Source organism: Centroberyx affinis, unplaced genomic scaffold (genome assembly GCF_046629955.1).
Source record: "Centroberyx affinis isolate AG114_WGS23_722 - 3 ecotype Tasmania unplaced genomic scaffold, CSIRO-AGI_Caff_v1 ptg001144l_1, whole genome shotgun sequence".
Lineage (NCBI taxonomy): Eukaryota > Metazoa > Chordata > Actinopteri > Beryciformes > Berycidae > Centroberyx > Centroberyx affinis.
In genome coordinates this window covers 87,091-159,179 of record NW_027279678.1, presented here as the reverse complement: position 1 = coordinate 159,179, position 72,089 = coordinate 87,091, and the positions used below count along the sequence as shown (strand labels likewise).

General features: G+C 39.5%; 1 protein-coding gene across 1 annotated transcript; it reads right to left on the bottom strand.

Annotated features, from left to right (window-relative positions):
• Positions 1-17,297: 17,297 nt before the first annotated feature.
• On the bottom strand, positions 17,298-65,230 carry eng (endoglin). Its single transcript, XM_071524077.1, has 14 exons — positions 65,173-65,230; positions 63,833-64,017; positions 52,313-52,455; positions 42,138-42,251; positions 36,900-37,074; positions 33,159-33,339; positions 32,070-32,175; positions 31,582-31,777; positions 30,739-30,890; positions 30,152-30,382; positions 23,901-23,967; positions 20,852-20,962; positions 20,697-20,744; positions 17,298-20,599 (listed from the first exon to the last, which is right to left on the bottom strand). Exons 2-14 carry the CDS (start codon positions 63,888-63,890, stop codon positions 20,478-20,480), a joined length of 1,704 nt encoding a protein of 567 aa, XP_071380178.1. The 5' UTR covers positions 63,891-64,017; positions 65,173-65,230; the 3' UTR covers positions 17,298-20,477.
• Between the last annotated feature and the right edge of the window lie 6,859 nt (positions 65,231-72,089).

Sequence of the window (72,089 nt, the reverse complement as noted above, 5' to 3'; positions counted from 1 at the left end):
GTTTTTATCATGGATTTACCAGTTGGTTGCTGTCTTCAACTATAGTCTATTTAAAGTGCATCAGTACTTTTTGGAAAAGCACATGGGTTGGGGTTGAGGTTGTAGTTTTGTGTATGAATTGGTCTTGTTGTGTCTTTTTCCTCGTTCCCCTTCCCTTATAACCTGTGCAGAGATTTTATTTGAAAATGCCACATTGTATGGGACATGTTATACAATCATATGGGTCAACATGTCTCTGGGATGCATGCCATGAATTGATTACAAATCCTGAAGTTAACTCTAACCATGTCATTGTAAAATACTGCCTGGGATCCTTAAGCAGTGTTAATAATAAATTAATAAATTAACCCATAATTTTTCAAAACAACCAAAAGGGTTTAACGTTTCTAAAATCGCCTATACTAATGAAAACAAATAGATGACAGATCTAACGATGCCTCATCTGTTTTGTACCTGTGTGAAAAGTCAGGTATTATCTAATAACTCAGGTCCTGATTGAACAGCACAGATTTAGCCCAAGAATGTTTTTTCATTTCCAGTGTTGTGTGTTCAGAGAAGATATCATGGGGTGCCGCTCACCCCACGTCTTCTGTCTTTGCTCCTGTTTAAAGACCCTGACAGGCTATCAGTGTTGGAGAAAGTTACTTTTAAACTAACTAGTTACTTTACTTCGTTATTTGCCCTAAATAGTAACTAGTTACGTTACTAAGTTAGTCTTCATAAAAATTAACGCGTTAGTGTACTTTAACATTACCCACATAAAATCATGCCTTTAAAATACGTCTTCTGCTGATGTCATCTTGTGTTGACTTTATCAACACTGTGAAACATTGGCTCCATGTGCCTCTCTATAAAAAAGCCTAATTTGGGAAAAAATATGCTATCGACACAGAGCTATTGACGTTAAAAGACGCCACAACCGGTGAATATCAAACTTGAAACTAACTTCACCCCGGTGGAGCCTGAACTGATTCAGTCTGCTCTCAAAATAAACGGTAGACTGTGCTTCAATTCAAATCTTCAGGTTAGATAGTGAAAGCTAAACTTAGCAATATTCTTATCCTTCTCTTATTTCCAAGTTCTGCAGTTTATTGTTGTGTTAATTCTGAAAACGAGTCATAACAAGCAAATGTAACTTTGAGAAAGCAACTAATAACTGATTACATAAATTGAAAAACTCATTAAGTTACTCGTTAACTCGTTAAGTTACACGTTAAGTTTCTCGTTACCACAAAAAAGTAATCTGATTTCTGTAGCGCGGTACTTTGTAACACGTTACCCCCCAACACTGCAGGCTATATAGCTTTTAATCTTCTTTCTGGGGAAACCGACAGGGACATTCCTCAGAAAAATACACTTTAAAGGATAAATTTGGCTATTTTGGACATATAATTTGTCTCTTACATACCTGTAGTACTGGGACCTGCAGGATAACTGCTCCCAATTCAGCTGTTGGTTAAAACGTCGAGCTCCATTGCTAGCCTCTTACAATGAGTCCAAATGGGGTATGTCAAAATATCTCAAAAAATCAATTTGTAGGCTCCACAGGGGAGATGAGTGTAAACAGAAAAGTTGCAAAGTACAGAAATTAAGACTAGCTCTGATTTCATGACACAATTCTGCCATTATGCACACTTTAACTACTCATGAAATCACAGAACTATTTTTCTCTGCTGCAGCACAGACTGCTGTGGGGTGAAAGTGCATTACTGGCGGCATGATCTAGTTTTTAGTTTATGTGGTCAGATTGCACATGGAATACATTGGTTGGTCGCCATATCTTTTCACAGACTGGCTTTTTTTTTTTAGATATTTTGACATACCCTGTTTGGACTGATTGTTAGCAGCGAGAGGCTAGCAGTGGGAGCTCAGTGTTTCAACGGACAGCTGACTTGGGAGCCAATATTGTCTGCGGGTCCAAGTACTACTGGTATGTAAGAGGCATATTAAACAGTATATTGGCCCAAAATCGCAGAATTTATCCTTTAAAGGGTGCCACTGATTAGAGCTCAGAGTGAAAGCAGTAGCCCCTATTAGAGTTGCCAACTGAGCAGAGGATAATTAGGTGGCTTTCGCATTTCCAGCTGGAGAAAAAGGAAAATAAGGCTGATGCTTGTGTTACTCATTAGAACAAACATCTATTATTTGTTTTTTTAAGCCATGGCCTCATTTTCGCCCTAAATCCGTTTATGAATTGTGAATTAAGACATGTACTTCATTGACTCTCTCTTCCTGCTTCAGTTATAGAAAACTGATTAAGAATTTGGCTAGCTACTGAAAAGGAGTTATGTCATTATTTTTTATGTTTTGGAAGTCACTCAGCTATATGTCTGTGTTGTATTATGCACAGGATGTTGTGACTGTAGACCTATCTGACTGTATCTGCCTGCTGCCTCTCGTCTGTCCGCCTAAATAATCACTTGGTCCTATTCAAGCAAACATGAAGATGTCAGGGGATTTGCTTAAGAGCCAAACAGGAATGTGCAAATTGCTGTGAAGATGAATGTGAATGATCCCCCATTGTAATGCATCTCAGTGACTGTTCTCTACAAGACCTTCTAAATGATGAACCCTTTTAGTGAAATCAGATTTAGCCCTAATTATGTGAATGACAGGTTCAGATTGGACTCCCTAAGGACAGTGATACATAGAGCTTGTGTAGCTCAAACCAGATATTATAGGGCTGTAGTTTGAAACACTCTGCAACATACCTCCCACTGGATTCAAAATGCAATTTGACACAATCACATTAGGATTGCCCGGAAGAGAATGCAGGAAAATGCATGATAAAGACATGATCGAGCCTAAGATCAGATAGGTGTAAGTTTTAACTTAATTTAAAGGATAACACTGGTGTAATTTTACTTTTTTCCTCTCGCCATCATTGCCCATGAAAAGTCTAAACCCACCGATGTACTGTATTTGCCACAGTCAGAAGCTACTACTGTCTGTTCTACTACAGGTTTGCCGTACATATCTGGTCCAATAATTTGGGACATAAATAGTCCTTGTCACTTGTTACTTGTGGACACATTGGTATTAATTGGCTCATAGGGGGCTATAGTAAGCCCTCAAAGTTTAAGATTCAGCCCTGCCACACTGAGTCGTAGAGATGTGAAACTTGTATTTGGACATATTGAAACATTTTTGCCTCTAGGACCCATAATATTCACCTAAATTGTTCAGCTGTCATTTTTTCATTTAAAAAAAAAAAAAAAACATTAAAAATGGTCTCATGAACTGCAGGTCAGACGAAATTTGGCAGGTATATTCACTGGGACTGCCTTTACTTAGTGTGCAAAAAAGCTAAGGGATCGGTCCAGAATTGGCCAATTTATTAACCTATTAATTTTTTAAAAATTGCACAAAAAGTTCCTCTGACAGAGGACAGAGTATTCAATCCACTTGACATTCTACATCAGAAACAGAAACATCATGTTAAAGATATCTGCCAAGCCACAATTTGATATGTTGAGATTTGAAGAAAATACAACCATTTGGACTTCTGTTATGTTGTGATAATTCACAATTCAAAACTTTATCTGTCAAGAGAAACAGTCCTTCTGGAGAGGTGACAGTGAGAACTTTACTTGTAAGGGCTTAGTATTACTATACTATCAGTATCAGACCAAGATACTATTAGTGGGTACTAACTTTTCCTAATATAATTTGCATATTAGGTAACCTGATTTTGTTGCTAAGCAATGCAGGATACATGCAAGTGTTAGTTTACACTGATCAGCTGTTAGAGATGGCGCCGACTGTAGAAGAAGTTTGTTTTCAGTATCTTTGAAAGTGCACTGCGGCAATGGAAGTTATACCTACAGCAACTAGTAATGTAGATCAGTCATAGGCTGCGTTCACACAGTGTTTTTTCCCCAACTGCCAGCACTGTCCCATTAAAAGTAATGGGAAGCGTCTGCAAGGTGCACAAAAAGCGGCCGCTCCCAAAAAAGCGCTGCGCCTGCACCTTTTTTTTGGAGCGCTTTCAGAAGTTGAAAAATTTTGAACTTTTCAGAAAAGCGGCAGGTGACGTGAACCGCTTTTTTCTTACCAAACCAATCGTGATGAAGGAGAGGCTGGCCGTTTCCCATAACAACAACAAAGATAGAGAAAGTCAAAGTACCGGTGGAGAAATTGCTCGTAATAAGTGAATTTCCGTTACTGCAACACCGATCATAAAGGCATGGGATTATACTGGACATGTGTTGGGAATATCTGGTAAACCTTTGTTTGTTTCACAACACTGTATTGTCTGCTAGAAGTGCTAACCAGCCGTTTAGCGAGCTAGCCAGCTACTCAGCTAACGTCATCTGACGTTATCGTGATCCGCTTTTTATTGCCCCTCACAAAAAGCGCTCCAAGCAGCGCTTTTTCCACACAAAAAAACCTTATGTATGAACAGCCAGGAGAAGATATGATGCAAAAAGGACTCTTCAACTGCACCAGGATCTATAGGCATGGGCTAGTAAGTAAGTAAACATAGGCTACTTGATGGTAGCTTAATGGAAAGGTATTTATTTTTATATTTTAGTTTTTGAACATTTTAACAATGACAAAGAGCCTATGATCTGTGTCTATTTGGTATACATTTTGTGACTACGCCAGGCCTGGAATTAAGTCATTTTTAGGTCAAGGCCACTTTGGCCTTTGATAAATACAAATTTATTGGGGCATCGCGGCCAAAATGTAGGGCACCAAGGCCAAAACCAAAGGTTATTAAAATCCTTTTTTCAGTCCTATTTCCTCAACAAAATAAATATCCTGATAGAAAAATTAAGTGCTGCAGTGTGATACAGCCATATGTAAGATGGCTCAGACTGCAAAGTTAGTTACATGTCCAGTAACACACGATAACGTAAGTGTAACCCAGGTTATTTTCTGTAGCTACAAATTACAGATGTCCCCTAAACGCCTCACATGCAGACTATCGGAAGACGTTACAATTTACCGATGTTCTCTAAACGCCTCATATGCAGGCTACTGATATCGTTTTTGCTGCTCTCAACCCGGTTAATTTTGCTATATTCTTCATTACAGCTGCTAATTACCCGCTGTACATTTAAACTTACACTAGTTCTGCTCAAGCACTCGTAGCTCTCTCCTTCTTTTAGCGACTTTCTCGCTAATCCCACAGTTGTTTACACGCTTTTCAGATCTGCTAGTTACTTAGCTTAGCAGTAAGCGATAGCTTAGCAGTTAGCGATGGCTTCTCTCTCTCCCTCTCAGTTTAATTAATAATTAGCTGTTAATGTTCACGTTAACGTTACACATATTTGCGGGAGTGGGAGAAATCTTGCACTACTGTTGATGTCCAGCATGATGACAGAGACACTGGGAGGTTTTTTTTATTTGGTACATCGTACGTAGTTTTAAATTAGGAAATCCGCAACTTTCTTTTAAGGGCACAACGGCCAGTTCAAAACAGGGCATGCCAAGCTGGCCGTGTGGATAGTTAATTTTAGAAGGGGCATTATGGCCACACTCCGGGGCATCCATGGCACTGTCAGTTTGGCAGTGGTATAATTCCTGCCCTGCTACTCTAAGCAAGGCTAAGATTGAAGATTGATGAAATTGTAATCGACATGATCCTGGTAGAATTGTTACTCCGTTCCGTTGTTAAAACTATTATTTCACTTAGGTGTCTTGGCTCCTTGCACAAGTATCTAGCGCAATCCTGGCAAAAGGTCCCACCAAACTGTTTTAATATTTATTTATGCAAAACAGTTCAGACTCTGTAACCAGTCCTGAAACTAATGTGTGCTACATGGAGATTTCCATGAGACGTAATGATAGCCACACACTCGGACCAGCTGTGTTGCTGTTTTCATCTCTTTCCTAAAGCTTGTTGTCGAAGTCGGCACGAGAAAAGGGGAATCGATAAAGCGAGCGAGTAAACGTTTTCAATTAGTAAACTTGCTACCTACCTCTTCACTTGTCATTGTCAGACATTTAACCTTCAGCGGGAGAAAGATCTGGCAAAGCGAGACAGGTCACCGGCAATATTTCTCTGTAGGTACGTTTATTTTAGCCATTAGCCTTTATGGCTAATGACATCTTATTACCCCACACCAGGGACACAGTTATTTGACACACTAATAATGATCATTATAATATAATGATAATGTAATGTATAAGGATAATGTAAAATATAATATATATTTTGGGATGGTCAATGTGTACTTTGGGATGGTTAAAAATAGGTTTCTGGGACAGTGGTGAAAGAAGTTAGTTTTTGAGCCCTGCAAATCACCTACAAAGATTTGATAAGGGATTCGAAAGGATTCGGATTCGAAAAGCAGATTCGATACTGGATTCAGATTTGATAAAATGCTTTTGAACCCCAACCCTAGCCGTGTTGCAGGGGGCTGGGAATAAGAACTTAAAGCCGATCGATCCGCAGGGCTACTTGGAGCTCCGGGTCTCGCGCTGCCCGCCCTCTCTCTTTTAGCTGTTTTAGCCTCTTCTGTTATAGGATTCTTGTTTTGTTTTGTTGCAGAGGGTCCAGCAGTTACAGTCCTGTCTTCCCTGTTACCACCATCTGCCATATTGATTAGCTTCATGCTGTTCAATCTAAGCAGCTAGCCTGCATTCAAGCAGCCTCTGTTTTCTTCCTGGTTTGGATGGACTTTCTGGGAGCATTTCAGCGAATGCAACAGTCAACTGGTGGAGGCTTTGTGTGCACTGGATCCTGGAAGCCAAAACTTTTTGCATGGGGAAAAGGTAAAACCATTGCTAGATTTATCAAAGATGGAGTTAGTGGAATTGGAGTTTGCTGTGGCTCTCAATTTTTTACAAGCCAAAACCACCGGCTCAGATGGCGAAAAATGTATTTTAATCAAATTAGTGCAAAGATTCTCCCGTCCTCTCGCGGCTGTGTCGACAGTGCTGATCACACTGAAACATGCACTCTCATTTGGGGCATCTACAGCAATGTGTGAGAACTAATTCTCCACATTGACCATGAATTCAATCAATACTGATGTTGCATACACACAAAGCCCAGCTGATTCAACTGGCATTCGAGAAGGAATGCCATGGAACATGAAAATTTTGCAAGGTTGTTTAGGAGATTCAGTTCAACAACAAGGCGACTACAGCTCTACTGAATCAAAGTAAGACCATACTGAATCAAAGTAAGCCCATGTTAAGATGCCTGGACTGATGCTGTTATCTGCACATGTAACATTATTTCTGTTGAAATGCAGCTAGCTGGTTATCAACTATCGCCTATTATTCATTAGCTGGTCTAGTAGAATATAATCGGGTATAACCTATTATTGAGACCATTTCTATTTGTGTCTATATATTTCTATGTGCTCTGTGTTAGTTGCTGTGGTGTAGTAGCACACTAGGCCCTTAATTGTTGTATATATACTGTATATTGCAGCCACATCCTGATTTATGATTTCTGTGAGATCAGATTGACCAGAGCCTTTCCCTAACCTTAACCAAAGTTGTTTTACTTGCCTAAACTTAACTGTTAGCCAACCTTTGGCTGAAAACGCCATGTCCAATTCTTGTTGTTGCCACAATTTGTGTCACAAAATCACAGCACGTAAATTGTGTTTCAGAGTTTGTGCTCATTTCAGGACTTTTTATGACACCTTGTTGATAAATTGCATATATCATACAGAAAAAACACATGAATTTCACATGTGGAAAAATACAATGTGAATCACATCACATCACATGGGCAAAATGTGGAACAAGTGCTTTATTTAAACAAATCTACTGAGGTGTAGGCTACATTTTGTTCCCCTTGTTAATTTTCCTTAGAGTTGTTTCATGTTAATATCTGCCACAGGGATAATTAAATATATATCACTTGCCGAGAGCAAATACTGAATATGGATTTGTCTGCTGTTTCAGATGTTGCTCGGATAGCATGGAAATACTTAGACCAACCAAAGAAAGGGAAGTAGACAAAGACAGACAGAAAGAGGCAGAGAGAGGCAAACAGGCAGGCTTTGCTTAAAGTAATGATTCATTGATTAAAAAGAACATTTTGCCTTCCTTGACAAAAATGTGATAGAAGAAACACAAAAGGCAAATCCTTCTGCATCTATATGATTGATTGGCTAATGCTGTGGGCTCAGTTCCAATAACCTAAAAAGGCCTTTTCAGCAGGAATCATGATGGTCTATCGTGTCCAAATCTAGACAAACCAAATCCAAAGACCAAACTTTTGGGCTATGTGTCTGGTTTGGTGCTTGTGTTTTTTACTGAGCACCCGGTGGATCACCAAGTAGAGCGTGTACCATACAGCTCTGTCCTTCCCGCGGTGACCCGGGTTCGAATCCGGCCCGTGGTCATTTGCAGCATGTCCTCCCCTCTCTCTCTCACATACCTTCCTGTCTCTCTCTCACTAACTCTCTGTCAAATAAAGCATAAAAATGCCTAAAAAAAAACTGTGATTTATGATGAGTGTATGAGTTACACACATAAAGAAAGAAGATACTATGGATGTCTTTAGTCTCTAATTTTGCTCCAATGTTGACCTGCCATGCTACATATGATGTGTGTGTGTGTGTGTGTGTGTGTGTGTGTGCGTGCGTGCGTGCATGTGCACATTTCTGTGAGTGGATTCTTGCTGCAGAGTAAAACAGTTAGAGGGAAATGTTATGCAGTGCATCCTCCCACTGGTTGACCTGTCAATTGCTGGAGCACAAAATGAGGCATCTTTTTAAGGAGGAAGAGCTTCAAGCCTATGTTTAAAGCTAAAAGCTCTTTTCTCCTTTCTCTTTTCTCATTTTTCCATGGCGCCTCTGTGCTTTCATTCAGGCTGTTGTCCTTCCAGTTATCTGTTTGATATAATATAGGGTCCAAATGTGCCACCCCAAGCTCTCATTGTAGAATAGCTCTTGCCACAAACGTCAATAATTGCTGTACATTGAATGATGGGCATTGTAAAGTAAAAAAAAAGTAAAAAGTTTGAATAAGAAATTGAATAAAAAATAGTTTTCATTTCTGTATCTGAGTGCATCTATCATGATGCTACATCTTTATCATCTTTATAATGTACTGTATAAGGCAATTTAGTGCAGCAATTTAATAATCAGTATCTTCAATTTTCTAACAAACCCACGTAGCATGTTACATTGTTCTTGTCATGCCCACTGAGAAAACTGAAAAATTATGTGTGAATGCTAAGTAGACGTATTTTGCCACCATTAATTCATTATACAGTACAGGTAGTGTATGTTACCACATTACCATAAATATTCACATATCCAGCCTGTGTAGTGTGATGTGTGTCTTATAATAACTAGAGACATTATAAATATTATTGTACCATGAGCCAGAACATCAAATTTTAATGACCCATGTCCAATAGCTATAGGAAGTGTGAGAAATCAAAGTGACTCCCATTTCGTCCAGGGAGGAGTGAAATGACTGGAGGAAAAGGAGGAGAAAACAGAAAAGAAGAAAAAGCTATGCTGTATCAATCCTGAAGTGTTTGGGTCGCACATCAACTCCAGAGGTCTCTGTATTTTGAAGGAATAGGATTTGCTTCAAGCTCACAGCACAGCCTATAAGTTAGAGGATTACCTTGGTCCGGATGTGGGTGCTCGGTGAGGTGTGGGTGAGTGTATGGATGTATGAGAGTGAGTGAATGTGAGTGTGAGTGTGTGACTCTGTACACAATCTCAAATGTGTAAACAACCTTGTGTGTAGCACACTGCCTCAGGGTGTGAAAGTCTCAGGGAGAGGCAGCTTAGTCCAAGTAGCTACAGTTATGCGCACATGTAGCTTCCTGAATTCAAAGTGCCTCAAGGCTTTATAGGCTCCACAGGCCAGGAACAGTCACAGATTTGTTAACCTGTTATTAGAGCAGTATGTAAATATGTAATCAAATCATTATTTTATATTGTTAACCAACAATATGGCTCTAGTTACCCAACACTTTCAGGATTTATATATATAATTTTTTGGCATTTTCAGTAGAAAATAGAAAGAGACAGGAAGGATAGGGGAAAGAGAGGGAGATGACATGCAGTCCTGGACCGGACTCAAACCCAGGATGTTGCATTTACATGCTATGTGCCTTAGACCACTATAAGCCGTCATAATGCCCCAGTATGTATGTATGTGTTACAGTTTATGTGGAAAAACAGTCAATACACAAATGTATATTGTGAGGTCTGACTATATGAAGATGTCTTGGTGGCTGGACAAAGCAGTCTCTGTGTTGAAATCTTGTAATCGTGGTTTCTGGAAAGGGAAGAGGCTGACGTCAAAATGATTCAGCGCATTCTCACCTTCAAAATAAAAGCACCAAAATTGAGTCTTGACAATAGGAATTTCAATATCTATTATTCAGGGAACATATGATTTCAAATGTGTGAAACCATAACGCATCATTATTTTACAACCTTGTGACATCCAGTCCAATTGCTTAACATCTTGAATTTGTGGCAATTATTTGGTACAAATTGGGGCTCTGCTAAAAGACTGTAATGCACTTAATTGAGACTAATTCACACCATATGAGCCTATAATGAAATATTATTATTAGAGCATTCCAATTTGATGTGGAGTAGGCCTGGAAAATATCTGAATATAAAGCCCATTTTAGCTTTATTTCACTACTTTGCCATCGAAGTCACGATTTCCCACTGTCACTTCCCATGCATAGAGGTTTCTGGAGCGGTACGCACATTCTCAAGACAAGGTAGTTTTATTAAATCCGTCAATCTGCATGAAGAGTACGCACTTTTCAGGCCAGTGTTGGGCACACGCAATGTTTCCTGGACAAATACCAGGGAGACAGCATTATAAATCAACATCTTTAACATTTATTAGTTCAAAAAAAATGACACCTGTAGTCATATTCACACATCAATTGGTGCTAAAGCTGAAATTATAGCAGACAAAAAAAAGTTCACCGCTAGTCTGCAGTCTAACTCTCTGCAAGCCACGTGACCCATAAAGTGGTGAACAGAGCGAGTGAGCGACCGATAGTGCCATCCATAAAGGCCCTGCTGTCGCAGGGCTAAAAAAAGGTATTATGGATTATTACAAGTTGCGCTCCTATTTTCATACTGGCAATCTCTGCCCAGCAACTTGCTCAGCTGTTGAGAGTGCTCATTCCCTGTTGCGCTTACGCAATTGGCGTAACGGCATTTTAGGGTGATTTTACTACCACAAAATACAGTGTTCGCGGAGAACTCAAGATGGAAGGCAAGTGTCAGATTGTAAAAAAATATTTTGAGTCAGCAGGGCTAGACAGCACCACTTCCCACAGGTCGTCTTCAAAATCCTCCCAACGAAAGTGCTCGCTACACACTTGCACATTTTTCAGCTTCTCCCTAACGGGATCTGGGATATTTGCTGTTTCCAATTGCTGTCAGCCATTGTTGTCGAAGTTTGCTCTTTATAGACAGACGGTGAAAATGAAAAAAATTTCCCTATCTCACCTATGTTTTGAGCCTTGCAGTCTGGCACACAATGAGTTGGCATTTTGTTGCTTGGTGGAATACAATAACCAACTCAACACAGTTCCTCTTATTTGGATACATATCCTAGGTTTTTCTCTCCATCTCTCCTGCCAGGTGTAAACAAACACACCCTCTTCCGCCCTTGCTGGGGGGGGGGGCATGTGCCATCCAGCTACAGACTCACTGAACGGAACGCGCCCCTGGCTGGACAGGCCTCCGGCAGGATGCTAGAGCCTCCGGCTGGGCCGAAACTCTGTCTGGCTAACTCTCTGTCCCCTTTTGGCTCTGACACCCCCGCCCCCGCATGACCTAAACCTTTATCAAGGTAGAAGAGAACTTGTGAACTCGTGAAGGTAGAGGAGAACTTGTGAAGGTAGAGGAGAGCTTCTGAACTCTCGGAGACACATAGATCTTGCTCTTTAACCTCTTATTTACCTTACCACAAATACCCACAAATACTGCTACTATTCTGTGATACAGAGGGAAGGTCCGCGGTGGAATAATTCAGTTTTTAAAATTCGATTATTGAGTTACCTGCCTCGATGCATTCATGATGTTCATGAATGGACTGTTTTTCCACATAAACTGTAACATATGTATGTGTATGTAAGTATGTATGCATTTATTTCTTCTGATAATAAGCCATGTATACAGATTTGTGTTATCCATTATTCTTCCTGTGTGTTTCCTCTCCCTTCCCAAGGTTATGTAGAGAAAATTGGACACCGGGCATCAATATTTCCATATGGGTATAACATTTAAAGATGCAGAGGTGGCGGAAAAAAATATCTGGTAAATGCAGCAACATCATGTTTTTAAGGACTAAATTCAGTGTATTTCAGAGCAACCTTGTGGGTACTTTGACAAAAAGGCTCATTGTCTTTCTGGTCATAAATAGAAACCATACATACAGAGAAAATTTAAAAAAAATGTGGCAGCATCTGGTGGTGGTCAAGGGAACTACATTTATCAAATTCATTGAATATAATAATTAGACGTTTCCCTACAAACTCTTCTCACACCATATCACCAGCAAATCTAACACCATAATGAAAGCTAGGTTGGGATACCTTATCTTTTTAATTTGATCATTGTCACCAGTCAGGTGCAATCAGTTGACAGCAGGGACGTGCAGAGAGTTCTTCAGGGGCAGGTGCTCAAATGAAAAAAGGAGCATCTACAGTGTCAAACAGAATAATCTCTGTTTTAGGAGTGCAGCAATGCGGTGTTGTTATATCCCTTTACTTTACTCATCTTTTATATTTGCTTCCATCTCTTGTCTTTTGTGGAACATTCAAAGTGCCACAATAATAAATGAATGAATAAAATAATAAATAAATAAATGTGGAAATATAAAGAAGAATTTAAAAAAAAAAAGATAAATCTGCTTTAATTGCTTTATTTTTTCCACATTTATTTCTTTATTCATTTTTATATTCATTTTCACATTTATTTGTTCATTTATTTCCACATTTATTTTTTATTCATTTTTATATTTATTTTCACATTTATTTGTTCATTTATATCTATATATATTTCTTTATTTATTTTCATTTTTTTTTTTTTTTATTTATTTATTTCCATATAAATTTATTTATTTATTTCCTTATATATTTTTGCATTTATTTCTTCATTTATTTCCATATATATTTCCCTATTGCCTTTGCCTTTTCCTTATGAGTGACAGTCTCAAAGGGTCTCAGAAACTCCGCCTGAAAGGCTGCAGCTGGACAGAGGTGAAAATGTAACTTTTGTCGTAGGACAACATAAAAGACATTTTTGGAAAGGCCTTGACATGGAGAGTAACATATGTCAATATGAAGAACATGGGTGGTTCCTGTACTGCAATATTGCCCTTTGAACTCTGACCCCGGGCTACTTTTGAAGGCTTATTATGCAGCAACACTAGGGGCTACAGACATGGGGTCAACTTCTCTAGAAAGCTATTGAGCTGTACTTTCATGGGAATGAGATTACTGATGACAGGCGGCACTGAGTTGGGTTGAAATGTAATATTTTCTGAAATTCTCCTGCTTCCCATTAAGATGGCTGAAATCTGACAAAAGATTTGTTCTTTTCCACCCTCAAATACCCCATTAACAACGTCAATTCCATGTTTACAATGTCAACTATGGGAGAAACAACAACAAAACCCACAGAGCAGGGCTTTTGTTGTGAAGTGCTCATAGGAAGTGCAAACTGTTTGCTGTTTACTGGCAAACTGCTCAATATTAGAAAGATGCAATACAATCTGAACCAAGAGGATATAATCAAGAAAATTACAAAAATATGCTTTTGTTGGTGCTATTTTGCCGCGATTTCATCAGCTCAGTTTCATGGGCAGAAAGAGGTATGTTCAATGACAAAACGGATTATGCAACGTTTAGAAACGTTAACTCCTGACTTTTTTTTTTCATTTGGCCTCAAAATTGATCTACAACCATACTAACCATTTTGTTTTTTTAATTAATATTAGCACCAAAGAGCTCAAGCAAAGAAATGCACCAAAGCGGAATGCCTTATTTGGGCAGAAAATGTAAGCCAGACTGTGTGTTCCGTGGTCCAGGAGAGAAAGTTGCAGGCGTCCAGTACTGCCGCGAGAGGCTTTACCATGGAGTCTATGGAACACCCGGTGTGTCCTATACAGATGCAGAAGGGTACCCTTAGCGTCATTATAGCGACACCATGGGATTTGACAAAGAGTCAACATAGGACGAGCTGGGAATGAGAACGGGTTGCAACAGATACATTAGAAAAGAAATGCCTATTGCAATATTTTTTTCCATGATACTGTATCGATTTTCCAGCCCCTCGTATCGATACATTAAAAACAATTCATGTTCATGTTTCAAACGGATTTAAAATTGATTCCACTGAGAATTTGTCCACTGAGTTATCAATATAATGTGATGTACATATTAGACTACCCAGGTGGTATACAGCAAGTTGTATTTTCAGCTCTATTTTAACATTTTCAGTAAATTATGTAGAGTATTGCACTGTATCGCAATTTGTATCATATCGCAATGTATTGTGATACAATCATATCGTGACCCATGTATCGTGATACGTATCGTATCGTGAGGTCCTTGCCAATACCCATACCATACTAGCCTTAGGGATGAACTTGACTCCCTGTAAGAAACACAAGATAACGCTCAACACATGAGTGGAGCACAAACCACACATGCAGAGTTTAGTCTATGATCTAGCGAACATTTCTATCTTTAAGTTAAATTACCTAACGTTAACTCATGGATGTGTTAGCTGACTCTAGCTAACTATTACCAATGTTAGCTTAGCTTGGCTTTATCCAGACTGAATCACTTCACATCGGATGTAAAATTTATACAAATAAAGTCAATGTTATATAATTGAATAAATGATAGAGTCATACCTGGACAATAAAATAAATAAATAAATATATATGGAATCATCTCTCTGCATTTCTGTCTGCCTGATAAATATTAAATACAAAAAAATATATATATTTATATATATATACTGTGTATATATATATATATATAGATATATATGTGTGTGTATATATGTATATATAGTGATTAATCCTCTATTATCTTATTATATTTCTATCATAATAGTACAAGCTGAAGACTCTAACATCCACATGTGAGAAGGACAGAGAAAGGGGTGTTTTGCAGTTGCTCAAATAGTTTTGCTTGCATCGCTATAATTTATTAACTGGAAAATGCCTAAAATGAAATAATACATTTATATTGGAAGGGGCATTTTGTTCAATTAAGGGAAAAGGGGCAGGTGCCCAAGCATCCAGAGCCCCCCCCCCTCCTCTGCAAGTGCCTGATTGACAGATCAGTCAGTACTCAAAAGGACTGAGTCTCATGCAGTGTTCAGGGACAAAAGATTAAACATGACCTTTATATACATAATAGGGTCAACATTAAACTGTGGGAATTTTAGGATTGAGTACCTCCTATTTCACGTCAGATAGAGAATTTTATATTCATGTAACAGAGAACAATATGAATATGGCATACATACTATTGAACATCATGAATAACAAAAGAATGATTCTAAGAACATTCAATTGAAAAAGACCTTGAACACTCCACTTAATTTAGAAAATTATACTTTTTGTATAATGCTAATAATGATACCTTTCCCTGCCCTAAATTCACAGACCCATAGTCATAAGGGGGTGGTCTTAAGCCTTGTGATTTTCTTTAAATGAACATTAATATTCTCCTGAGGTTGAAAATATATTAAGCTCAATTTAGTTCACTAAAAAAAGCTGTTGGATTCTCAGTGGTCTATTGCTAAATATTAATCTTAAGTGAATTAGCTGCCCTTGAAAACCTAGCAACACACTATGAGGTATACAGTTGACCACCAACTCCTTGGCAACAATCAGGCAGGTGTTCCACAGGAAATATGGCTTTTACATTCAGTTTGCAGACGCTCAGAACAGAGAATGCACAGCATGTTTTCAGATGAAATATTCAAAGTGGAGTGCACATAGCTCTGAACAGTACTAACTGCTGATTTGATGATGATGAAAAAAAAGGTTGTGTGTCTTTCTTTCTCTCACATATACAAACACACAAAAAACACCTTCATTTTATGCATACCTTACATGTAGGTGTGAACGCTGGTTCATGCCCTTAAGTTCATTCCTGCATGCTTTTTATGTAGATACACAGATAATACACACACTTGTAGGCAGGCACAATTTTACTGTAACAAGGCGCAGATTTATCGAGAACTAAAAAACCTGGAGAAACACACACAAATAGACACACTCTCACATGCACACACACACAAACACACACGTGCGTACAATGGGTCCTGTGCAAGGCCAAACATCTCTATGGTCATATTCGGAGCTCAAGGCAGCTGTGTCTGCAAACAGAGAAAACAATCAAAAGGCAGTCCATAAACATGCATCGTGTGTCTCACCCCCATCTCTGAAAACAAGACTGAATTTGTATGTAAGGAGGAAGACTTGAAAACCCACTAAAAAATTTAGACTCATACATGGCTCACATCCATAATAATATAATGTTTTCTTGCACAAAGATTCAGTGGTTTCATTGTTTTATGCCAGTCATGAATCAAGCTGTCCTAATGTGTATTGTGCTGTGGTATTTTAGAGAAAGTATAACTGTGCACAGTCAGCTATGCCAAGCACTGAATCAGATAAAAGACCTACATCATTTTCTGCATGATTAGATGATGTTAATTTAACAAATGATTTCACAAAAGAGAACATGTCACTTTCAATTCAAACCAAATCATCCGTTAGAAAGTGTAATTAAGATGTTGAAATACTAAAAAACACAACTATGAGAGATACTAAGATATTTTATCAGCTCTGAATGGAACTATGTTATGCCACTGGCTGCATTTTAAATCTCCTATCCTACAATTTCAGCTAAAAAGCTCAAGCGTTGCCTATGTACATGACTTCTGCATGAGGTGAGGTAATGATTCCTATGTAATGTAGATGTATCACCACACAGGGGCAGAAAAGTCAACATAGTAGCACTGGCCAAGACAAGGCCTGTCATCAGCTGAAAACACCTGTTTAACATAGTTGTACCAGGCCAGACCCGTCATCAGCGAAATATTTGACAGGCTGTGTTTAAAAATACACTCCTCTCAGCCCCTGTGGCTCATACAGCTTAAATACATTAACCATCAATTCTAATTTTTCCTGCTCTGATCATAAGTGTTATAGTTAGTATAGACTAAAAGAATGTTTTTTTGTTTTGAGTGGAAGAGGACTGATATTGTTTGCAGTTTGTTTCTTCCAACATAAGGCTGCAAAAAATATTCAATAACAATCTCATTAACACCAGAAAGAGCATGTTCGTCTTATTCACTTTATTAAGGTAATTTCAGACAAAACATATATTTCTTCAAAGAAACAACATAGAAATATGACATCATTTGAATATTGTCTCAACCCAAACGCACATTTTAAATTGTAAAAGGTGCCCCCCTATTTAGTACTACAAGAACACTGCATCTACCATACAGTGTAAAATCAAAACAGCCATTTTCAACAAAATCTGCACATTGTTATCGATCTTGAGCATTCACATCCTTTGTAGATCCATTATACCCAAACAAACAAGGTAAGTAAAAATCATGGAGAAACCACTGGAATAATTATAGAGGTGCTTTATGTTTCACATCTACACATAGATGCACACAGGTGTGTACACACACACACACATCCATACACACACATACACACACACACACACACACACACATTCCATGAGCTGGGTGTGGAATTACTGGCTTGAGTTGATCTCCGAGGAGGAAGCTGTCAGTGGTTGGGCAGGGATTCGCAGGGTTAACAAATGAATTAAATGACAGGCCGTCTGATTTTCCCAGTTTTCTGTCAGTGCTCAGACAGAGCCTGGCAGTCACTGAGGCTGGATTTACACAGATAGAGAATATAGGATATTTAAAAAACTGAATATGTCAGATATTGCAGGCCTTTCCTCCAAACTCACTAATGTAAATTAATAACCTTTCAGCACTCACAAACCACCACATATTCACCATTCTGAGTTTGCATGGTTCCAGCAAACTAGGTGAGTGTTGCGTATAAAAGAACGACGCTATTACGCCAGTCAATCCCCAATCCAATTAAAACTGTTGGAAAAAAAAATGTTGAAAGATTCAGCCATTTATAATGTACTTCCCCCATCACACCAACTGAGGATAATACAATGAGTACAACACAATGTCAGGATGTCTGGTGTCAGCAGACATAGATTGTGTTATTGGACAGCAGGGGAATCTTGAGGGTGAGGGCAAAAGTCAAGGGGTAAAACCAACCAATGAATGTATTGTCTGTGACATGATCAGTTTACAAAGCATACAGTTTAAACTCAAATCTAAAAGATAGAAATAACCATCTGATTAGAAAAAAATACCAAAACAAATGCTCATGTGCATTTGATAAGTGCCTTAATGAGGAATTGTCCCACTTCTTTGAAAACAGAAAAGAACAAAACAGATAAGAAAATGGTTAAAAGTAAGAATTTAAACACTTTTACAAAATAAACTACATATAGACATTACATACAAGTTTACCTCATAATATTGCACAAATACTCAAGTGGCAACTGCTCTTGTCCCTCTCTATTTTTTCTCTCTCTACACAGACACATTAAAAACATCAGGCATACATGAGTGAGAGACCGAGAGAGAGAAAATAAACTACATAATTCAAATACAGACAATGGGGAAACGACAATGGGGGTCATTTTACAAATGTAGTGTTGGTTTGGAAATGCTGTCATATTCAATATTTTTCGTATTAAATTTGAAAATTAATAAATTATAAAAAAAAATCCAGATTGGAAGGTGTTTAACTAATTGGAATGTGAATATACAATGAATCAGTAAAAGTAATTCAGTGTATCAAATGTATATAAGAAAACCTTAATCACAATTTCAGTGCTTGTCTTCAGAGCTAAGGCTGTGCTTACAAATGGATTTTTTTGCCCGCCTACGTATACCACATAGCTTGCTTTGTAATGGGAATATTTTAAGAGGTAAAAGAGAGGCAATAAAAATATAAAATACATTTACATTTGTACAGTGAAACAAATAATGGGTTCACACTTACGGATCAACCGTCAATCTACAGTTGTAGCAATCATAGAAGTCCCCATCATGCATCTACCCTGCTTCTATCCAGCATTAGCGCTGCAGTGGCTGATGCAGCCTATCAAATGTAGGAAGCAGTAGTTCATAATTTTAACACAAAAATCATGTCTCTCAAATGACTAGTTCCAGATCATTACTCATGCCTTCTGACAGCTAGTAATAAAAATAGATTTGAATTTCTTTAACGATATTCCTCATTTGGTTGACTAATGCATTTGCAGCGCATGCAATAAAAAGTGGTACTTACACCATTGTTTCTTCTGTAGTCCTAATTCCTCTGTATGTGGTACTAATTCTTCCTCTATTTTAGGTTACAATAATAATTTCTGAGCTCACATGAATAAAATTAGTGCTTTTCCTCATGAATCCTAATTCATTGCTACATTTGGGTCATCATTTTGATTGGTCTTGTTTAGTAATGAGGAATGAAAAATACATTTCTCTGTAACTTCCAATAAACATTGAGAAAAAAAAGGCCTTGATATAGCTATTGGATAGCATGAAAATGGAGTCTTAACTTCTTCTTGTGAGTTAAAAAATGACCTGGAGCAAAACTATATGACGCAACTCAAGTGAAACAGAATAAAAAATGAAAAAAGCAGAAAATAAGATAAGTTCACCAGAGGAATCTAGTGTTAAGTTCAAACTCAACTCCAGACTTCTAAATAATAGGAGGTAGCCTTTACCCATTCTCCTGTAACTCCAATTAAGACAAATACCCCTTGGAGTGAGCATTTTGTTGATTTGTTGGGAAATCCTAAAATGGTAAGCCTTTTAGTCCCCACAATGCTGCTGATGATACCAAACTTATTGGACTGACCTAACCAAGAGCCCTTTGCATTCTTAAGCATGGAGTTGAATGCAAAACTGTCTCTCTTTTAATGTTTTTCAAAGTCAATCTTTCGACTGGTTTGTCTCCTGACTAACTCTTATTGTGCTGCCATCACATAAGCACAATTCATTGAAAGGAATGCAGTGAATTTCCTGTTAGTTCTTGGGGGATATGCTTTGTTTTTCCTGTTGCTGGGAGCCAATGTATTTTTTCTCTTGCCCTCTTTAACTTCCTGTCTGGGAGCTTGGCTGTTCAGGGAGGCTGGAGAGGTGAGTGTCAGGAGCCATTGATAAGACTACTGCTGTTCCTCACCAAATCCTTTCTCCCCCACCATTCCAAGCCCCCAGATCACACTCTTTTCAGGCTTGGTGTGTCACAGATGAGGGTTGTGCTTTTTTAAATGAGAATTTAGTAGCCAGGAAGGGGAGAAATGCTTCTTAAGCATTACTAAAGAAAACCCAAAGCACAAAACTCATATAAGTGACTTTGAATGGAGATGGTGGTGCTGCTGGTGGTGGAGGTGACAAAAATCTCTCTCATGCCATGCTGCTGGTTGGTGTGCTTTGGGTGCTGCCAATGCTAGCATTGGCACTACTGTTCTCGGAGGGGGAAGGGTTGGTGGAGACAGGTTGTCGCTTTGTCACCGAGCAGGGACATCCTGGAAAACGAGGAGAGAAAAAAACATAATAAGAACAAGATGAAAAGAAAAGAAAAGAAGAAAAAAAACAGAAAAGAAAAAAAGAAGCATTTCTCACCAGAAAGATTTGCTGCAGTTGAGCTCATGTCCAGTCCGGTTGGGTATCCTGAATCCCATAAAACAGATTGAGAAAATTTCAAATCTAGACAAATATTATCCCAATCCATATTCTATTTTAGAATAGAAAGATTACATCTTTAGGCAGAAGCTTACCTGTTTTAATTTTGATAAACCACAGAGCTCCAATAAGTAGTACTCCAATCAGGAACCCTCCAGATGCAATGCACAACACAGCAGGTAGGCCAAAATATAAGCATGGCGGTGCTGAAATATACACATGTGAAAAATTAATGTATGCAAGCCTCACCTAAACATAATGCCACAGAGCTGATTAACTAAAGAGTGATGCTCTTTCATTTTCATTTTGTAACTCATTTGTAATTTTTATTTCCCTACCACAAAGGTACAAGCAAACCTCTGTAGGCTACAGTAAACATAACAATTTCATAAATTTTGCTGTGGTAGTTCACAGCCTAATTGAGGGCAAAAGTGAATTTGTGAAAATGAAATGACTATCTGTCTCTCTTTTAAAATTAAACAATCCAAATTTGACTTTACAGTAAAGCCCAGAATTGGCAGCGCCCCTTGGGCAAGCTGTGTGCTGATTTACCCCACACAAGCTGTTTCAGTGATTACAGTGATTAGAAAATAAAACAACTTTGGGGCCAGCAGCAAAGGAAAAATCACTCTCCCTCAAAGGAGGTTAGATATCAGTATTGCTGACGAGTAAGAAAACAGACAAACTCTGAAACACATTCAGGCCTCAGACGTACACATACACACATGCACAAACACAACATTGTCTGAAACCAAGCAGATAAGCAGTGCAATGTTAAGACAGACACACAGTTTCACAGCTTCCTTTCCTCTGCTTCCTGTGGAGATCCTCCAACAGGAATCCTGAACATCTGGGAAGAAGCCAATCATGAGCCTTCTCTCAGCTGCCTCTGCTGCCTCCTGTATTCTGTGCAACTGGGCAACATGCTAGCCTAGGTACTATGCTGGGCTCCATACAATACAGCTCTATTTTCCTGAAGTACAGGAAAGACAGGATACAAGACAGACAGAGGACTACGTTCTGTTTATTTGGCAGAACCTTTTGTCACCTCCCTGTGAGCCATGTGCATTTACATGATCGTTGTTGTTAGGTTGGATTGAAGGTGTTTAAAGCGTCTCTGCAGGGAGGGCAGATGGAATAAGTATTAATGCTGGTGTCAATACATTTTACTGAATGGTATCGACATATGAAGCGGCTGATATAGTACGAATGACTCCACATGTCATTTAAATTATGAAGTTATTGAGAGACTATATTTAAATATCGGCATGCTATTTAAGAGTATCAAGACCAAGGATCCTGGTCCAGCTGGAGCCTTGGCCTAGTGGACCAGCTGAATTAAACTGGAACCAGAGCACTGAAAAATAGTGACATCCCAGCGAGCCAAAACCTGGAACTCAGTTAATTAGTCATTTTCTCAGTGAACAACATTCCTTTCACTAGGCTTGAACCTAAATGGACCAGAAAAATCACAGTGTATCAAGCAGGCTTTCTATTGAGATTTAAAAAAAACAACCAAAACATCTATAATCAGTTGACGTGGTAGTTTGCGTATGTGCAGCTTTGTCAGCAAAGCTGAATAAACAGGGTCAGGAAGCAGAAGCTCCAGTGCAGGTGGAGAGGAGGAGACAGACAGCAGGCCTGTGCTGTGACTCCCAGGAGCCCCCTGTAGGGAAACTACCAAACAGGAAGGATTGCTGAATGAGGAACACAGTCCAATCACGGGGCAAAAGGCTCCCAGCAGCAAGCATTCAGCCAGTCTTGCTGATATAACAACCTGTAAGCTCCGACACTGGATGGCAACTGAATGGGACTTCCTAACTTAAGCAATAGAACTGAGGGAGCTGGCATCGATTGATGATGTTTGCAGTTACTTGGTGGGCAAGGAACTTTTATGTCAATGAGCAGTTGCCTGAGTTTAATGGGAAGAAGCGTGTTCCCTTACTACTAGTTCCCTTCCTCTATTTGAACAGGTCCCAGAGTCTCTCCACAAACTTGAATTTCTTGTATTTGACTTGATGCAAATCAGCCAAAATGAGCACAAACAGGACAGGAAAGCATGAATTGATGCACCTACTGTATATATTTCTCCTCTCATGTGAAATGGAGGAAAAGAGAAGCTTATGGAACAAACAAATCTTTTGTAAATCTGGCAGACAAGTGTGCCAAACCATAGCATGAGTCTCAGGTTCATCAACATTTTCTTTCATTGTCCTTTTGCCAAGAAGTGGCTCCCCCCTGGATGACATGCACTGAGGAATGTGAGATTGGTTCCTGTCTCATCTGCGTGGAGAATGTCCTTTCTTTGAAGAGACACCTTTCCTTGTTTGAGTTCAATGTGTTGAATTCTCGGACAATAGCTCTCGGCCCAGTGCCTGTGTTTGGACAGCGATGCAGTCAGACTCCCTTGGAAACAAAAAAGGACCTCACCCCCCTCCCTTGGGGGTCATTACTCCTGATTGTGGCCACAAGGTCAGACTGCAGACCTTCCTAAAGGAGGAGGCCCTGCCCCGCACCCCCTTACTGGCTTCACTCCATATCCTGACCTCATTGCCATGACAACAGTCTGTGCAGCATTCGTTGTGGATGGAAAGCAACAATAGCAATGAAAACAAGAAAGAGCCAGCATCCTGGTATGTGATTTGTAACCGAAAATAAGTGGATTCCATTCCATTCCATTCCAAAAGCTGAACTGTTGAGATTGTATGAAGACCATGTAATGAGTCCACCATTCTTATGCTTAACAGAAGTGAGTTGAAATTATTTCATTATTTTGTCTTGTTTGAAAGAGGAGAAAGTGCACTGTACAGTGAAGGCAGAAGTTCATAAAAATACTGATGGTTGAAGGTTGGATGTGAAAATGACCTCATCATAAAATTTCCCCAGACAATATGAATATAAATCTAGTCCTCTGATGGGCAAAAATAACATCTGCCCAAGTCTGATGTCAAAGCTAATTGGACATTGGTAACAGGACACTGGGTTGGTGAGGCTGGACTAAGTGAACAACTCAATGGGGATGCACGCTTTGTAATAATCGCAAGTGAAGTTGGTCTGCACAGGATTGAAATCACTGAATCACTCCAGTAAACATGAGCACAAATGGAGCACAAATCATGGATTGTAGCTTTAAACTGAACTCACTTGATGGTGGCATACACAGCTGGGTAACCTCCAGATTCCTCTTCACTCTTCCTCCATCTCCACATTTCTAGTGAGAAGGTCAAAGAAAAAATAAACATTACATTTTCTTGGCAGCACATCAACAAAGCTTGAAGGTTACAAAGTAAAAAGTTTATAAAGGAAAAGGATATATACGGTATATATAATATTAGGAACACTAAACTCTAAATGTGGTTAATTTTACTTAACATTCAAATTGTTTTGTGAAAACAATAAGTGGGATTGTTGACATGGTTGTTCAACATCTTAAATTATAAAAACATAAACAATACAGTTGGATGTAATAACATAGCATGTAATTTAGTGATTGAGTAAAATGTGGTGAATTTAGAATAATTTGGTCAGAGCAGACTTTGAGCTTGCATTTATAAGATGCTGTGAGGATGAAATCAAATACCAGAAAAAAATATTTAGTTCATTTCCAACATCTTATGCAGCCATGATTAAAAAAAATACAACTTCTTCATTATTCAACATCTCTAAAATACAGACGACCTAGTTGGTAAGTGCTTTATTTTGTCATTTGCCATCATTTTGCCAACCAAATACTTAAGTTACCTACTATACTGAAACTATTACAATTTGTGTATTTTGTGCTACCATCATGTTATAGGTGTCACTTCAGTGTGAGACCATGATCCGCCTACCTCTGGCATTTTCTTTATAACCTGAATAGAGAAGGCTGATCGATTCCCTACACCACCGCCTAGAGAGATCGCTATGCTAAACTGTATTAAAAGATTTGGCGATTTAATTTGCTCAATTTCCGGCAAAGGTACATACACGGTAAAATGTGACTCAAGACCTTTTCTGAATCGGCAGGAGCCTTTCTTCAATCCAGGATAATTTGAATTTGTTCACACTGTTCGGTACCGCCCCCCACGGTGCATTTTTTGTGGGAGAAGAGTGAGATTAACAGGCAAACCCATTTTAAACACTGTTGAACATTGTTGAAATAAATTGCTGCATAGTGAATTATACATATGCCAAGATTCAGAAAATACAGATCTATGAGTATGTTGGTACTGGTGTCTGGCACAGGTGGCAGACACCAGTACCAACATACTCACAAAAGGACTATACCACACTGCTATCTAATTTTTACCTTGTCTGTCATTCAACCACACTAGTTCTCATATATGCACCTGAATAAAACATTTTTCTAAATATGCATGTAAGAATCAAATATTGATCTGGTTGAGTGAGAGAGGGTGAAAGTGTGCAGGAGTCCTTAGATTCATTAGAAGCTGTTTTCATAGACACTCCAGGGAGATGCAGTAACACATGGTGTAACAGACTGCTGTAACACACTGAGTCTCATCTACAGTATCATTGTTTATTTCCATAACAACATCATGAACATTTCTCTGGAATGGACTCGCACAGTTTAGTCGTGTTTAGTCAGTTTATGTCATCTAACCGGAAGCTGTGCTATACTTTGTGGAACAATGAATGAGTTTTATATTCTAATAACACAACAGCTGTGAACCCACACATAAATCCCTTAATAAAGCCCAAATGACAAATGCATGGGTCCACCAAGACAGTATCCTATTCATTGTCTATAAAGCAGCTTTGGCTTTTCCATCCAGGATACAAAACTGTCCTAGGCCACTGGAATAACATGAGTATTCTGCAACTCAGTGGAACAATTGTGTATTAGTAAAATGACTCACTGAATGAATCACTCCAAAATTGGGTGGTCAAAAAATGGTTAGACAGTTGATAAGAGTATAGACAGAGTATATAAATTTATTTTAATTCCAGTGCTTTTAGGACCATGGCTGTGGCCTAATACTGAAAGTAGCATGTTCACCATTTGCTCGTTTTATATAACATATAAATAAACTTAAAGGAATGAAACAGACACAAATGATAAGGTTTAACATTTAAACTGTGAGCTAAAAGGGGCATATAACCAATCTGAAGGGTATTTTAACCACAGTATTTCCACTATGTGGAAGCTATTATGTCACTTGTACTTACCAAGTGGCATAATACAGACATATAAATACTGATTGAGTGTGACCTTATCTTGTATGGAAACATATTTTTAAGTATGCCACCATACGGATCAGAGTTGTCCCGTATCGCTGTCATCGACCAATCTCGACTGGGATTGCCCAGCATGCATCACAACTGGCTGTCAATCACAAGACAATTTGATTGACACATGGTGAAACTGCTATTGAATCAAATGAAGAGGCGTTGAAAGCAGCATCAAAATAAACGTGGTAGTGAAAGCATGAATGAATTTATTGAAGCAGTGGCGATTGGAAATGAAGTAAATTGAATTGTTTCAATTGCTTGTAAAATAAATAATGTCATGGTGATCAAATACAATGATGATTTGTAAATGATTAAATTTCACTGTGCAATAATTTAATTTGGTAGTGTTTTAACACTTTAATATTAATTTTAATTGCATTTTATTTGATGTAACATTTAATTATATTTATTTTATTTGATGCAACATTTAATATGATAGCATTTTATTCAATCCACTATTTAATTTGATAGCTATTTAATTGATCCAGTGTTTAATTTATTATTTTTGCTACTTCAGAGCATCAGCAGCATTTTCTTGACCAACGAAATGGTGAAATTCTTGAAGATTACAGTCTCTTGAATTGACAAAATGATAAGCCACACTTATAGCTGAGTTTGTAATGAAAAGAACGATATGTGGTATCGTGGTAAACAAGGGCCAAATTCAATGCATAGCAAAATTGCAAAAATTACCTTAGACTCCAGAGGGTGTTAATGACATTTTTACGTTCCATACTGAGTAAATTCGGAGCACAGTTGTTCCATATTTTCCGATGAAAGTGAGAATAACACAATTGTGAATAATAAGGAAAACATTCTCATTACAAACGTGACTACATGGTAAATTTGATTGGAATAATTGCAGCCAGCAGGCAGCTCTCTGGGTGCATTCCATTTGGCCAAAATGCGTTTTATCCTCCATCCTCCTGTCCTCGACTCCTCGCTGACTTGGCATCCAAAAATTAGCTGCTGTCATTAAGGATGTTCCAAATGGTTAAATGACGCATGAAGGAGCCTTCATATCTCCTCGCCTCTGTCCTCTAATGAGCCGTGGCCGGAGGATACACAGGTGTATCCTGAATGCGGAAATGATGAGACATGTGGCACATGCCTATATAAGCCCACCTCCATACCATCAGAAATGTGAAAAAGAAATAAAAGAGAAACTCCACAGTTCTAAGTAACCCAAAGTATAATGTCATATATTCTCCAAAGAGTAATAGGCTTTAAATCTTAGCCTAACTTTTGTTAAGTGTTATGTTAACTGTTCATATGCTGACAGCTCTGTTTGATTTTTAGGATATAAAACTTTGCCGGTATAGGCAGAAGTAACAGATTGGTCACTTAAGGCTTAAGGCTTGTGAATGTGATTATAGGAACAGAGGAGGAGACGCAGCAGCTGATTAATCTCCAGACTGAAAATCTCCTCTTGCTGCATTTGACTGGTTTGCTGCATCTGTATTAATCTCTTGTGAGTTGTGTTTGTGTTGGTTGCCATGGAATTTCCCTTCGGGATAATACATTTTTACGAAGCCTCATTAACAGCCTTTCATTTTGCACATTATGTTCTTACAGCTAGATCTATGGTCATTTAGGGGAATAAAAAGAATAAAACTTCGTTAGTGAGATGTCAAATAGCCTATATGATGATCATTGCCTAACCCAAGTTGCAAGAAGGATAAAAGATTGACAGTAACAGTAGCTTGATTAATTTCTGTTAGGTGTTGCAAATTTCTTTTAAGACAAGGCTCATGTGGGGTTAACATAGTTTAGATGAATCCCACATTAATCTTAACTTTGTGAAACGTTTCTATGTGGATAAAATATGAGCCTTAGAATAATTTGACAGCTGTCATCCGTGGAGGGTACAGGAATCCTGTGGGAGGAGCCTCAAACGCCACGCTTCAAATGTCACTTCAATATGTACATTCCAATTCACAGGACACAGTTCACTCGCTTCCTCTCCTCCTCGCATCTTCTCCTCATTTCCCCTGTGACCTTTCACCAAGAAGTCGAGGAGGAGACGAGGATGAGGCGAGGAGAAATCGTTGGGTGCATCCTGTTTGTCTTCACTAGTGCTTGTTTCCTCTCCTCCCTCACTACCACTTCTCTCCTGCCAGGAGGTAACTTGGAGAAGTGAACAGAATAGGGACAGCTGTTTCCTTCTGTCATCATAAAAGTCTGAGTCCATTGTAGATGAAGTAGCCCTATCACAAACAAAAATCCTATAGCCAATCACTATTGTTTTATTGTACTGTGATAAAGATTATATTAAACAAAATTCTGTCACTAAGCTAGTCTGCAGTAGGATTACATAGCGTAAACTACTGTATGTAGGCCATAGTCTACAAACATTTTATGGAGTTTAGCATTACGCCTACAGGCACCTACATGAATATTTTCAAGTAAAGAAATGTAATACTCAAAAATATCTAGCCTATAATCTGCAAGCCTATCATTATTAGCCTGTGATATTCTTGCAAGATAATCCTGTCCATATTGTCTTTGTTGGTAATACTTAAAATTTAGTTGGGAGGGTCTGGGGTGTGGCATGTGAAAATACTTCCTGAAAGAATACTCTGGTGATGGCAAGATGGTGGGGCAAACATCAGCCCCTGGGTCACAAAGGACAGTAGGATGTAGTTGAGGAAAGGAGGAAGGAATTTCTACGGTAGCGGGACGCACCCTTTATGTAATGGAATGCAGCCTCTCTCTCCTCCTCAGTGTGATTGCTCATTCTGTGTGTGATGGTGTGTGTGTGTGTGTGTGTGTGTGTGTGTGTGTGTCCTCATTGGCTGTCACCAGGTTACGGAGTCATGAGCAGGGGAGTGATGGGAGTCAGACTGATATTTAAAAATGGCCTCTTCCCCTTCTTCAAGCCCTCCTGTCAAATGCAACACATTGTAAAAATATTGCTGTGAATGTGAAGCCTATTTTATACCTGTAATTTTTATTTCATTTAGAAGGAAGTGCAGTTATAAAAAATATTTTGGTGCATTAAAAACGTCATAGTGAAGAGAGGCTGATAAAATGGTAGAGAAAGATCATATGATGTCCCTCTGGAGTTGAACCCAGGATGCCACAGTTACAAGGTGAGCACCGTACCCAACTAAGCCAACAGCTTGTTTCTCTGTGAGTTCCTCCCTACTCTTGTCAGAATCTGTGCACACTTCTTATCTGCTATATCTGCCAAAGTTTCTCTCTGGCTTTGTTTGTGGTGATGGTGTTGCCTTTTTTTTTGCTATAATATTTTATTCATCGTACTATTTGATTAATATTTGCTGCACCATGACCGTGAACCTCACAACTCTCTAAGACTTCTTCTTCTTCTTCTCCTTCTTCTGCTTCTAAAAGTCATCTTCAATCATATTGGCTTAATGTAATTGGACCCCGCTGATTGCTTGCGGCTGTATTTATTATTTCAAATTATGTACTATGCTGCAATGCATGGTGATCCATGCTTGACATCTCGGGTCTGTGTTTTAAAGTTGTGAACACACCAGGCTTGAATTCGCCTGATTATATTAGCTGGAAGTTGGTTGTTGGTTATTAGTTGGAAATTGGATTAAATCCCAGATTGATTTGTTAGGTTAACTCAAGCTTCCCATCCTCTCAAAACAATACATTACATAAAACATTGAAACTTAACTGACTCCTCTCTAATCAGTAGTTACTGCAGTGGGATATTGTTTTGAGAAGATGTGCTGTAGCTCTGATTACCTCAATTTAACATGTAGTTTGAGCATACTGCAGTCATGGCGCTGAAATTTACACAGGTGAAAAACAATCAACCGTTAAAATTCAAGAAAACAGAATTAACTCGCAAGCATTATGCACCAGTCCTGTCTCCACTGGCCAGACAGAAGTAAAACAAAAAAGTGAGGTTAGGCATGGACTGACACGTAGCCTATTTGCATATTATTATCATAATCCTATCTTAATTGGAACCCTATTTCTATGAAAGGATACACAGTAGCTTACACTAGTCTCTATATCTATAATGTAAGATCATATATGATTGATTAAACATCCAGCAAATATGCCTCTTTTCATTTCACTCAATGGCTGACACTTGATGGCAATGCCTAAACTATGTGTACATACGCAAGGTAAAATTTGAATTAGGCTATGTCTTATACGGCAACTCATACATGAATTCCTACCTCACTGTAGCAAAGTTTGACAGTGCATTCCAGGTCCCAGGTGGTGGAGGCCAGCTCTTGAAGCTGATCCAAAGAGAAGCTGACTCGGGTACTGTTGGGACAGACTTTTGTGGAGCAGGCCTCAGGGATGAAGGGCATCTCTTTCACCACGGGGCATGAGCCCTTGGAGCGCACAAAGCAGCTGATCACCTTGATGGTCAGGACAATCTCCCCTAAAGTGTGCCCTGAGATCTATAGGAGACAGAGGACAGAACATAATTTGAGAAATGGAAATTACTTACATCTGTGGGCATCATGCTGGTGCACTGACAAGAACGTAGCAGGTGTGTTCCATCATTTGTGCCCACAGTTATTTCAACAAAGTCATATTACTTTGCTGGATTGATGCACCTGATCTGTCAGTTGATGGCCCTGTAGCTCTACCAACGCATTCTCTTTTTACTGTGAATCCATCATAATGCCTTTAACTATTGTAGAAGATTGCAAATGTGTTTTGAACCTTTATTGAGCAGGAGGTGAGGTGGGAGACTGGTGAGATACAGACAAGAAACAGAAAAGGATGGCTCTAGGGTGAATGGGGTTCTCACCTCTGCATAAATCCTCTTGTCACTCTGCACCTTAGTGTTGGGGTCCAGGGGAGAACGGTAGTCTGGGGAGGAGTACAGCTCCATCTGCAGGGGCATCTGATGAGGGGCGCTTGTTGTAGTGGAGATGACTGGTTCTTGTGCTGTTTCTGTAACTGAGACAAAAAAAAAAGCTAATATAATATACAGTATATATACAGTATATATATATATATATATGTGCATACATTATATTATATATATGTAACTTGTTTTTAAAATGAAAAAATAAACATATGCCTGCAAATTAAAAATATATATATATATACATATATATGCACGAATGAATAAAAAACATAACAAAAAAAACGAATATCCTCAGAGGTAATTTCCATTGCAGCATAGAACATAACTTGAAATAATAAATACAGCTGCAAGCAATCAGCGGGGTCCAATTACATTAAGCCAATATGATTGAAGATGACTTTTAGAAGCAGAAGAAAGAGAAGGAGAAGGAGAAAAAAATGAAACACTATCCTAACATATTGTTCTTGCTAGTTTATGATTCAAAAAAGACAGGCCAGGGTTTGAACCCACAATCCTGAGCTTGAGAGGCAGGTGCTTTACCTACATACTGAACCAAACACTTCTGACTGAACTCTTGAGGAGAAAATAACTAGAAAGAGAAGTACTGTCATACTGCAGCCTATGATTGAAAGGGTTTAGAACTCTAATAGAACTCCCCATTAATCAAATTCATCATGGCCTTGCAAGCATCGTTTTTAGAGTACTGCATCTACAACAGCTATAGAGCATCTGCCAAAGATTTACATGTGAACACAACTTCTCCACCTTTCTTCATCTTACCTGAAGGGTTATCTTTTTTTCCCAGCACCAGTGAAACCATGGAGACGTCTAGACTAATTTCAGTGTAGCTGGTGAAAGTATTGGCTGTAAAATGACCCAAAGCCTTCTTCTGCACATCCTCTGCACTGTCACTGTTCAATGTAAGTGAAGGCATGAGTCTATGTGTTAAGCCGGTCAGTAGGATTTCATTGTTGGACTGTAGGAAGGGAAGAAAAGTAAAAATAAATCAGTTATGAGTGACATTGATCTAGGGCTGGAATTAATATGAAGTACAGTTTCACTGCCATGGAAAAGCTTATTGTGTGTCAGAGATTGTTTCATCAAGTTATGAAGTGAGTTAGCGCTGTATATACTGTAAAGTGACAGAATGGAAAGTCTTTGACCCCTTAATAAATCTTAAGATATTAAAAATATGTACAGTGGGGTCCTGTTGTGGTTGTGGGACAATAAATATGATGACTATAACTACTGTGTGTAGTGTTGCTTACACCAAACTTTGTGTGTCGTGGATTATGGAAGCTCCATGTGGTTCCCTGAGGGCCTCGCAGGAATACACTGATTATCTTCTCTGTATCCACATGAACTGATACATAGCTGTAACACAAAGAATACAAAATTACAAGGCTGCCCATAAATTACTCTCTATACAGTAGTTACATGTTGACCTGATACTAAGGTCAAGGATAATATATTACTTCAACTTATTCTTGACCTTAGTGCCGCATTTGACAATCATAACATCTTAACTGACCATCTCAGAAATTGTGTGGGAATTATAGGTTCTATTTTGAAATGGCTTAAATCTTATGTCTCAAACATCTCATTTCTCTGTTGTCTTTGGTAGTGGCATGCCTAAATGTTCCACATTGGGTCCCATTTTTGTCTCTATAGATGTTTCATTTAGGTCACGTTATTTGTGAAAATAATTATATTGATAGTTATGCTGATGATACCCAACTTTATATACCTGTAAAACCCAGTAATTCAAGTTGTCTAGCAACTTTAAATGATTCGGTCAAACATTAAAGCTGTACTAGGCAAGATTTTTATGGAAAAATACACCTGTCTTATTAGCCTATGTTATGAACACACATAGCCTTACATCCGCAGGCAAGTCCAATTTGAAAATGAAAGGTGATCAGGTTTTGCATTGTTCCCCGGGCTGTTATAGCTCGCCTGATGACATTACATTGGTAGACTAAGTTTGTCTTATATAAACTTACCTTTTATTGTTATATATATTTGTAGATCCATTGTTTTATGATATGTAATATAATATAATTTTAATTGTTTACTGATTCATTACCTGTCTCACTGTAGATGTATGTGTATTTTTATATTTCCTCAAAATTGTATGAATTAAACATTGTTTCATATTATTGCAATAATTTGATTTACTAAATCCTAAACAACAAAACAAAAAAAAATGATGAGATGATACTTGACAAATTGTGTTGTGCTAATAAGTCATAAATTGCTAATGTACAGATGCACTGCATTGCAGGTATTATTTTGTCAACAACCATAGCAAAGCCATACTATAATACCATATGAAGTTTTGCAATGTCAAGGCTTACCGAATGGTGGCATTCTCTGGGATGTTTATGATGTGAAGCTCTGTTTCATCACTGGGGCTCTGATCTTGCATGGAGCAAGATTTGAATGAAGAAGCTAAGGGTATTGTTTCAAACTCTATAAAGTGCTTAATTGATGGATCTTCATTTTCAAGTGTGCAGTCACTAGAGCCGAGTTTGGTTCCTGTAAAACCACAAATCAAAAAAATCAGCATGCAAAACAGAAATTATTTTTTAGGGTAATTTATAAGTCAATTTAATTATAGTACGTATATGAAAAACCCCACATAGTGAGAAAGACAGTAACTCCCAAGAATGGACTGCCACCACAATCTTCCTTCCTTTATTGTTTAAAACTGACACATTTTGTTATTGAGTCCTTGTCAAAGCTTGCACAGTTTGAATTTGCACCTACTTTTCTTCTCTCTTAGAAAATCAAAGTCAGGTGTGCCAATTACGCTTCAGCAATGGAAATCAATAATATAGAATCGCCATTTATTCAAAAGCACATACAACACTAGTTGTATGTGTAATATGGGTTACACAATCTTACGTCAGATACATATACAAACAGTGACAGTGCTCCCGTCATGAAGGCACAGTGCATGGGTATACTTTCCATTGATACAATATTGTGTCATTATATTGAGACTATGAAAATGTTTTTTATTCACAAAGTCCTCATGTTCCCCAGGGCTGTGGTGATGGAATATGGGTGCAATATATTGCTGTAATCCCTCTTGGGACACCTACGAAAGAATTTCAGTGCACTTAATATGCAACAGTAGATAATTGATTACTATAGTCAACTAATTTAAGCTAGCGGCTATTTGATAGAATTCATCTTTTATATCCGGAGTGGGCGGATAGCCTGGAAACACTACAAACATTTATACTATCTCTGATATAATACCCCACTCTCTGTAGCCCTCTGTTACACATCACACTATAAAGCAAGGAATCTCTGTCTGTATGTGTGTCCTTAGCATATCTCGAGAACCGTTCTTCCGATCTACTTCACACTTGGCCGGTGTACTGCTGGGGACCCAAGGACGTGCAGTGTCGAGTGTGAAGTTGTTTGGATGAGCAGTTCTCGAGAAAGCTGCAAGCAGCAATACCGGAGGCAAAGCAATCAGTCCGTTCCGAACAGGCATGTTTTGAACGGGCACTGTACTAGTTCAGATAATTAGCTGAGCACACTTGCTAGTTGTTAGCTTAGTATATTTGATCCACAGTTCTTCTAGATTGGCAGTCGTGCCACACAAAGACTAGCCATGACAGACATAAAGCATTGAGACGGCCTATCTTCACTCCACTGGCTCCCATTGGCTTCAACCTTGACGCATTTTTACTTCACTTTTCTTGTTTAATATGGCACTCTGAATTATCTGGCAACTTACCCTGTTGATGCTTGGGGAATGTTCATTTATGCACTAATTGTAAGTTGCTCTGGATAAAAGTGTCTGCTAAATGCCTATATTGTAATTGTAAATTACTTGGAAGTAGTCAATTTTGGCCATTTGTGTCCCAAGGAAAGAGTCCAAAAAAAAGGGAGGATGAGTTTGTTCCAAATAGGGAGGGAGTGAATGTTTATCAGCAGGTCAAAAATAGTAGTATATGCTCTCCTGCTTTTGCAAACAAATGGATAAGTAAAACTCCCTAAAAATACAAGGATGTACAATATCCACTATTCCCTCCCACCATATCTGGCATAGGAGGCATTGGCCATTGCACTCTTTTTTTTGGTAACCATTTTCTGCAAACTTCCAACATATTTGGCAAATGCATGTGATGTGCTTAGTTGCCTGAAATCATTAAGTCATTACATTTTGGCAACTTTTCTTTTAGTGGGAATCATACTTGGAATCAAAACCAGAAGGATATTGCACCCACTGTTCAAATACCTGACACAGCTAGTTCATCTCATACCGCCATACAGGCCAAAAGATAAAACTTAACAGCTTTGTAAACTGTTCCACTGCCAAAGTAATTTACAGTATATCCTCATCTGCTCATATGGACTAATATAGGGGGATCAGACCAAATGTTCCCTAAAATTAAGAGTGGCTGAACACAAAACTTCAATTAGAACTGGCAATGTGTAACATGCCATCACCAGGCATTATAAGAAAGCAAACCATGGCCCCTGTATTTTCAAACTAGTGTCGTATGTACTTTTGCATACATTAAATGGTGACAGTAATCAATCTGTATTGCTGAACCATTTTGCATAATTTATATGTTGTGGTGATTGGCACACCTGACTGTATATCGACAGGAGAGAAAAATAGTGCATCCAAATTCAAACTATGCAATCTTTGACAAAGACACAATGTCGAAATACATCAGTTATAGTGACCATTATGTATTAAAAAGGAAGATTGTGGTGGCAGTCCATTCTTGGGAGTTGCTGTCTTTCTCACTATGAGGGATTTTTCATACAGATTTGACAGATTTTTGATTGATTGATTTTTGACAAGCACCCTATCCCACAAAAAGCTGTTTTGTTGCACCAAACTCAATATAATTATAGTTATGAGTTATAAACTACTGGTTGTAAAGTGCTATACAGTATTGAATATGAAATGATACTATCAGAAACAAACAACACAGATTTGTTTGCTTTGACAACAAATGAGAAAATAAAACTTATAGCAAGATATGCAAACACACATTCATTAATTATTCTGTTCTATATACACAAAATATCTAGCATTTATCTGTATGTGTGTATTCATTGGTTGAGAAATTAGACCATATGTTACATTATTCTATCATTAACATCCAATGTATAACAAATGTACTTTGGTGCTCCTTTTCCTGCCAAATTGCGATGGGACACAATAAAGTGGCGATGACATAATGGAATTACTTGCTATGAAAATTAAATGCAATAAAAAGAGGAGAAGTGATGTAGATGTAGGGCTAAGATTAAATTATGTTCAAAGGCTTTTTAATGCAATGTGACCCTATTCAAGTTATTTTGCCAGTATTTTCATCAGAGAGGGATTTTATTATGCACATTGGATAAGAGCAGGTAACTGATCAATTTTATAGAGAGAGAGTCTGGAAATAACCATGTGCCCTTTTGACTCTGCTCACTGCTGAGATGCAAGCCTGAGCTACAGACAGTGTTCAGCACATTCAATATAAAAATCATACTACATGTATTTGCTGATTAACACATTTTACTGGGGACTACTGACAAGGCTAATGAATCAGAAATGCAATGACAGACCTTGACAATAACGTGACTGTGGTGATCTGATGTAATCTCAGTTTGCTAAACAATTACAAATCATTTTGATGCATTTTGATCATATGCTTCTGCACTGAGAAACCGGTGCATTACAACTAACTGTTGCCAGCTGTGGCCTTCACTAAATCGCTCCACAACCTGCCCAAAATTTTTAATTTGTTACATTATGTATCTAGTGCTCATAACCATTACAATTTTGTTTTTTTTGTTGGATTGGTTTGTCAATAAGTGGCAAAAAGAAACTTGCCACAGGAAGTTGTAATGGACCGGTTTAGCTGTTACCATGACAATGTGAAAAGGGCCTATTAGTCTAGAATTACTGTAATTCCATTTCCATTCTTTCTGAGAACTCATACCTCTACCATCAAGCCAGAAAATTGCCTCCTGAAATGAACTGTTATCACATCTCAAGCACAGCGTCTCTGTTAACACTTCATAACCATATGTAAGTACACTGTGTGCTGGGTTGCACAAATAATTCTCACCCTCTCTTCCAGTAGAGGAGATTGTTTTTGGTGTTCGGAGCGTGGTGAATGAGGTCACACCCCCAAACCTCTGCGTTGCCCACTTGACCAGCTCCTCGTTTTCAGTAGGGAAGTCTTGCTTGTGGACATTGTCTCCATGTTCACCATATAAGGTAAGTGTAGAGTCATTGTTTACCTGGAAAGTATAACAAAAATCCTGTTGATTAGCCTCATTAACCCTACAATTAACAGAAAAAGCCCAGAATCAGTCAGAATCACTGTTATTGGAAAGCTATCTAGGAAATGTCCTTGAGGATATAAAAGAATGCAATTAAAACTATTAATCCAGCCACAAGCCTGTCTGTCAACTTATTGCTACCAAAGTATTGAGTGAGTCAGCTTTTTTTTTTTTTATAGAACTTTACCTCATGTTTGCTCTTTTTTTGTCACAACAAACACGTTTGCCCATCCCTCTCACTCTCTCATTTCTCTGTCACTATGTCTTACCCCCACCCTCCTCTTTCCCTATTCTCTTAGCAGGCTTCTGTTGAAAAGAAATGTTTATTATGGTAAAGTGTCCACGAGCCCAGTTGCACAACCCTGTTGGAGCCAAGGTCTTTCCTTTGCTTCCTGAGTGGGGCCAGGAAATGGGACCTTTTTTAACTTTGTGCGTCAGCAGAGTCGGCTGGAATCTGGCTCTATACAGGGTATAAATATATACATCCATCCCATCGACCAGACGCTCTGCTGTTTCCTTGTGTGGGCCAATGGGAAATAATGGACTTTACATGAATGAGAAGATAGCGGTGGGGGTTGGAAATGAAGGAGGGGGGCCTGTCTACTGGCAGAGTAGACTACTACTTGTTTGTACATAGCTAAACACTCCTATTTACACTCATGAAAAAGTAATTTTCCTGAGGGAAACTCAGGCAGTGTCCTTTAATATACGCAGCAGATGAATAAAGTGACTCTTATTGGATTCTGACTCAACAATGACTTTATTTTCTATGTCCCATCAATGTTTTCAACATTATTACCCACTGCATTCCAACTAGTATGCACATCAACATCTTATTTTTAGACCAGGGGTGACCACAAACCACAGGGGTTTTATGTTATATCACTGGTATTTCACAAAAATGGAGGGTATGCAAAAAACAAGTAATACAATGCTACATTGCACAAATTCATGGGTGTGCTCTGCCCTTTGTCAATAAGGGGCAAATCAATCATTTTGCATGTGGAGATTCTCAGTTTGAGGAACAGAGTTTAGCTATTCCCTGTTCGTTTAGGGTGAAAATAGTGGGATGGTAGTGTGCTGGGAAGATAAACTATTGTATTTTCTTTCTATTTTCTGTATTTTCTTTTCTTTATTGTATTAGTGTTTATCAAGGGTGTGTGTGTTTGAGTGACTGAAAGCTCTCTCCTGAGTGGCTTAATGTGGGTGACTATTTGTGTTTATCTGTGTGTGTGTGTGTGTGTGTGTGTGCGTGCGCGGGTGTGTGCATGCTCATGTCACGTAGCTGCACGTAGTAGCACGATAGAAAAATGTTGAAAGGGGAGTGGTAGGTCTTTCTATGTTAATATTTTATTTAAGTTGGATCAAAATAGAGTGAGGGGAAACTACAGAATTGAATCACTTTAGAACCAGAGGAAAAGAGGAGGGAAATAATTACTGTGGAAAATTACAAACTATCTGACATTAGACTCCAGAATCAGTTTGACGTTGTGCAGCCTCACACTAAAGTTCAAGGATCCCAAGGATATAGTCAGAGCAAGGAGCATCAGTGTCTACCGGAGATTCCAGAATTTTCTGATTAGACTTCCTTCCCCTCAGTATGAGCTGGAATGGGTGGATAAGCTTCAGACAGTAGGCTCCATGCCTTTCCTCTTTTCTCCTCTCATCTATCATTTACCTTACATGGACCCTTCCATGACAGTTAGGTGCCATAACCCTGATGACCAGACACCATTATCATGACCCTCACATTTTAGTATTATCTATTCTGAGCTCACAGAAACAAAAGTCACTTTAATGGCTATGTGTGAGCCTTTTGCAAAAACTTCAAAAATCCAAAAGAAAAAAAAGATTAGTATAGGCGTTAAAGCCATTTCTGTGTCTGGTGGTCTATTGCTTTAGTGTGGAATATATCCTGATATATTTCTACTGAGGTATTTGAGAGACTAAGCCAGGCCATAGCATATTATAAAATGTGGGAATTAAGTCAGTTACATGAAGGTGAAAAATGTGCCATTCATTTTGAGATTCAAAATAAACTGACAAAGTATATTGAAAAAGAGCTGTGAGGCCCAACAAGATTGTAAGAAATTGCAAAACAGAAACAGTAACAGTAAGAAATTGCTTATGACCTTTTTGAATCCGACCCTATGCACTCAGGTTGCCTTTGGGACTCTAAGGAGAATTGTGACTATCACAGCTTTTTTTGCCTTTATTAGAGAGTTTCAAAGTAGAGACAGACAGGAAAAGACTGGGAGGGGGGGCGTACAACAAAGGTCCTGGGCCGGACTCAAATCCAGGACGTTGCATTTACATGGTACGTGCCTTAGACCACTGAGCCACCACCAGGACACTCGTGACTATCACAGCTTGATAGCGCACTGGGTATGTCCTCAGCCAAGCTGTCAAGCTGGTGACGTACTTCCTCAGACACAGAACAGATGCTGTTGTTCTCAGTCTGCCTGCAGTAAAACACTATTATTCCCCCAGTGATACTGCTCATCCCACGAAAACATCCCATAGTCAGAGGCAATGTTATCCAGGCCCTCAACAGGACATGATACAGGATATGGTATCAAACTGCTGTCAGCACATCAGTAACTGTTGACATTCCTGTAAACATTTCGTCATCCTCACTGGTTTGTGGTGTGTGAAAACAATTCTTCTAAATTAAGTTTAGGCAATCTCACTTATTTAGACCCCTCAATCCTATCAGACCCAACATAACCCATTTCATTTGATGAAAAAAGGTCATTTCTTTTAAAGATTTATTTTTGGCATTTTCATGCTTTATTTGACAGGGAGATAGTTAGAGAGAGACAGGAAGGTATGGGAGAGAGAGAGGGGAGGACATGCAGCAAAGGACCGCGGGCCGGATTCGAACCCGGGTCGCTGCGGGAAGGACTGAGCGCTCTACTCTGAACTCTAGCCTGAATCATTCAAGCCTGAAGCTTGAATCACCTTCATAACCTTATTAGGATGATCACAGATGCCTATTTAAAATATTAAAAAAACAAAAAAAAAATTGTTCAATACACCACAACTATCAGAATGGAACAGTTGTAGAAGTATTTGTCCTCAATTTAATTAGAAACTCTACTCAAGTAAATGAGAAAAAATATTGTTTGTGGTTTCCCTGCATTCAAGTCACCAGATATAATTTGACAACAGTGTGTAAAAGTCAAAATCTCCAACCTCATTGGAACATAAATGTTACAATAGATGCCATTAGCCCTTCTTATTGCTGACCACTCAAGCACTCCTCTTTTGCACTCCTCTTTTGGCCCAATTTATTGTGTGCAGCAATAAAACGCAAACTCTCTCAAAGAGAAGCCATTGGGGAGTGTCAAGAGTAAACAAGATTAATTCTTTCCCCAAACTGGCCCAGTGGGCTACACATCTGTGATTGGGGTTGGGGTTTGAAAGCATTTTGTTGAATCTGAATTCAGTATTGAATCTGCTTATGGAATGTAAATCTTATCAAATCTTTTTACATAATTTATTGGGGGGAAAACAACAAAAACAGCTGCTTTTATTGAATTCTGTAGTAGCAACATATTCCTCACTATTCTGCATATTGTTATTCACTGAGCACCTCTGTTCTTTTTCAGTAATGCCCTGCTTTACACTCACACAACTAATTAAAATAAATATATATGAACTTATATATAACTTAAAACTAAATACTGAAATGATGGTGGGAGAGTGAGCAGGAGGTGCACCTGGTGGTGAAATGGTTGCACTCGCATCAGGTTGAGTACCACTCAACCTCATTTTGTTAAAAACATGGCACTCATTAACTTTTATGTGATGCTTTGTTGATAAATGCTTACTGTGTGTGTACCCCCACTTAATCTGCGGGGCTGTGCCACAAATATTGCATTTCACTGTATTCTCACTGAATTTTGGCTAGATGGTGGCACTATAACAAGCAACTTTACATTTTGGCCAATAACTTGGAAACTGATTGAAATTATTTTTTTCCACATATTCCTTGGATCAAGGGTAATGTGCACTTTTCTGAATAACCTATTTTTGCAAACTCCTCCTAGACCGTTGGTCCAATATTCCCCAAATTTGGCATGCAGCATCTCTGAACTCACAAATCTAAAAGTTACCAAAAGATTGATGGTACCCCAAAGTTTTTGGCTGCCATAAGCCAAGCAATTTTGGGAAGTGGCACTTATTTGGCAAAATTAACAATAACTTGTGAACACAAACTTACTCATGAAACTAGGGTTGGGGTTAGGGTAACACCAAGGGGGTCGGTGACCTCATTCTAGCCAGCAATCTCCAGAAACATCTGTAGCACAGCTTTAAAGGTACGATCTGCGTTTGATGAAATTGTGCCTCTATTGATATTGCATCACCCCACTTCTGTGATTGTTTTGAAAACATTGTGTTGGAGAGAGTGGTGGGGCGAAGTACAACAGCCACACCTTGAGGTGGCAAAGGTTGGAGCTGGACTGAGGATGGATAGGTTCAAACTGGTAACTGACAATCTAAGATTATAGTTAGCAATAATGATGGACTGTCAGTAAATCAACTGATCCTCCACCTACAACTAAGAAACAGCATGACCGTTCCCAGCACTGGATCAATACTCACTAAAATAAAAGGACATGAAGGATGTACTGGAAATAAGCTGCCAGTGCTCAAATGCAGGAAAAGTACATATATTATTGTAATTCCCTGCACAGCCATAAGTGCACTTGAGCACAAATCTGTGTGGCTCAAGTGGAACTCGACTTCCAACAATCCAATTAACAATACTACAACAGAATAATGGCAGCAAAAACAACTTGTCTTGAAACGTAGGTAGGTGGGTTGTTCCCCAGTTTAGGGGCCTGATTGCAAATGCTTAATGCATCTGCTTATTTTTTAGGTTGAAAGTCAGACAGATCAGATTGTATTATTTAGTTAGAGTTTGACTATTTGCATTTCTCATGATTTCTATTAAATGAAGTCAGTTAAGAAATAAAAAGACAGAAAGATAACAAAACAAAAAAGACTGTACTCACATAGATGTTAACATCTGTGTTAATGTAGTATGCTGCATAAGACATTTCTGGTGTTGTGAGGATAAGGTTCATTGGCTTGGCAGTGGTCATGTTGAGAGAGAACATCTTGGCATCCTGGGAACAGGGAGGGGGGTAGGGGGTCAAGAGAATAATATTTGTTACACGAAACAGACAAAAATACAATTTTATTGAGATATTGCAAATTCAATTTTTAAAATACCTTTAAAAAATAAAATTAATTTAATTAATAGTGATGGGACGATATGCTTATCTCACAATACAATTCGATATGCGGTTCACGATTCGACACAACCACGATATAATGTAATAAATAAAAGTTCAATGACAAAGTATACAGAATTGTGATCTTTTCTGAGCCACAAATCTTTCTGGCAATCCTACTATAAAATGAGGAAAACTCTGTCTGTCTGCATCCATTTTGCTCCTCAATGGGTTGGCCAATCAATCTGAAACTGCACATGGGCATTGCTCAATTGCCTATGCCAATGCTCATTGGCATAGGCAGGGACTGACGAAGCTGATTTTTCCATTTTCCCAAATTTACGCTGTTTATTCGCATTTTTGGCAAGTCTGCACGTAGTTGTGGCGCACGCATCCCCGGGTATGGACTAGTGGTATTGACTTGCTAGAATGTAAACAACAATTTAAAAATGTCATTACAAAGTGTAAATAATATAATTTGGATGAAGAGCTTGATTCATTTTTCTGCTCCATGATCCATTTTGTCACATTTCTGTATTGCGACATATTGAGTTTCGATATATCGTCCCAACCCTATTAATTAACTTTAAAATAACAGCCTTGTATTTACAAGACACATTAACGTGTTCAGGTTTACATATTTACAAAGTCTCTTAGCTGCTAATTCAATACTGCTTAAGAATGATGATGAGATGATAATAACTTAATAACTGACTTGTGTGTTCATGTCAATTCTGATAGAAAGTTTGAAGAAAAAAAAAACAGCATAAACAAAACATCTGAGGATATAATAAACATTATAATACACATCAGCATATCAACAAGGACCAAGAACTCAAAAACTGTGCCACACATGCAACATACAGTAGCTAGAGCAAGTAAGACAGCAAGTAATGTGCATATTACAGTAAAACAGGTAAAGAACAGTTACAAAAAAGCTTGCTTATAAAAGTGAGTTTTAAGAAGGGATTTGAAGGACGATACCAAGCCTGCTAGCCTGATCTCCAAGGGCAGGCTGTTCCACAGTCTGGGGGGATTGATAGCAAAGGCCAGGTCCCTCTTTGTCCTTAGTCTATGAACTTTTTAGGAACTTAGTTTTTTGAATAGCCAGGAGGTTGTTACCCGAGGATCTCAGACTGCGCTCCTGCTCGTAGTGGGATAAAAGATCTGAAATGTAAGTAGGAGAAATTCCTCACACTTTCCAGGAGATGCTTGAACAGCAGAACCAGGAGGGGAGTGAACAACAGAGTTCTGGTTGGAAAAGAACTTTGCTCTGGCATCTTTAAACAGCCTTCTGGTATCTAATCATGAGATATCGTGGAAGACATGTAGCTTGTTTGACTTCCACCTCCGCTCAGCTTTCCTGCACTCTCTATTAAGGGCACGAATGTTCTCATCAACCCAGGCAGAAACATTAGGTTTAGCTTTTAAGTCCCTCCAGTATTATTGCGATTTCACGATCGCAATAATTAACGCAAATTCAACCAATCCCTGCTAAATTTGCGTCAGCTTGCAATTTTGTCCAAACACCACAATATTCCCGCATAAAATGGTCAAAGTACACGTCACCAAACTTAGGCTACTTCCTTGTTTCTGGGTCTATGTATGCAGACAACACCACACATTTACCATTACCATTACCATTTCACATTTGGCAGACGCTTTTATCCAAAGCGACTTACACATGAGATTTGCATACAACACAAGCAAGTTTCTAGATAGGAGAGAACATTTCCCATTTACTAATGACAATTTCTACTATGTAAATTGTTTTGCACCCCGTGCAACGTTGTGGTGGAATGCAATCGAAAGTTGTCAATTGACAGCCGCTTCTCTACCGCAAAGCACACAGGAGAATGGCTGAAACACCTAGACAACAGAGAAGGCAAATCACTGTGACAGAGGCTGCTACAACAAAGACCATAGCAAGCGCTAAAAGAACAAATGTGAGTGTTAAGATTCAATTTATCAGGTTCTTGGTAGTGTCAGTGTGTGTGTCTGTGTGTGTGACAGACTGCATGAGTGAGAAAGAGATAAAGCATTGCAGATTGCGTTGAAGTTTTTAAGAAAAGCCCCTGCAAAATCAAGGCTGCAATAATCAGAAAAAAAGTCTGCGAAATCCTGGTGGGACTGGCTTTTTTGAATTTATATATTGTATTTTATATTTAATAGCATCAAGGATGCTTGTGCCCAGTGCTATTGAAGGAATTTACTAGTTTACTCCTCTGTGCTCTGTGGGTGGATATCTGAGATGGTGACGGCCGATGACTGGAATGCCTCTGAAAATTTCTTTATTGTGAAAGAGGAAGAAGGGGCACATTATGTCAGGAGTGGGAGGGGAGAGTACCACATTGAACATGATGGCCTTATGGTTAGACACACTAATGTCTTTGAGTCGGAATGTGTAGGCCCATAAAATTAAAAGACTCAATAAGATTAAATTAAAAAAAAGAAAACAGTGGTAAGTGCATTGACACGGCAGCATGTGGGCATAATAATGGACAAGAGCTCATAAAAATCCTGAATAAAATCACCCTTCACCTTTGGTGGTCTGTAGATTAAAGCACAGAGCAGAAGGACTTTACTAGAAATTAGAAAACTCAGACCTTCAAAAGAGTTCAAAGTACCAAATGATACAGGTAAACATTTGAAACAAGCCCTGTGAAAAACTGCCAGTCCTCTACTGCAGCCAGATGGCCGAGGTAGGTGAAAATGATAAAAACCAGATGGTGTTGTCTCAATCAGGGGGGTGGAGTCTCCAGGACTCAGACAGGTCTCAGGAGCTATAAAGAAGTCTTGAGAGTTCTCCACAATAGTCTTTATAGATAAATGACTTATTTGAGAGAGTGATGCTTGAGAGACAGGTGGGTTTCAGAGGAACATGGATCAAGTTGTTGGTAATGGGGAAGTGGGCAGTCATGTGCATAGAATGTTTGATTGGTCTATGGTTCACGATCACCAGGATGTGACTGAAGTAATGAGAGGATTTAGGTAAAAGTCAATTTTGTAGGTGTTTATCAATGTTAGCTGATAGCATTTGGGCTAGCATTCTGCCTCTTTAGAATCTCTTAGCCCTGGCATGAGGAAACGTCATTAGTGCCGGCATGGATAACAACAGTGCTCAAACAGGCGTAACTTTTAAGAAGGCTAGGCAACAGCCTGCTAATGTAATCTAGGCGAGCCCCTGGGAAACACTCGACAGCGGCCTTGGTGGTTATTACTCGCTGCACGATGGAGTTGCCAATGATGAAGGCAGCAGGACAGGGAGTCCCACCACAGTGCCGCAGGCCAAAAACACCAACATGTCCTTCTGTAAATAAGACTAACAAGTCTAACAGCCCTGCGACATTGAATTTTGTGGAAGTGTCTTTGCCGGGAATTGAACTCAGGTGTCCGGATTGAGAGTCTGCAATCTAACTCCCTGCACTTTCACCCATGTGACCAAAAGTGGTGAACACAGCGACCGATCCACCGACATTGCGATCCACAGAGCCCCTGCTGTCTCGGGGCTACAAACATGACAAGTTTAGCTCTTCATTAAGACCAAAGGGCTTAAGTGTGTTAAGTGTATCGATCCAATATGCCTCTCTGCATAGCAATTTCTTGAAAATTAACTAACCCTAACCCAGAAAACTACAGATTTTCTTTTAATATAATGTTGTGCTATAGCATAATTGATATTTTTAGTGCTAATTCTAATTTTATTAGAGAATTGTGATTCTTTCTTTTCACAATCACGTAGCAGCAAGAATGATGGGAAATTAGGCAGAGGTGATAGGTCATAGTATTCTCTTATGTTTGCAGACTTGGCACACTTGTGCAACCCCTAGCTCTATGGCTGCTAGCATCACCTCACCACCTGCCTTGCTGACTGCATCAGGTAGAAAGTTCATAGCCTGCCAGATAGTAATTATAGTGCTACTAGTTAATGTTAGTGCTACTTCCAGTTAAATGTTAGCTAGTTGATGTTACTTTTCTCCCATATGATCTCTTACAATAAATTCATACTATCAATTAACTCCATATCAGTCCTGACTCCTTATCTGAAAAACACTGCTGAATAAATTAACGGATGATGGCCATTCTGAAGGCAAAGATTTGTGTAGCAAATAGATCTCTGTGTTTGTGCACAGAAGGGGCGATGCACTATTTTGTGCTCAGAAATTCAGACTCCCAATAAGTTACGTCGCTGTTGCATTATGTGTTAGCTGGGTAATAGGTAAAGCAATAATATACAAACACTAATCCACACCAAACTGTGTCCCTGCCAGCACCAGTGGCTACCTGCTTAAGTCTTTTAAGTGTAAACAAGTAAACAGTCCATTCCCTTCATAGGCCAGGTCTCCACTAATCCAACTTCATTGTAAAACCAGTCCAACATCAGCAGAGCCAGGCACGGTCTAAATCTCTCCTGCTGTGTGACTTAGCTCCCAGTAGGTAAAGAGAGGCTTACATCCAGATCCACTCCTATGGTTTCAGGTGACTGCTGGGTAAACATATCCACCGACTAGCCCCACCCACAGAGAATCACTGGGATGATGAATGGCAACATTTTCTTGGGGGCTAGTAAGCCAGCATGTACTTCAGCCACCACAGTCAAGATTACAGGTTCTCCCATCTGTCTGTCTGTGTCCTGGACACATGCTTAGGTTACAGAGTGGAGTGATGCTATAGATGAGTTTCTCTGCAGTGCCACAGCCAAAGTGCACACACAGACCTGGGGGCAGTAGATTCAATTGCCAAAGCAGGAATTCAATCTAACATTTTGTGTTACTCCTGTGTTTTTTTCATTGTGCTCTATGGCAAAAACATGTACGTAAGTATGTTTGTTTATGTTCCTAATGCTCACTGTCTTAGTGTTAGTCATGTAATTTTAAGCCTATATATCCCTGCTTCCCAATATGACACCTTGCATGCCATTTTAGCATGATCAGAAATGACACATTATCTGTAAATTTAATAAACAAATTGGCTTGTAAGTAAATGATCAGCTACAGGTGAGTCATTAAGCTGGTTAAATTGGCAGGTTGGCCACAATTTCCGTGGGTGTATGGAAATATATGAGAATAAGTCAAATCAGCCAGCACCATAATGAATTTTGATGGATCGAAGATTACAGTGGAGAGCACAAAACAGTATGGGGAAGTACAAACTTCTCTGTCTTCATTTTACCAACAAATTTGTCAAAAACTGTAATATCCAAGTTATGAATTTTTTAATCGCAATATCTAGACACATAGTAAGTTGCTTATTTGAAGGTGGATTGTTTTCACAGCTGGTTTTGTTGGAGAGACACTGAGCATGGTGGGGAAAAAGTGTGAATCGCTATTATTATATTAATCTTGTTTCTATCTGCTGTTGCCAGTGTGTGATCCAAGAGAACTGTGATGAACTCAAGCCAGAGCTGTGGAAATTGTCAGGCCCATGTGGAGCAAATCAGGCGTAAGGAGACCACTGACAAACTTCAAGACACCAAATTGCCTACGTACAAACTGTAGATGCATTTTGATGTAGAAGTCCCCACACAGAGCCTACAATGGACAGATGAATCTGTCATCACACACACACACACACACACACACACACACACACACACACACACACACGCATATATACAGTTACATAGTTGGCTTTGCATGATGGCTGTCACAGCATTTTCACAATTACACTGATTGGCCCAAAGGGGGCACTACAATTACAGGTCAAAAAAAGGTGACACATTTGTTACTGCCTGTCCCAGAAGAAGTCTGCATCATTCGTGAGGGACAACAGGTTTACTATTGCCTGATTTTGTCTGATCATAATGATGGCCAATTACTTGCTTTGATTAAAAGGCAAGAGGGAATATAACCTCTAAATCTATTGTATATTTCAGCGTTATGCAGTGTCCATCAAAATCACATCACACTTTTCTTCTCGTCTATCTGTTGTCTTGTCTGATCCAGAGATGAACCCACTCCTAATTAATCTGGCAGAAAGGAAATTGTCAGAGCCAATCGACAAGGGGGCCAAAATAAAATTAATTCCATTGTGACCTGTGACCAGACTAGAAAACAAGCTTAATTTGTTATAAGCTGCACCCTATTTGCCTCTATGAAACCAAATACCAAAGTCTGATACAGTTTATTGGTTGCTTAAAATAATGTATCCTGTTCCCATCACATAATTGTTAGCTCATACATTTTTTTCATACAGGGCAAGGATACATTTATTGATGAAGTCCTGCATACCGGGTTCATCATAGTCATCCTTAATTTAACTTTGAGATCAGCCAATCAGGAAAGAGGTAAGGTCATTAATGGCATCACCAACCAACAGGAAACTCTCTCTCGAGTCCAATGAGCTGCCACACATCTCAATGTGGTTTCAGAATCAATAGATATAAACAATCAAAAAACAGCCAGCCATCAGGAGAGGGGGAGGGGCTTACATGAAACAACCAGGGAACTCTCTACTGAGTTGCCGTCACACATCTTAATGTGAAAAACAGCATCAGAAAATGGAGAGGTGCTCAAATGACATCACCAATCAATAGGACAACCTGTCCAACGAGCCGTCGCTCATGTCAGCGTGACTTTGGAATCAGTAGAAATAGAAAATCAATAGGAATCTCTCTCCTAAGTCCGACGAGCCGTCACTCTTGTCAGTGCAAGTTTGGGATTTATAGATATAAACTATTAAACATCTCAGTGCAACTTGGGAATCAACAGATATAGATGATCAAAATAAAGCCAATCAGGAGAGGGGGATTTAAATGACAATTGATAGGAAACTCTTTCCTGGATCTTACGAACCATGACTCATGTCAATGTGACTTTGGGATCAACAGATATGGATGATGAAATCCACCATTTTTTTTTTTCAAATTTCCAATAAGCTATCACTCATGTCAATACAACTTGGGGATCAACAGATATAGTGGTGTGTGTGTGTGTGTGTGTGTGTGTGTGTGTGTGTGTGTGTGTGTGCGTGCGCCTGTCAGAGAGTGATCATTCTTACTCCTTGGCCTATCACATCAGATTTTGATAAAAGACATTTGCTTTTTATCTTCAGTGCCATCAAAATACATTTATTATGAAAAGAACATAGACCAATTATAAAATATGTCATGTTCATCATGGGCAGACTCACTCTGAATTGTAATTGGTAATGACACAGTGTCCTAGCAGAAATGACAGTTATTTTCCAGCTGAAAATAGCTATTTAGTGTCTGGATTGGTTGGTGCGACACATTGTACGGCACCCCAAGTGTTCTTACAACATGTTACGCATACGTTTACAGTAAATGAATGAATGTCATTTCCTACGAGTTCAATGTGATTCATACAAAGATAATTTTCCACAAACTCATTGACGTTTCCCTTAAATACTCTCCTCTAACTAGGTTAATTGTCTCTGTCCCTTTCTCTACTTTCCCTCCCCTCATCCATCTGTGACTTCATTCTTTCATTCTGAACTCTGAAACATGAATGTTGCTGACCCTGATCACTCACCTTTGCTATTTTTGTTCCTGTGCTTTCAAGATACAATTGTTTTCCTTTTCAGACTTTTTTTCTCGAGAGCATTTTTTTGGAGGACCTTTGCTGATGCAGTTTCCAGTTATTCTTTTGGCTCTGTCCCTTAACTTGAGTTGGCTCCGTTGGTCCAGTCTCGGCCTTGTGCCAAGACCCTGACTACCCAAGCCAATGTGTGACATCAATGGGCCCTGTACAAGCAGCTCCTCCCTATGAATTCTCCTGCCCTGCGTCGCCCCTTGACTCTCCCTCTCTTTTTCTCTCTACTGTCAAACTGTGAGAGTCAACTGTCACCGGCAGGCCTTAAATCAGTATGAAAAACAAAGGGATGGGGAAGAAGGTGATGAGAAAGGGACAAAGGGAGAGGGAAGCAAGAGCAAGCCTCCCATCTAACTGGACAGTTTGGCAAGAAATTAAGACATTCCCCTTCCTCTGTGTTTACAAGAAAAAATCTGTTCTAAACAGACAGTCTAAGGCAGATAAGGGAGCTGTGTTAAGAAATCTTATGTCCACTTGCTTCTTTCATTTTGTAAAACATCCACTCACAGTCCCACAGGAGAACAGGATATGCAAGCTCTATGGAATGTCCATCGGCTCACACAGATCCTAAGCCAAACTCCTTTTGCAAACACCCACCAGCCCTTCCACTCTTCAAATCTACTACCATCTTTCCCATTTTATAAAACAACTGAAGAATATTCTCTTGCACAACACATTTGAATATGCCTCTTCTGTGATGAAGGACTATATAAATAAATTCACTTGAAGCCTAATAAAAGGAGCATTTCCCTCATATGTTTTAAATGTATCTTGTTATTACAGAGATGTTTCTTCTGATGTCTGTCAATTACATGAGACTAAAGACTTATCAAAAGAGTCCAGCAAAATCTGTGCCAATTACCCACTCTTTGAGGAGTGGAATGCTACCAAAATCTTCTGCTTTGCAAATGTTAGCACACTGACTCAAAATTAACATAATCTAGCATAGCATCTTTAAAAGTAAGGATACACTTATCAACTTGAGAGCTGAGAGATTTGTCGTATGTAGTGATAGAAATATTTGTCTCATTCACCAAGTGTGCAATTTTCACTCACTGTCTTAGTCTTAGGTGCTAATTCTGCTGGTTAGCTACATTGCTAAGCGTCTTTGTGGTGTATTCCTGTAACTTGACAACTACATTTCTAAAAATGTTTGGGGATATGCACATTTCATTCATTTTTATTTTCAAACCAAATTAATGATGGATTGTATGCACGGGGGATATGTACAATGTATGTGCGATGAGGTACACACATTAAGTCAGCTTTTCTTACTGGTGGAGGTCCACTTTAAGAGAAAATATATGACAGCATTCAGAAGTAGGAGAGGACCTTGGGGCCTCAGTGTGCCTTCATTAATTTCACAGAGGTGAGGGATTCAGTTAGGTGTCTTTGGGTACTGTATCATCCTGTGATGGTGTCTCGGCTGGTGCACATAGCACACTCGTTTACTCCCCTGCCCACAACCGCCACCCCCCACTAAATGAAAAAGAAAGACCAACAGACTGAAAAATAAAAAGAGAGCATGAATAAAAGGAGTTGTTTAGAATAAGATATATGTGAAAATAGTGCTGTAAGAAGCCTAAGTAATAAGAAAGAGAGGAAGTAAAGAAGCAGTGTGCACTGACAAAGAAATTACTAATATAATCTGACACAACAATAACAATTTAAAGATTAAGAGTTTACTAGATAGTTTTCTGTCATCATGCCCTAATGCTAAACATTTTACAATTAAAGTGACCCAATCTGCAATCGACAATTAGGTTATATGTGTTTGTTTAGCTAAAAAATGAATTCTTTATATACACAGCAGTGCTATACTAGCAGTAGCTTAGTATACAAGCAAGGTTAGTATAAAAAAAAGTGGCCAGACGGAAGACCCAGTCTTTCTGTGATGTCTGGCATCTGTTAAGGGTTAGCTAGCTATTAGGCTGATAGATGTTGGAGATGGAGATGTTCCTTGTGTTTACATTTCACCATATGGGGAAGCTAACTTATGCACTAGTTCTGCAGTCATATAGTTTCAATTCAGTTTAGTTCTTGGGGAGCCAATAACAAAATATTGACTTGAGAGCTGGACCATTATGGAAGCATACAGTATATTTTATTCAATTAATGCAAATTGGAAGATGAAAATGCAATCCCACAATAGGGGCATTTCCTCTTTGTTGTACCCGTCTCCTCGTAATCATCATCATCATCATCATCATCATCATCATCATCATCATCTTCTGCCAGCTTTTCTTTTTTGTCATTTCTGCTTTATTTGGACAGTTTTTACAGGTCACAGTGGAGAGAGACAGGAAACACAGGGCAGACAGAGGGGATGACATGCGGCACGGGCCGGATTCAAACCCGTGCCACTGTGATTAGCACTTTGCCTTAATGGTACTTGCTTACCATTGGGGTGAAGTGCAGGTTAAGGATGTGGACCTCTGTCTTGTCCCCTCTGAGGAAGCTGGTCCAACATCCAATGGGCATCGCCCTCACCTGGACCCAAGGGTTGTCAGGAACCTCCACTGGGTCACATGTCTGACTGGAGGCTGAAAGAAATAACGTGCAAATGCAGAGTCAGCAACATAGTATAAACATACGGTAATTCTACATCACTGAATGGGGAACCCAAGAACAAATGGACAATTTGGATGTAGTCTACTTTCTAATACTTTTATATAAACACAGGATCTTATACCTTTAGCAAACTCCCACTGTTTCTTTTGCTCTACATGTTGTCTACATTTGAGCAGCAAAACTGCTCACAACATTTGGGTCCCAGAGTAAACGACTGGAGTAGAGAATTAATTATTCATATCAATTGTCAATTGTTTATTTTTACATCTAAAGGTTATGTACAACCTATGAACACATAAGAGATTTTATAACAATATCAGAGCACAATACTCACAAGCAATCACAACACACATATAGGCTACCACTACTAGAGCCTACAATTATGCAAAGTCTGAAATCAATGTTAATCAATGTCTCAGTCCACACTATGGACCTACAATAGGGTGTTGGTTTCCTGTTCTACCTCCTCCATACTCTTTTATCCTTCGCTTTGAGGCTGTCTGGGAGGGGTAAAAGTTATTGTTAGTCATTCTGAAAGCTTTGCCCTGTTCTCTTAATCAGGCTAGGGATGCTAAATGTGTGGGAAGGACTACATTGTTTAACAAACAGATCTACTGGGTCACATTTATCAGACATCTCAGAGTGTTGGGCTGCAGTCATCAATCAAGTTTGCTCATTCTACTCCCTGCTGGGAGCCTCCTGTTTAACCTGGCTATCTGTCACAGAGACTGAATTAATGGGGCTGAGGCTGTGCGGTCATGAATGTCGTTGGGTACAAATGCTTCGTGTTTGACCTGGGCTACGCGTGTGTGTGCGTGTGTGTGTGCGTGTATGTGTGTGGGTATGGGGGTTGGGGGTTGCCTGCAGCTAAGACTGAATATGCATGTGTACATGTGCTCTCATATGGCTGAGGTTTATGAGTATTCTGCCTTGTCGGTTGTCACTAAATATTTTCCACCAATAAACTTCCTCCTCCCTTAAGAGGTACAGTGGAGACTAGGCCTTCGGGACCAGGCCTCTCCTAAACTCAGACTGTCTCTCTCTAGACACTGGTAGATTGGGCTCTGATGGGATCAGAGTCAGGATCTACTCTATCCTGCACCTAATCACCAGTCAGGCAGTTCTAAGCTGAATACAATATGGACATGCCCCCCTTGATATTATCATGTAGCCCCAAGCTAAAGAAAAACTATTGCCGTTGTTCAGCTACGGCAATTACTCTATAGATAGCTCTTGTAAACAAAACATATGAAAAATGTATAAATATGATAATACAGTATCAGCTAGAGCAGGTATCTGTTAATAGCATTAATCACATTTGGAAAGATGGTAATTATGATATCAAAATGGAAACACTTCCCCACTAGGTTTGCAAACAAAGGTCTATTTACTCAACAAGGGATAATCCCTTGTAGAGAGCAGACGTTGAATAAAATAGTGAGATGAAGAAGAAAGGAAGAGAGAGGAGAGGGTTAACAGGAAATTGCAAAGTTTGTAAGGTCAACAGGATGCGCCATATTTAGATGGGCACTAATCGTGACGAAGACCTTGGTTGATGCAATGTTTAGTGATGACATTGCCTCAACCAAGGTCTTTAACACAATAAAGGAGAAGGGACAGAGAGAAAGAGATGAAACAGGATAGAAAGAGATAAATAGATTAAACAAGAGGGAAAAAAGAGAGGGAGCTACAAATGGTTACATAATCAGCTCTTTCTCCTGTTTTTCCTCTTTTTTATTGTCCCCACAATTAAATCAGAGAGAACTATGGATTGGTCTCTTTCTGTTTGTTTAATCATTCATTCCCTCCATATGGGATGCACAATATATCTGATAGGTCAATATTCGCTAATGGGATTTGGATAAAACTTGATCTGTACTGCGTTCTGGCATTTTCAGAATTACATCCATTGACCCAAGAGGGTCACTACACCGCTTGTTTATTCTCCATGTGCCATACACAATAACTGGGACATCACTGATCAGATTTTGCCAAAACTTGGGGACATGATGCATCTCACCAGTGCATTTTGGCATTTTTTAGCCCAGCGCCAGCAGGGGCTAAGGATCCAAATGTTGGTTGGTCGGTCTGTTCACCACTTTCGGTGGGTGAAAATGTGCAGCGAGAGTTAGATTGCAGACTCTCAATCTTCCACAAAATTCAATGTCATGGGGCTGTTAGATTATTAGTCTTGTTAAAATGACACCGATTAGCCCTAGGGGTTGCTATATTGTTTGTTTGTCTGTCAATGTGTCATGCACAATATCTTAGATGATGCTAACTGCATTTTGACTAAACTTGTGGGAATGATGCATCTCAACACTGCGTTCTGGTATAACCAAAATTACATTGATTGGCCCAAGGCAGGTGCTATAATTGCAGGTCAAATCAAGGACATATATTTGGTATTGATTGGCCATGAGGGTGTTTGCATAATTAGTGGCACAACATCTTTACTGTTGCCTTGACTGTGCAATCGACTGTAGCTTTCTTTGCAAAGATGAGAGCCATCCTCCTTCTTTGTCATCGCTCTCTTCCTCCCCTAACCTGAAGGTCAAGGCCGGTTTCCTGTTATTCTGGCCCTGTGTGTTGCTCCATATCCACATCCATAAAGTTATTGGCCTCTTGTTCTGTTGTGACAGAGCCAACAGCCCATGACTGCAGTTGCTCGAGAGGTCTTGGTATAAATCACACTCAGTGTGTAAGTGCATGTGTGTGTGTACATGCATGCCAGTGTGCATGTGTGTGATCATGCGTATGTTTTCCAGTCACCATAGAATACAAACCATATTCATTCTGTCATTTTAACCCAGGAAATGCCAGTGGCCTCACTAAGCGGTTTAGTGGTAAATGAGGTATAGAAGCACAGTTCCATTCCCTATCCTCTTTATCTACTTTTATCAGTCCCCTCCATTTCCCATTCCATGAGAAGAATCCATTAGGATTTGAGGGGACAAATAATGGGCCTCATTCATGAAACGTGTGTATGATCAGATTTGATCTTAAACTTATGATCATTTCCACAAATATTTCAGCATTCAGCCTTTCTTCATAATCCTTTCCTACCTAAATTTGTTCTTTGCTATGATCTACATCTATTTGTGTTTGAAGCATGCATCAATTTAAGTAGTTATAGACCTTACAACAAAATGTGTATGAAGGCATTTGTAAGCCTAAATAGGCCACTGATAATAACCAACAAATAACAAAGCTATATGAACAAATTCACAGCCATAACAGGCAATTCTATTAAATTGGAAACACATGTTTAGCTGAACGATGAAACACATTTGCTGTTACTGGAGCACCTTAAAGTCAGACCTAGCATGAATTTGGAGCCAATGAAGGGGGGTCAGGATGAATGTAATATGATCATATTTTCTAGTTCTGGTTAATATTTTAGTTGAAGGTTTTTAATGTAGTTAGGTAGGCCAGAAAATAAGACTACAGTATCTTTTCCACCCCCCGGAATAAAACAGTGACTTAGGTGTTATGTGGATGTTGTTTAGGACAGGCAGGATAGAGTTGAGATGAGACCCCCATTTGTCATTCAGCAATCGCCTACCTCCCCCCCGCCAGCGACTGGCACACTCAATTGAATTTAAATTTATTCTTTGGTCAGAGGTAGATCTTAAGAATTTTGCGCACAAACCCACTGGACTAGTTCAAGGCAAATGTTCCCTTGGGGACACTTAAGTTTTTCCTGATCTTGATTTTGACTACTAGAGTGAAATTTGTACTAGCCTGGACAAATCAGATCATGCTAAAATGATACATCATATTGCAATATATGCATTATATTATAGTTATACTGGCAGGCTGAGAACTACACAGTGAATATAAGTGAGTTTATCTGTACATAGCCAGTGCCTACTGGTCTTCCAGCTCTCCACAAACACCCATACTCTTTTTTCCTTCATCATTTTTGGAGCACTGTTTCTTCTCTGGAGGCGGTGGTGGTACATTTGCAAAACATTGATACATTTAATTTTTGGATGAGGTTTCTTCCTAGTGCTGCTGCTGGTGTTGTTCATGGACCAGAAGAAATATAATACAGGCAACTGACTGAGAAGCAGTGAAAGCACCGATTTCACTCACCGATTGAGCTAGTGTTCCCTTTTCACTCGCCTATGGTTACTCTCACTGTTAATCAACTTCAATAAGAGCATCAGCTAAATGCCTAAAATGTAAGTGGAAATGCAAAATGACGCGACTTATGGCTCTCAAAGCTACACTGTATGCCTGTATTGTGGAAGAGAGAGGGGAAAAAAACAGCGGGGAAAACCCTGGCAGAGGGCAGCATCAAGACCAACTGTCTCCCTTGGTCCCTCAGGGTAGGGTAAACTGTTTGTGTCCAGGGTCGGGCGACGGAGTCATGAGGGGAAAGGGGAGGGAGGGGTCCGTGCTCCTATCAGAGTTAGTTGGAGAGGAGAGAGACGTGAGGGAGCAAGGGAAAGGGGGGCTTCAAGGCTGGTTCAAGTCTCTGTCGGCTAAACACACACACACACACACACACACACACACCTATTGTCCCGGCGTTTCCGCAACTGCAGACTGAGGCCTGACCATCCACAGGAAGGTAAACAAGCTCTTATCAGTGCTCTGCAGGGGCCTGCACTGTCCCCTGGCCTCTCACCCCTGCATACTACACATTACGCACTGCATAGTACAAACTAGCTTCCTCACCATCTCACCTCCCTCTCATAAGTCCTGAAGTCCCCAAATTCTATCAATTGCTGATTAGTCTTGTCAGTTTTATGGCCTGGGAGCGTGTGTGTGTGTGTGTGTGTGTGTGTGTGTGTGTGTGTGTGTGTGTGTGCATGTGTGTGTGTGTGTTTTTGCGTGTTGAGTCTTGCCTCTAGTGTTTGCTGCAGAGGCACTGAGGATGTGATAGCTGGTCTGGAGACAGCTTGTCTTCACACTAGCTCTGTTTACACCTCTGGGAGCCATTTGTCAGTCGTCTCATCATGTCGGAAGTCGGCGGAACAACAAGTCCAACGGTGCATGGAAGGCCTATGGCTCACTCACTCAGTCATTCACGCACTCACTTCATGCCCTGTCTGCTGCTAGTCATTAGGCATCCCACATTCTTTGATGCGGACAAATTTGCTTGTATGAGTTGTTCTTGTTCTGTGTAGACAGGCAGGAACTGAGTTAAGTTTTGAAGACGGGGATGAAAAATATATCATCTTTTCATCTTGATGCTCACAAATACTCTCAAGTGATCTGATATATACCAGACATTCCGAGATCACCATCCATCTTTGCATGATCAAGTCAAGGTAATAAAAGAAAGTTGAAACATGTTTAGCTTGGTGGTGAGTTGCTTAATGACACGTAAAGCTGGTAGGGGATAAAATTGTCACTTACAATCAACAAAGTAGTGTTGAGTTAAGAGCTGGGCTTTCAGTATAACGTAAGCCAACTTTGCGCTTTAAAAAGCTCACCAAGACTAAAACTAGTCCATAGTAGTCCTAGTATTCCAGCTTTTCTTCTCATCAGTGTGTCTTCTAGTTCTCGTTGCGGGTTATGAATCGGGAGAAGACATTTGATTTGATTATTTACTTCCTGTTTGCTCATTCCCATCTGAGTAAATGGTTTCCACGTATAGGCTAGGTGTAAAAGACTAACCTATTACACTAAGTCCAATTTTTCAAAAGGCAGCTACTGTGAATTCTAGGCAAAACTTTTTTCCACACAGTACAGACTTTGTTTTGCTGGACCAAAATAAACCATTAATTATAGAATACTCATTTGATTTTCCTCATCCTTAGTGCTGTAATAATAAATTATGTCTAAAATTGTTGTATCAAAAGCTCAAACCGTTGCATCCCTAGTTGTCATCAGCTTAGCCTAGATGCTGGGAATTATTGGACATTCTGAATGATTGATGTGCTTGGGTTTGATACTTTAAGCTGTTATATTGGTCAGCGTCACAGACAAAACTAGCACTAAGTTAGTTTTCTCTGGTTAGTCTTGTGTCTTCAGATTTCTACACCTATGTGAAGAATTTAATTTTTTGTAAAATGAAGAGATATTCTGAAAGAGCACTAGCAAAACTAAATTAATCATCTGAGTGCTAATTAGCTGCACCGTCTGTGGAAGCACAGACTAATTTAGCAAGCTTCACGCTAACTACGTGCCACCAAAGCAGATTAAGGCTTCAGAGATTCATTGCACACTGGTTGTTTCCAATCATTCAAGATTGATGTAGCTTTGCACAGCATATGCTTCTCATAGAACCAACAGAAATTACCTCGTTTTTTCTTGACTGATTTTGCCTGTAAATATTAATGGTCTCCAATTTGAGGGTGGCATAGCAATGAAGGCTCTGGTATTTTTTTTAAACACATTTGGAGTGAGTTAACTTAAGAAAGTTCTGAATAGTCAGACTCAAGATAATCTGTGCCTACCCACAGTGTAAGATTTCATTTCAGTCTCCACATTTACTGTAAATAGCCTAATGGAAGTGTCTTGAGTGGGGACAATTGTTCGACAAGTGTGGCCTTATTCCCTCCAGAGTCCATAAAAAGATTATTAAGTACCCTGAGCCTGACTTTAGGGTTTGTTGTAGTTGTATTACCAGATGAAAAAAACTGTCAGACAATTCAAGGCCCTTTTTTGAGTCACGTTTTCTACTTTTTGACATATCACAGTAATAAGAGCAAATTAATGTAAATGACAGCTGAAAAGTTTTACTTCATATCCAGTGGGAATTCTCTCAAATGCTGTACTCTTCAGCATCAAATCAGAAACAGAAACAGACACAGACACAGACACAGACACACACACACACACAGTCAGACATTTGAGAGAGATTTCAGCTCTCTGAATAGAGATTGACCGGTGCAGCACCTGAATCAACAGGAAAGTTACCCACCCAGTCCCAGAATCAAGAGGGCTCTGCCATTATACAGCACTGTACATGGTACAGTACATTGTACAACACTGACCACTAGACAATTAACAAATGAGTATTTAAAATGGTATGAACTGTTTCAGAACACAGAACAGATGGAAACATGGTGACAGTTGATTGACTTTTTCATGCCAAAAATATTACGACATGAGAACATTGGGGACCCTCATCAGAGAAGAAATAGCCTAATTTTGTTAACTAGTGAATTAAATGATAGTGAAATGAAGTGATATGAGATGAAATTAAACAATTTCCGATTTTGCTAGAGATCTCCTAGGAGCAGTCCTAGGGGTGTCTGAAACCCCCACATTGAGCACCTTCCAAACTCATAGGTAGGTCATCTGGCCAACTAAGAGTTTTCCCTCCAATTTATGTCCTAATACACAGGTACATTTCCTTTGTTTGTGCAGACCCCTGGGTCGACCATGGGCCGACGGATCCAGAGATAAGAGCGCATAATGCCATGCCTTATCTGAGCAGACAGCAGGCATGTTGACATGGGCACAAGTGGTCGCCATGCTGTCGAGGCATTTATCTTACCCACTACTAATGAGCCGTTCAGTGCTCATGCCACTGCACACTGACAAGCCTGGGCCAGCGGGCACAAGACCTCATAGTCACCAAGAGACACCCATGGTTGGAAGTGTATGTGATGAAGACAGGGTTTCTGCTAAACTGATAAACTGCTGGTTTAGTAATTCAGTGTCACTCTTAGGGCTCTATTTTCGGTGGTGCATGGAGCATGGCACATGGCAAATGTGTTTGTGTTTGCGCCACCCGTTTGCTCAGACCAGGTCAATGGCGCATGGTCAAGGCACAGTCATGTTCTGTGCTATTTTCATGGCTTTATCAAGCGATGCGTGCATGAACAGATCCTATTTAAAAGCTTATCTACCGCTTCTGTGTATGATGTTGGGAAATTTGACTTTGATGTAAATCTCTCAAGCAGGAAAAAATGATATACACACACACTAACTATACACATGTGGAAGTGGTTAAATGATTGTCATCAAACATAGAACTGTCAGTATGTACTATGATGCCGCCAATTACTGTTTGGCTCTCCAGCTTATATCATGGAACCATTTCCTACATTCGGCAATGGTTCTCCTAGGACCAGAGCAACACAGTAACCAAATGTGTTTTCTCCTCCCAATCTAATTTAATTTTGCTCGTAGCAGTTCTGCACCTCGCACACAAGGACATCAGTTTCTTCATGGGGGAAGCTTCTGTGGCCGATCCGCTCCAGACTGCTCTCTCCATCACAAAATTGTCAGAGTGCCACCGCTCTGACATGCCACTGCACGTGTGAAGGAATACAGGTGATTTGATTTGTCATGACGACACCAGCACCACACCTACTGATAATGTATTCCTCATATACATCAGTCGTCACGCCCTGTGTGCCTGCGCTGTACACAGTTCACTGTGCTTTGCGCCATATGCCACTGATTCACAAAAATAGAGCCCTTAATGTTTGTAACTGAGATGACAATTAAAGCAGTGTTGAAGTGCTGCTGTTTGTTTGCCATTTAAAATATGCCATAACCAGGCCCAAATGCTCAAAGTGCACAGTAATAGAAAAACTTCCTTGGGGAAAAATCATCTCTTTAGAGAAAAAACAATGATTGCTTGCATGGGAAGAAAACAAAGAAAATAAGATTTTGTAGATATATTTTCAGGACTGAAATGAGCGTATAAGGCTATCATTAGGTAATGCATAACAGGCAATTATTTATTATGCACAGATCTGATATATGCCTTCTCTTAGGAAGAGAACACCATACATCATATGAACCACAACTCAAAACTGAAAATAGTCATACACTACACACCATTCTATTGCCATGGTTTTTCCAAAGACAAATTACAACACACAACATCATTCATAAGCCACATAACATGCTAGAACCATCTTTATACCAAATCAAGTGTTAAATAGTGTAAACCTTCTAGGGACAAACAACACAGGAGAGGAACATAACACACTCCTCCATACTGCACTCTGTATTCAAACAGAGGAAAAGCGTGGCGGTCAGAAATGGATTGTTATTTGGGAGGGGCATAACACTGAAGGAGATAGAAATCGGTCTGAGGGAGCGACAAGTGGTCGCGTCTCCCTGCCACCCAGTCTGACTGCAGGGAGGGCCGGCTCACTACAGCACAAGAGGGGAAGTGGATTATTTTGACTCTACGCCATTTTTAACATGAGTTTTTTTTTTTTCCTTTCTGTTTGTTCCTCTACATGCCCTCTGAGGGGCCTTTCTGTCACTTTCCCTTTCTTGCTTTTTTATCTTTTATTTCTTCCATCTCCTGTATAGCAAATTTCTCTTTTTTTAGTCATGATTTTTGTTTAGAAATTTTTCTCCTTGTCATTATTTCGCTTGGTCTCTCCATTTTTCTTATTCTTCTATCTTCCTCTTGCTTCTCTCTCTCGCTCCTATTTGTCTCTTTTTTAGATGGCTCTTTACCTCCTTTTTCCACCATCTTCTTTCTGTGCCACTTATCTGCTCTTGGACAGTCACATCATTCTGACCCTTCCCCACCCCCCTTCTCTAGCAGTTGTCCTCAGTCTTTATTCTCCATCACCAGTTTCTATCATGGCTTCCTGAGGACGCAGGTCCAGTGGCTCCCTTGTCTGCTGTTGAGGTAGCTCCTCCTGAGCTCTCTCTCTCTCTCTCTCTCTCCCTCTGTCTCTCTCTCTCTCTCTTTCTCTCTCTCTCTCTCTCTCTCTGTCATTCTCTCTCTCTCTTCAGTTTTCCCACTGAGGTCCCCTTTCAGACACCCCTCCCTCCCTCCTTCTCCAGCGGCACGCTAATCACTTTTGTACTTTTCCTACTGCCCATGGAGAGAGACTCCGGGGTAGGCGGAAGTGCAGCAGGAGGCCGAGCAGTCAACATCATGATGCCAGGCTCCCACAGGGAAGCTTACAGCAGCAGGGAGCACATTGAACATGGAAGAATCGGAAGAACTGGCACAAAGCGGACAAAACCACTAAGTAGAGTTCAGCTGGACCCATAGACAATTATCACCCCCCCATAGTCAGCTACAGTGTATACATTACAAGTGAAGCGTTCTGAAGATAAAATCTCCACGATCTTGCTTCCTCTATGGAGGCGCTATACATCTAGAACTCCCATGCTGTAAGTACTGGGAGACTGGAACCCAAGACTTTCATAAGGTCCAAGTCCTATGAGGGCCAGTCAGCCAAACTATGATACATTTCCAACTGAGCTGCAAGGCAGAGTCAATGGACGGTCCCAGCTGACAACCTGGGACATACTTTCTGTCCAGAACTGGCATGGTTGATTCATTCAGTCACATAATTATCACACCGGTGATTAGCTAAAACTGGTGGGTTGCTTTAGGGCTATAGCTATGACATCCCGGGGGGCCCAACACATTAATGAAATACACATAATACACATTATTACGCCCATAAGGAAAGGCATCAGGCACAAATTAACCTGTAAAACTAACATCCTTTCCTATATCGCATGTTATACACATGTACAGTATAGCATTTCTTTTCATAGAGCAGCTGTGACATTCAGAGACAATGTGACAATCACAGTAGGAAAAACTCTTTTTGCTTAGTTGAGTATTCAGTACAGTGTTAGGGAGACTGACGATAAAAAACACATTTACATTTTATGCTGTCACCATTTAATTGGCACTCTTACCAGAATTATTTACAACCAGTGCAACGGTAGAATAAGTTTACATTCCTCGATTACCAACATCATAAGCAACCAGCAGTAAGGAGTGCAGTGGGAGGATGAAGATGAAATCACATACAAAATCTGTGAAGGTCCACATGTTTTAATGTTTCTTGTCTGCCTGGACTGGCTTTGTTGAAAATATTCTCACCACTAAGACTCTAAAAAAAGAGATAAATGGTTGCCTTGGTGGTTCCATTGTCAGTGAACTGTGTATGGCCTTCGAATACCATTTATTTGCAGCTGCATAGATTTTATTCTCGGCTCTTATATCATCATATTTATCTCCCTGCCCTGTTTCCTGCCTCTGCTGTCACAGAAACCTATGAAATACTAGAGGGGACTGTCCACTAAAAACTATTTTATGGGAAATATGTTCTGTTTGGTTTTAAGAATGAAATGAGATAAGAATAACAAACTCACGACAGGACAAGGTTAATACCTGCCTTTGAACTTTATGTTGACAGAAAATATGCCCTAGAAGCTCAAGATCAGCTCAAACCAGGAATAGTCTACGGTCTGTTGTCTAAGCTTACATACTTTTTGAGAACTAAATGTCCAAAAGAAAAGTAGAAGACTGCACACTTATCTCTTGCAAAATAGATCATCTGTACCCTTCATCAGGGTAAAGATGACCAAATGTCCTCACATGAATTCCAGTGACTGAAGATCTAAATGCTGAAAATGTTGAAGATCAACTGATAGACTTACCTGAGGCTGAAGCAGTGATGCATAGAAGCAGGGCTAACAGTGCTGTGTGACCCTCCATCTCTGTAAAATTTGTGTTTCAGGTCTTGATTTGAGCTGAGGCTGGTGTGTAGCTGTCCGGGCAGTGCAGCAATGACTGTGGCAGTGGATGAGCAGACAATTCCAGTCATAAAAGGTCGAAAGGTCAGCTAGGAGAAGAAGGCGGGGAAACAATGAAGAGACATGAATGGCTGATGAGGACGTGACCAACTGCTAATCATGGATGTCACTGTCATGCTCAAAATATAACATAGTATGCTCAGCATACAATGTAAAACAGAACATTGTATGCACATGACCAAAGAACATATCCCAGGGGCTGCTGCTGGATGGCCACATGAAGCACAGATTAAATTGAGATTAGCTATGACTAATATGGAGATTAAATGTGCAGTTCACCCTTTACTGAGATATTTGATTAAAAGCTGTTGCCTAAGCATTTTCACGTCAAAGTCAAAAATCATTGACAATGACTGAGTTGCTTTTTTTGCCGATAAAATTAGTTTATTTCAATACGATGTTAGGATTTTCTGCTTGAAACGTTCCTACATTCACTCTTTGTCTTCCTGGTGCACATGAGCTTCTGAACTCACGGGTTATCTGGTGGTCAGTAACTTCTGGCCGACTTTGTCAGGAAGCACATCGCTTTCTTTAAATAATATCACAATGCCGAGATCTGATAAAAGGGAGACTGCTCATGTTATATGATTCATATAGAAGGAAAGGAAAAGCCTGTGTAAACTGTTTATGCACTTCTAGAGCAAAACATAACGTCACGTTATTTCCCTGGATTGGAGCTCTTACTGTGAAAAACATAATAGGTTTACCGTGCCTGGGGGGTCTATCTAAACCATCATATCAAGATATAGGCCTGTAGTTAGGAAAAGGATAACTTAAAAATAGCCTAAATCAAAGGGGCTAAGAAAACAAAGGAAAGAAAACGGTTGCCATATTGATGGCCAAATATGAATAATCGAAAATAATAATCATTGGATCTATGAAGTGTAGCATATGAGCGGTATTATGAAATAAAATCCCTCACAGACGACTATTAGTCTGTTTGGCCATGCTTTCTTGGTTTTATAAATCAACTATCCCAGAAGCATTATCAGACTTTCTACTGTTATTATCAGACTTTCTACCGTTATTTAGCCTGCTCATTCTGACATTTTTAAACAGACATCAGTGGTCGAGAATTCAAGGAAATAGCATAATAGGTCTCTCCCACATCAGGGAAATAAAATAGGCTACCTATCGCTTACCACATTTAAAAGTGAAAACAAGATGTGAAGCACAGAACTTACTTCAAAAGTAGGGTGCCTCTGTTGAATTAGGTTTGTAATCCACGGGCGACGATGTAGCTGCATTCAGTGGTAGAAACTCTTTCCAAACTTTCTGTGCCGTGTCTGGGCGGGCGCAGATTTACTGTTGTACCCCTCCCACTGGCCAGAAATTGTTAATAAACTCTGCTCATGTCAAAGCACTGTCTCGTCTGGTCAACATACAAGGGAAGTGCCCTAACGAAAAACCACCACAATATTCCTATAATATTCCACAAACGACTTTTTGTGTGTTTGTGATAATGAATAGTGGGTTTATACTAATCTTATTGTACTTTATGGTATTTTTATCTCGTATGTTAAAACCATAATATTCCTATAGGGGCAACTTTTGAATGCGAGAAAATCAACAGGACAATAGCCTTTTGGATTCTGAGGCGCAGTATTGTATATCACAATAGCCTACATCGTGTGGATCTACAGGTTTCTGGTAGACTGTAAGCAGCAAGTAGGATATTGTGGGTGAAGGGCAAGAACTAATGCCATGCTTTTAATATTTCCAGAAACTGATGATGATGATGATGATAATGATGGTGATGATGGTGGTGGTGGTGGTGATGATGATTTGTTGCATACCTCATATCTCTGTTAAGCATCTACTAGGTACACTCGGGTACGTCGACCTCTTGTGGCGAGTGTAAATCAGGTTTTGTCGTCTATAGTCACACTGTGCAAATTATCCATATTATAGACGCTTCAGTCTAACGTTGTGATTTCTAAATGTAGTCAGTTAGGAAGTTGACCAGAGTCTCACAGCTACCACGAGGGACGTGAATTTTGCAGAACACTGCATGAGTCATGACTATGCCTACTATTCATATTTGTCATCAGTTTTCCAGCGAAACAGACACTTTATAGTCACCTGGATTAGCAATATCCTACCATTGTCTTGTCCACTTTGACAGGAATGAATGAGACTCTGGACAGTTTATTTCGGGGCAAGTCATAGCCTACATTAGACTATAGTCTTAGTTAAAATAACACACACACACACACACACACACATGCACAAATGCACACAGAGCTACATGTCTGTGTAATAGACATGTTCTCAGAGACAAACACATTTCACTGACCTATTACAGGGCCATTATATATTTAAATTTCGGTGAGTGGGACACTTAACCAAATGCTGTGCTAATTTTGCAAGCCAATAACAAATATTGTTACTGGAATGTAGCTGAATACGTGCTGAATATGAAGTAAAGGTTTGGATTGGTGTGACATCAGCATGCATGCTGACATAGGGAAAGCTATTCTAAAATACCACGAATAATGCAAAAATACATTTATGTGGGTACTTACACACTTAAAGTTACACTTGATGTAGGGCTGTGGAGGTCTATATGGAAACGTGTCCATATAGACATATACAGCGCATTTCCTGTAGTGTGTAAGGGACCTAAATAAATATATATTTGAAATATAATTTTAAATATTTTCATAGCAGATTCATAGCACTGTCCTAACCCACAGTTTCATATGCAAGGCAAATTCAATGTGCTTCACATAAAACACAAAAAGTATAAACTCCCACAAACCTCTATACCTATGATTTACCACATTCCAGCATAGGAACTACCCTTTATGCCTATATGAAGTATCAGTCATCATCTTGAAACATAGAGACAAACCTATGTACCCTAATGGGTCATAGTTACAGGAACGACACCACTGTAAATATGTCTTTTGATGACCAAGCCTTTCAGTACTTGCTCTAAACCATGGCCACAAACATAAACAATTAATTCTAGCCCTAGCCACCAACACTAAATTGAGCTCAGAGGAATGTCACAATGTATGGTGATAATGCACATAGATCAATTGCCCACGTGGAAGGAACGAACCTCTATGTTCCCTAATGGGTCATATTTACAGGAATGACACCTCTGTAAATCTGTCCTTAGTCGACCAAGCCTTTCGAAGCATGACCACAAACACAAACAACAGCCAACACTTCACAATGATCAACTTATAAAATTACATATAAAGAAAGAAAGAGAGAGAGGTTTCAGACAAGTCACTGATAGACACAAAGTAGTTCCTGCCTTGTAGGTGGGTCTTGAACCAATTCAAGACTGGGCCCTGAGAGTCCAACCCAATTTTTATAGTCTATCTAATAGCATCGTGTGATCAACAGATTCAAATGCAGCAGTTTGTAGGCAGAGGGTCAAGGAACCAGGTGGATGACTTGTTGTATAGTTTCCTCAAGTGATGTCTGGTCAATAGCAGTAAAATGTGTCATATTACCTAGGACAGAGAATAATTGGACGATGAGAGGGTTTCTCCTTCAAACCACGTTGATGTGGTATTTATTATTTAAGGAAAGTGGTTGAACATGGGATGTGTGCTGCAAAGGAAATAACAAAAATGTGTCTCAGTAATTTGAAACATAATTGAACAATTTATGAATCAACAAGTAATATGATAAGATAACCATGGATAGACATTAACATAAATCAAATGAGTAGAACTCAGAGTCTTCTTAACTTATTCAATAGGCATCAGTCCCTGGATTCAATAATAAGGCATCAGTCCCTGGATATATTTGACAACATGCAAGTACATTCCGCATAAATAAGTCTATATCAAATTGTTCAAATCATTCCCACCACAAATTCAAACAAGAAAAACAGGGTCTGGATCGGAGATATCTGCAGAAACATATGCTAGTGGTTTGATAAGTATCAAAACTCCATGTGATACCTTAGATTATTGTTTTGCCTCTCTTTCTGCTTTTCTTATTTTTGTATGTCATTTGCTTTTTGTTTCTACAGTTATACAGTTTCCCTATAGTTGTCTCCATAATGGCCAAAAGAGAGACTTTGAATCTCACACAATTAAAGACCTGTGTTCACTGATGGGAGCCAAGATGGTGCATTCTATACCATATCACCCTCAAGGGAATCCTGTTGAGTGCTTAAACAGGACACTTGTGAGCATGCTTGGAACCTTAGAGGAAAAGGACAAATACCACTGGAGAGATTTTGTGAAGTAACTCGTCCATGCCTACAACTGTACGAGGAATGATGCAACTGGGTACTCACCCTATGAATTAATGTTTGGCAGGCAGCCCGCACTGCCAGTTGACCTCTTCCTGGGAATCAGCCCTGCCACAGGGACTCACAGTACAGATTCAGAGTATGTCGAGAATCTGTGCCAGCATATCCCAGAGAGCTATACATTGGTAGCTGAAAATTCACGGAAGACAGGGGAGAGAAACAAAATCCACACTGCTGAGCTGGTTGAGGAGTGGACATAGAAGTGAGCATCAACCAAAATAGACTTGATGTGCTTGAGTGCTTAATGATTAGTCGGAATGTTACAGTACTTACACTACAGCAATCTTATTAATATGGTAATGAATGCATTGTATGCTGAGAATAGTTTATATTCTGCTTATTCACATTGTAAATGTGCCTTGACCTCATGCTCTCAGGAATGAACAGTATGTTACTACACAGTAAGGAGAATTTTACTTGACTTGTTTCCTGTGCTGCTTTATAAATCATTGCAACCCTCAAGTTGTTGACACCACTTGGTCATTCATTAAAGGTGCTTCATCACATCTGAGGCTGGCCAAAGGACACATATAGCTCTCTCTTTCAAGGTGTTTCTCTTCTGCCTGAGTGGCAACTGTAAGACAGCCCGCAACTCCACCCCCATTCCTATTGCTTTAGTAGTGTTTCAATAACAGGAAACAATCAGCCATCGTCTGTCATCGCAGTTTGACGTGGGTTCCCGCACGGTGCCACTGGGTCTCCGTATTGCCAGCCAGCCAGCCGCAGCACATCAATAGTAGAGCAGAGAGAGAATAAAGTGTATTCGCCAGCTCACTGATTTCCCCGTCCTCCAAGGGGGATCTGAAGCATGGCCTTGTGCCAGCAATACCAGAGACTCAGACAATACCAGAGGGGAGATAACCAGAAGCCTGTCCACCCAGCAAAGTCATTTAATACATCAAATAGCCTAAAAGACAGCTCATCAACAGGGCCTACATTATAGAAACATCCCATTTGCAAAATTTTATCTCATTTATTAATGTAATTTATGATTTTTGCAGTGGTCCTGACAAATTGTGGACGGGAGACACTTTTGCTAAAGTAAGTAATTGTGGGAGCCAATATTTCATATTTTCATATTTCCCATAGTTCTCTCTTATATACTACTGTGATTAGGTGCTCTTTAAAGTGTACACCAACTTTGTCTTTGGTTTGGTTTTAATTTGGGTTTTAAAGAATGTCAGCAAGGGATCCCCTCCTCCAATTCAAGGTAATGAATTTCGGAAAGACTACCTAGGTGCATGGTAATTAGGACAGTTGGGCCAGTCATTCCATCGTCAGTTGGTAATAACTAGATTGGCGCACCTCAGTTTCTGTTATGGTGCGTTTAGATTACGGGTAACAAAACCTACAAAACGGTCCGGCGTACCAAGCTACGGTGCAGAAAAGTGTTGCCCGGGTGGTCGTTGACGATTCATGTTGTCATCATACTGGGTGCACCAACTAATAATGTCATACTGTCATAGCTTTGTCAAAGCTTTATCACAAAGCTTCTCACTACACAGAGGCACCAGGCAAGGATGCCCACTATCACTTGTTACTGTGTTCATCAAACCACTTGCAGCAGAACTACGACAGAACTCTAACATTAAAGGAATCCAAACTAACCACACACACAAGATCAGCCTTTATAAAGACTTTTTTCTACAAGACCCATCAAACTCTCTAAAAGAAACCAACAAACTGATAAACTCCTTTTCGCAAGTACCTGACTACACTATAAACTGGACAAATTCAACCCATATGTTATGACAACTGGAATGCTGCAGCTCAAGAACCACTCCTACGCTCCCTCTCTCAACTGGTAATATTAAATGTCTGGGCATAAACATTTCTGTCAGGCTGTCAGAGTTGTTCCACATACATTTTATTTCACTTCTAAAAACAGTAGAAGATGACCTAAACTGCTGGACAAACCTGCCTCTCTCTTCAATTGGCAGAATAGCGACCATCAAAATATTCATACTTCCAAAGTCAACTACCTCTTCAAAATGATCCCCACACAACCCACCACTAACTGCTTCCAATTATTAGACTCCATAACTAGAAAAATTCTACTGCAAAAAAATGAATAAATTGGCCACCTTAAAAAAACACAAAAATCAATGAGGATTAGAAGTACCAAATTTCTGTAACTACTATCTATCTAGCCAACTACAGTACATCACAAATTGGATTCATCCCAACCAACAGAACACCCCATGGTTAGAAATCGAACAATCATTAAGTAAAGAAATCATAATCTCTGATCTACCATTTCTCAGCACCACCATAAATCATCACAACTGCTTTAAAAATACTGTAATTTCAACAACTCTGATAGCCTGGTGGAAAATCAACAAAAGTTTAGGATCCACAATGAAACCCTGTGAATACACTCTTCTATGGCATAATGCAGACTTCTTACTCAACAACAACACCACTTCACCGATTCACCACATTTTCCAGACATACAACAGAACATATGGTATCGGGGAAAAAACAATACATTCTATACCTACAAATACAAACTGCACATTCTAGAATTACCATCAACAGCAACCCAACAGCAACTTAAACAAAAGCTTTCTCTACAGATACAAAAATTGTTTTTCTTGTACGGTCAGGCAACAAATTGTTCAACATTCTTGTCAATACTGTAATATGGTGATACTATTTATATGCATGCAGCACCATCTACGCTTAAATCATTATGTTTTATATCATAGAGCTCTGAGATTTATAACAGATGACACACATCACTGTGATTTGTACCAGAGGGTAGGTTATAGTGTCTCACATCACTTCTACAGTACAGGTTAAAGGCATACGGAGTAGGATTTTGCTGCTTGTGGCTTGTAAACACAACTGTCAAAGTTGACCCCTTCTCCCTGCGGTTCCCACAACGGTAAAAACCTGTAAAAAAAAAAAAAAAAAAAAGCACAGCGAGAAAAATGCCAAGCAGATGAGGCTCGATTCAAAGCAAAAGTGAATCTGGGGTTGGTTTTCACCCATTGGAGAGTATTGAAGGAGAGAATGGGATGAAGAGTGATGCAGAGTTTGCCTGTTTTCTGTTGGAAAGGTAGCTGTCGATTAGCTTAGCTATAAGCTTTTCTACTACAACGAAGCTATGCTAAGGGTAGCTAGCTGCCAGCTCACGATAGACACTAGCTCTGACCAGTTGCTCTGTTTTAGAGTTTAGAGTTCGAGACCGCTACTGCAGCCAGTGTGGCTTTTAGATATAAAACAATTCAGCAGTGGTTTTGGTTGTAGCCGCACACACCTGCTGCCAAAAGGTTGACGCCCAGAAACATCTCAAACGTCTCAGTTCAGGCTCTCTGCAAATGCACACACTGTCATAGATTATCTATAGGTAATGATTGAGTAGGATAATTTTTGAATGAGTTTATGCTATTGCAAGAGGGGAAATCCTGCTCAGTATGCCTTTAAGGAATTGCATCACAAGATCTCATGATTGGCTTGTTCTGGAGGTTCCTAATGTTAATTCGGCAATGTTTTGCCGTCATTTGATGGAATGAATTGCAGCAGGATCTGAAATTTTTAATTGAGTCCTCCACAAACATCACCTGTACTCAATGGTTAAAGTGATTGAGTAATTGCTGACATGGACATCTTGGCTTTATCTTAGTCTTTTTGTTCTTATTTTTTTTCTTAATCTTAGTCTTTTTTTTTTTTATCCCATATTCTTCTGAGGGCCTCCGTAGTCCAGCAGCTTTGCTGTGCTCCACTGTTTTGATTCTCAATGCTAGCATCTCAACTACGGAGCCCCTAAGGGGACATGGGGGAGAAAAAAAACTAGACAGGAGAAAAAAAAATATA

Bases quoted from the DNA above. Each gene is read 5' to 3' on its own strand.
- eng (XM_071524077.1), bottom strand. From the start codon at position 63,890: ATGGAGGGTCACACAGCACTGTTAGCCCTGCTTCTATGCATCACTGCT. The intron at 42,252-52,312 runs GTAAGCAAGTAC...CCCTGTTCCCAG, and splicing joins ACCTGCACTTCACCCCAATG to GATGCCAAGATGTTCTCTCT. The intron at 20,745-20,851 runs GTAAGCTTCTGC...TATGGGATTCAG, and splicing joins GTTTATCAAAATTAAAACAG to GATACCCAACCGGACTGGAC.